The sequence below is a fragment of the Osmerus eperlanus genome, chromosome 22 (genome assembly GCF_963692335.1).
Source record: "Osmerus eperlanus chromosome 22, fOsmEpe2.1, whole genome shotgun sequence".
NCBI classification, from domain to species: domain Eukaryota; kingdom Metazoa; phylum Chordata; class Actinopteri; order Osmeriformes; family Osmeridae; genus Osmerus; species Osmerus eperlanus.
In genome coordinates this window covers 4,508,481-4,580,569 of record NC_085039.1, presented here as the reverse complement: position 1 = coordinate 4,580,569, position 72,089 = coordinate 4,508,481, and the positions used below count along the sequence as shown (strand labels likewise).

General features: G+C 39.9%; 3 protein-coding genes and 2 long non-coding RNA genes across 5 annotated transcripts; 1 reads left to right on the top strand and 4 right to left on the bottom strand.

The window, feature by feature from the left end:
* Positions 1–12,775: 12,775 nt before the first annotated feature.
* On the bottom strand, positions 12,776–14,126 carry LOC134008686 (uncharacterized). Its single transcript, XR_009928173.1, has 2 exons — positions 13,988–14,126; positions 12,776–13,264 (listed from the first exon to the last, which is right to left on the bottom strand). It is a non-coding gene; the product is annotated as an uncharacterized LOC134008686 (long non-coding RNA).
* Positions 14,127–18,187: 4,061 nt separating this feature from the next.
* Positions 18,188–20,417, bottom strand: LOC134008742 (uncharacterized). Its single transcript, XM_062448249.1, has 4 exons — positions 20,278–20,417; positions 19,782–20,012; positions 19,152–19,336; positions 18,188–18,886 (listed from the first exon to the last, which is right to left on the bottom strand). Exons 2-4 carry the CDS (start codon positions 19,986–19,988, stop codon positions 18,253–18,255), a joined length of 1,026 nt encoding a protein of 341 aa, XP_062304233.1. The 5' UTR covers positions 19,989–20,012; positions 20,278–20,417; the 3' UTR covers positions 18,188–18,252.
* Positions 20,418–29,839: 9,422 nt separating this feature from the next.
* LOC134008750 (uncharacterized) lies at positions 29,840–31,173 on the bottom strand. Its single transcript, XR_009928182.1, has 2 exons — positions 31,056–31,173; positions 29,840–30,328 (listed from the first exon to the last, which is right to left on the bottom strand). It is a non-coding gene; the product is annotated as an uncharacterized LOC134008750 (long non-coding RNA).
* Positions 31,174–36,146: 4,973 nt separating this feature from the next.
* On the top strand, positions 36,147–37,906 carry LOC134008784 (G2/M phase-specific E3 ubiquitin-protein ligase-like). Its single transcript, XM_062448312.1, has 5 exons — positions 36,147–36,260; positions 36,460–36,715; positions 36,841–36,992; positions 37,157–37,395; positions 37,546–37,906. Exons 1-5 carry the CDS (start codon positions 36,163–36,165, stop codon positions 37,794–37,796), a joined length of 996 nt encoding a protein of 331 aa, XP_062304296.1. The 5' UTR covers positions 36,147–36,162; the 3' UTR covers positions 37,797–37,906.
* A 10,842-nt stretch (positions 37,907–48,748) lies between these two features.
* LOC134008909 (zinc finger and SCAN domain-containing protein 31-like) lies at positions 48,749–71,115 on the bottom strand. The gene is made up of 2 exons (XM_062448485.1): positions 70,830–71,115; positions 48,749–49,748 (listed from the first exon to the last, which is right to left on the bottom strand). Exons 1-2 carry the CDS (start codon positions 71,020–71,022, stop codon positions 48,886–48,888), a joined length of 1,056 nt encoding a protein of 351 aa, XP_062304469.1. The 5' UTR covers positions 71,023–71,115; the 3' UTR covers positions 48,749–48,885.
* Between the last annotated feature and the right edge of the window lie 974 nt (positions 71,116–72,089).

Below are 72,089 nucleotides of genomic sequence, written 5' to 3'. Positions count from 1 at the left end.
TGTTTTAGGCTGAAATTTAAGTCAAAGTCATGTAACGTGAACAAGTACAATGCCAAACATTGTAAATGCATTGCAAACGCTATTCAGGAGCTGAAAAGCACTTAAAGCAATAAAAGAATGAAAGTCTCAAAACTCGGAATCTAATGGCTCATTGAGTCAGTGTGGCCTGTTTTAGGCTGAAATCTAAGTCAAAGTCATGTAATGTGAACTAGTACAATGCCAAACATTGTAAATGCATTGAAAACGCTATTCAGGAGCGAAAAAACACTTTAAAGCAATAAAAGAATGAAAGTCTTGAAACTCAGAATCTAATGACTCATTGAGTCAGTGTGGCCAGTTTTAGGCTGAAATTTAAGTCAAAGTCATGTAATGTGAACTAGTACAATGCCAAACATTGTAAATGCATTGCAAACGCTATTCAGGAGCTGAAAAGCACTTTAAAGCAATAAAAGAATGAATGTCTCAAAACTCGGAATCTAATGGCTAAATCTTGTCAGACATATAGAGTACATGATTTACAGTTGATTTGAGTCAGTGTGGCCTGTTTTAGGCTGAAATTTAAGTCAAAGTCATGTAATGTGAACGAGTACAATGCCAAAAATTGTAAATGAATTGAAAACGCTATTCAGGAGCTGAAAAGCACTTTAAAGCAATAAAGAAATGAAAGTCTCAAAAACAGAACCTAATGACTAAATCTTGTCAGTCGTATGGAGTAGATGATTTACAATTGATTTAAGTCAGCGTGGCCTGTTTTAGGCTGAAATTTAAGTCAAAGTCATGTAACGTGAACAAGTACAATGCCAAACATTGTAAATGCATTGCAAACGCTATTCAGGAGCTGAAAAGCACTTAAAGCAATAAAAGAATGAAAGTCTCAAAACTCGGAATCTAATGGCTCATTGAGTCAGTGTGGCCTGTTTTAGGCTGAAATCTAAGTCAAAGTCATGTAATGTGAACTAGTACAATGCCAAACATTGTAAATGCATTGAAAACACTATTCAGGAGCGAAAAAAAACACTTTAAAGCAATACAAGAATGAAAGTCTCAAAATTCTGAATCTAATGGCTCATTGAGTCAATGTGGCCTGTTTTAGGCTGAAATCTGAGTCAATGTCTTGTAATGTGAACTAGTACAATGCCAAACATTGTAAATGCATTGAAAACGCTGTTCAGGAGCTGAAAAGCACTTTAAAGCAATAAAGAGATGAAAGTTTCAAAACAGAACCTAATGACTAAATCTTGTCAGTAGTATGGAGTAGATGATTTACAGTTGATTTGAGTCAGCGTGGCCTGTTTTAGGATGAAATCTAAGTCAAAGTCATGTAATGTGAACTGGTACAATGCCAAACATTGTAAATGCATTGCAAACGCTATTCAGGAGCTGAAAAGCACTTTAAAGCAATAAAAGAATGAAAGTCTCGAAACTCGGAATCTAATGACTCATTGAGTCAGTGTGGCCTGTTTTAGGCTGAAATTTAAGTCAAAGTCATGTAATGTGAACTAGTACAATGCCAAACATTGTAAATGCATTGCAAACGCTATTCAGGAGCTGAAAAGCACTTTAAAGCAATAAAAGAATGAATGTCTCAAAACTCGGAATCTAATGGCTAAATCTTGTCAGTCGTATGGATTAGGTGATTTACAGTTGATTTGAGTCAGCGGGGCCTACTTTAGGCTGAAATTTAAGTCAAAGTCATGTAACGTGAACAAGTACAATGCCAAACATTGTAAATGCATTGAAAACGCTATTCAGGAGCTGAAAAGCACTTCAAAGCAATAAAAGAATGAAAGTCTTGAAACTCAGAATCTAATGACTCATTGAGTCAGTGTGGCCAGTTTTAGGCTGAAATTTAAGTCAAAGTCATGTAATGTGAACTAGTACAATGCCAAACATTGTAAATGCATTGCAAACGCTATTCAGGAGCTGAAAAACACTTTAAAGCAATAAAAGAATGAATGTCTCAAAACTCGGAATCTAATGGCTAAATCTTGTCAGACATATAGAGTACATGATTTACAGTTGATTTGAGTCAGTGTGGCCTGTTTTAGGCTGAAATTTAAGTCAAAGTCATGTAATGTGAACGAGTACAATGCCAAAAATTGTAAATTAATTGAAAACGCTATTCAGGAGCTGAAAAGCACTTTAAAGCAATAAAGAAATGAAAGTCTCAAAAACAGAACCTAATGACTAAATCTTGTCAGTCGTATGGAGTAGATGATTTACAGTTGATTTAAGTCAGCGTGGCCTGTTTTAGGCTGAAATTTAAGTCAAAGTCATGTAACGTGAACAAGTACAATGCCAAACATTGTAAATGCATTGCAAACGCTATTCAGGAGCTGAAAAGCACTTAAAGCAATAAAAGAATGAAAGTCTCAAAACTCGGAATCTAATGGCTCATTGAGTCAGTGTGGCCTGTTTTAGGCTGAAATCTAAGTCAAAGTCATGTAATGTGAACTAGTACAATGCCAAACATTGTAAATGCATTGAAAACGCTATTCAGGAGCGAAAAAACACTTTAAAGCAATACAAGAATGAAAGTCTCAAAATTCGGAATCTAATGGCTCATTGAGTCAATGTGGCCTGTTTTAGGCTGAAATCTGAGTCAATGTCTTGTAATGTGAACTAGTACAATGCCAAACATTGTAAATGCATTGAAAACGCTGTTCAGGAGCTGAAAAGCACTTTAAAGCAATAAAGAGATGAAAGTTTCAAAACAGAACCTAATGACTAAATCTTGTCAGTAGTATGGAGTAGATGATTTACAGTTGATTTGAGTCAGCGTGGCCTGTTTTAGGATGAAATCTAAGTCAAAGTCATGTAATGTGAACTAGTACAATGCCAAACATTGTAAATGCATTGAAAACGGTATTCAAGAGCTGAAAAGCACTTTGAAGCAATAAAGAGATGAAAGTCTCAAAAACAGAACTTGACTAAAACTTGTCAGTAGTATGGACTCGATGATTTACAGTTGATTTGAGCCAGTGTGGCCTGTTTTAGGCTGAAATCTAAGTCAAAGTCATGTAATGTTAACATGTACAATGCCAAACATTGTAAATGCATTGAAAATGCTATTCAAGACCTGAAAAGCACTTTAAAGCAATAAAAGAATGAAAGTCTCAAAACTCGGAATCTAATGGCTAAATCTTGTCAGTCGTATGGATTAGGTGATTTACAGTTGATTTGAGTCAGCGGGGCCTGTTTTAGGCTGAAATTTAAGTCAAAGTCAAGTCAAAGTCATGTAATGTGAACAAGTACAATGCCAAACATTGTAAATGCATTGAAAACGCTATTCAGGAGCTGAAAAGCACTTTAAAGCAATAAAAGAATGAAAGTCTCAAAACTCGGAACCTAATGGCTAAATCTTGTCAGTCGTATGGACTCGATGATTTACAGTTGATTTGAGTCAGTGTGGCCTGTTTTAGAATGAAATCTAAGTCAAAGTCATGTGATGTGAACTAGTAAAATGCCAAACATTGTAAATGCATTGAAAACGCTATTCAGGAGCGAAAAAACACTTTAAAGCAATACAAGAATGAAAGTCTCAAAATTCGGAATCTAATGGCTCATTGAGTCAATGTGGCCTGTTTTAGGCTGAAATCTGAGTCAATGTCTTGTAATGTGAACTAGTACAATGCCAAACATTGTAAATGCATTGAAAACGCTGTTCAGGAGCTGAAAAGCACTTTAAAGCAATAAAGAGATGAAAGTTTCAAAACAGAACCTAATGACTAAATCTTGTCAGTAGTATGGAGTAGATGATTTACAGTTGATTTGAGTCAGCGTGGCCTGTTTTAGGATGAAATCTAAGTCAAAGTCATGTAATGTGAACTAGTACAATGCCAAACATTGTAAATGCATTGAAAACGGTATTCAAGAGCTGAAAAGCACTTTTAAGCAATAAAGAAATGAAAGTCTCAAAAACAGAACCTAATGACTAAATCTTGTCAGTCGTATGGAGTAGATGATTTACAGTTGATTTAAGTCAGCGTGGCCTGTTTTAGGCTGAAATTTAAGTCAAAGTCATGTAACGTGAACAAGTACAATGCCAAACATTGTAAATGCATTGCAAACGCTATTCAGGAGCTGAAAAGCACTTAAAGCAATAAAAGAATGAAAGTCTCAAAACTCGGAATCTAATGGCTCATTGAGTCAGTGTGGCCTGTTTTAGGCTGAAATCTAAGTCAAAGTCATGTAATGTGAACTAGTACAATGCCAAACATTGTAAATGCATTGAAAACGCTATTCAGGAGCGAAAAAACACTTTAAAGCAATACAAGAATGAAAGTCTCAAAATTCGGAATCTAATGGCTCATTGAGTCAATGTGGCCTGTTTTAGGCTGAAATCTGAGTCAATGTCTTGTAATGTGAACTAGTACAATGCCAAACATTGTAAATGCATTGAAAACGCTGTTCAGGAGCTGAAAAGCACTTTAAAGCAATAAAGAGATGAAAGTTTCAAAACAGAACCTAATGACTAAATCTTGTCAGTAGTATGGAGTAGATGATTTACAGTTGATTTGAGTCAGCGTGGCCTGTTTTAGGATGAAATCTAAGTCAAAGTCATGTAATGTGAACTAGTACAATGCCAAACATTGTAAATGCATTGAAAACGGTATTCAAGAGCTGAAAAGCACTTTGAAGCAATAAAGAGATGAAAGTCTCAAAAACAGAACTTGACTAAAACTTGTCAGTAGTATGGACTCGATGATTTACAGTTGATTTGAGCCAGTGTGGCCTGTTTTAGGCTGAAATCTAAGTCAAAGTCATGTAATGTTAACATGTACAATGCCAAACATTGTAAATGCATTGAAAATGCTATTCAAGACCTGAAAAGCACTTTAAAGCAATAAAAGAATGAAAGTCTCAAAACTCGGAATCTAATGGCTAAATCTTGTCAGTCGTATGGATTAGGTGATTTACAGTTGATTTGAGTCAGCGGGGCCTGTTTTAGGCTGAAATTTAAGTCAAAGTCAAGTCAAAGTCATGTAATGTGAACAAGTACAATGCCAAACATTGTAAATGCATTGAAAACGCTATTCAGGAGCTGAAAAGCACTTTAAAGCAATAAAAGAATGAAAGTCTCAAAACTCGGAACCTAATGGCTAAATCTTGTCAGTCGTATGGACTCGATGATTTACAGTTGATTTGAGTCAGTGTGGCCTGTTTTAGAATGAAATCTAAGTCAAAGTCATGTGATGTGAACTAGTAAAATGCCAAACATTGTAAATGCATTGAAAACGCTATTCAGGAGCGAAAAAACACTTTAAAGCAATACAAGAATGAAAGTCTCAAAATTCGGAATCTAATGGCTCATTGAGTCAATGTGGCCTGTTTTAGGCTGAAATCTGAGTCAATGTCTTGTAATGTGAACTAGTACAATGCCAAACATTGTAAATGCATTGAAAACGCTGTTCAGGAGCTGAAAAGCACTTTAAAGCAATAAAGAGATGAAAGTTTCAAAACAGAACCTAATGACTAAATCTTGTCAGTAGTATGGAGTAGATGATTTACAGTTGATTTGAGTCAGCGTGGCCTGTTTTAGGATGAAATCTAAGTCAAAGTCATGTAATGTGAACTAGTACAATGCCAAACATTGTAAATGCATTGAAAACGGTATTCAAGAGCTGAAAAGCACTTTTAAGCAATAAAGAGATGAAAGTCTCAAAAACAGAACTTGACTAAAACTTGTCAGTAGTATGGACTCGATGATTTACAGTTGATTTGAGCCAGTGTGGCCTGTTTTAGGCTGAAATCTAAGTCAAAGTCATGTAATGTTAACATGTACAATGCCAAACATTGTAAATGCATTGAAAATGCTATTCAAGACCTGAAAAGCACTTTAAAGCAATAAAAGAATGAAAGTCTCAAAACTCGGAATCTAATGGCTAAATCTTGTCAGTCGTATGGATTAGGTGATTTACAGTTGATTTGAGTCAGCGGGGCCTGTTTTAGGCTGAAATTTAAGTCAAAGTCAAGTCAAAGTCATGTAATGTGAACAAGTACAATGCCAAACATTGTAAATGCATTGAAAACGCTATTCAGGAGCTGAAAAGCACTTTAAAGCAATAAAAGAATGAAAGTCTCAAAACTCGGAACCTAATGGCTAAATCTTGTCAGTCGTATGGACTCGATGATTTACAGTTGATTTGAGTCAGTGTGGCCTGTTTTAGAATGAAATCTAAGTCAAAGTCATGTGATGTTAACTAGTACAATGCCAAACATTGTAAATGCATTGCAAACGCTATTCAGGAGCTGAAAAGCACTTTAAAGCAATAAAAGAATGAAAGTCTCAAAACTCGGAATCTAATGGCTAAATCTTGTCAGTAATATAGAGTACATGATTTACAGTTGATTTGAGTCAGTGTGGCCTGTTTTAAAATGCTTTTCAGCTGCTGAATAGCGTTTTCAATGCATTTACAATGTTTGGCATTGTACTAGTTCACATTACATGACTTTGACTTAGATTTCATCCTAAAACAGGCCACGCTGACTCAAATCAACTGTAAATCATCTTCTCCATACTACTGACAAGATTTAGTCATTAGGTTCTGTTTTTGAAACTTTCATCTCTTTATTGCTTTAAAGTGCTTTTCAGCTCCTGAATAGCGTTTTCAAAGCATTTAGAATGTTTGGCATTGTACTAGTTCACATTACATGACATTGACTCAGATTTCAGCCTAAAACAGGCCACATTGACTCAATGAGCCATTAGATTCCGAATTTTGAGACTTTCATTCTTTTATTGCTTTAAAGTGTTTTTCAGCTCCTGAATAGCGTTTGCAATGCATTTACAATGTTTGGCATTGTACCAGTTCACATTACATGACTTTGACTTAGATTTCTGCCTAAAACAGGCCACACTGACTCAAATCAACTGTAAATCCACTAATCCATACGACTGACAAGATTTAGCCATTAGATTCCGAGTTTTGAGACTTTCATTCTTTTATTGCTTTAAAGTGCTTTTCAGGTCTTGAATAGCGTTTTCAATGCATTTACAATGTTTGGCATTGTACAAGTTCACATTACATGACTTTGACTCAGATTTCATCCTAAAACAGGCCACATTGACTCAATGAGCCATTAGATTCCGAGTTTTGAGACTTTCATTCTTTTATTGCTTTAAAGTACTTTTTAGCTCCTGAATAGCGTTTGCAATGCATTTACAATGTTTGGCATTGTACCAGTTCACATTACATGACTTCGACTTAGATTTCATTCTAAAACAGGCCACACTGACTCAAATCAACTGTAAATCATCGAGTCCATACGACTAACAAGATTTAGCCATTAGGTTCCGAGTTTTGAGACTTTCATTCTTTTATTGCATTAAAGTGCTTTTCAGCTCTTGAATAGTGTTTTCAATGCATTTACAATGTTTGGCATTGTAATGGATAAAGAGTTGATGAAGTTCTGCGTGTGATATAGACGCATTTTCTGCCGATAGAAATGAATGGGAGGAATTTGCGTATAAACTGCACGCAAAACAGCTATTTGGCGTATATATGGCACGCAAAATAGATGTGTAAACCCGTTTCGTAGATACGCAGAAGTATGAGACTGGGTTGTCGGCACACATTAGCAACGTTGCTAACGTGTGCCAACGTTGTGACGTAGGCTAGCACTGAGTACCCTTCGTTGACATAAGACACTTTTTTGCCCAAAAAACGTAATTTAAAAACTTAAACCATGCAACGGAACGTAAATAAAATTACAAGCAACTCAATCGCTACCAAGACGAAACCTTTGACACCTACGTTGTCTATGTAGGATAAATATTGACTGAGGCTTAGGGGTGGGAAAAGAAAGAATAATAATAATATATATGTGAGAGATCAAAGGTTGTGCCCTTGCCGAAGGCAAAGCACACCAAATAATAATAATATATATGAGAGAGAACAAAGGTTGTTCCCTTCCCGAAGGCAAAGCACACCCAACTAGAGAGAGTACAATTTCTGGGGAAATTGTAGGGTGTGCTTGCTGGCGTCGGTTGCAGGTGGGTCCGTCCCCTTACGTTTTTCCCTTCTAGTGAAATTTTTCAAGCATTTAGCCTACTCATATTGCATAATTAAGAACCCCCTTTGAAACAAGCTACTGTAACAACGTTGTCACCGGCAGTATTTCAGATGGAATCGCAATTCAAACAGTACATGCTAACTGAAAATATGCCCCCAAAATCGTAAATAAGCTTGACATTTATTGAGGGGGAAATGGCTAAAGCGCCGGAAATGAGAATGTTTCTTTTGACATAAAGTTTAGGCTGTGGCATTGAAGACAGCGATGCACCACACAACTTTGAGTTTAAATACATTATTTAATGTGACATTACTTACTGTACATGCAAGTCTTGATTTGCTTAAATGTACATTTGCTGCTAGTACACCACGGCACAATACGATACTCGCTGTGCAACAGCACATCTATGCACGTTGTATCCATGCGTCGTTGCTAACGTGTGCTGACGTTGTAGGCTAGCACCGAGTTCCCTTTGTTGACAAAAGGCACTTTTTGCCACAAAAATGTTGTAATCTCCTTAACCGTGCAACGGAACATGAATAAAAATACAAACAACTCAATCGCTAACAAGACGAAACTTTTGACACCGACGTTGTCTATGTAGTCCAAATATTGACAGATCCTTAGGGGTGGGAAAATAAATAAAAATAATAATATATGTGAGAGAACAATGGTTGTGCTCGCCGAAGGCGTGAGCACACCCAATAATATATATGTGAGAGAACAAAGGTTGTTCCCTTGCCGAAGGCAAAGCACACCCAATAACCAAAACCCTTCCCAAAAGCTACAAAAAAGCTGAGATTAGTTTATGCCCTGGAAAAGAGCATCAATACAAGAGAAGCAGTGTACACACAGCCTCCTTCCCTTCTTGAGAGTCCCTGTTAATTTGCTTACTCCTTACCACGTTGTCAACTACTCTTTCTTCCAACTTTTCCTCACTCGCTCCCATGGCCCTGTCATGGTCACTATCCTCCTCGGCTACTTCCCTGACCCTGTCAGTATGTTTCGGCCTCTCTGAGCCAGCCACCTCTCCTCCTTACTGTACAGGTGCTGATGTTGAAGCAGCTAAAGCCCCCCAAACATGTTTGAAATTTTTGCACATTTTGTGGCATTCGCCTGTAGATTTCTTTTTATCTTTTTCTCACGTAACTTTTCTGCGCCTCCCTTGCGCTTTGGTGGTCGTTTCTTCATTTTAGCGATGCTAAACTATGGCAAGCCGTTTTATAATTTAACCAATGAATTCTTGATATCCAAAATTCGAATTTTTGATATCCAAAATGCAATTCTTGATATCCAAAATTCGAATTTTTGATATCAAGAATTGAATTTTGGATATCAACAATTCGAATTTTGGATATCAAGAATTGCATTTTGGATATCAACAATTCGAATTTTGGATATCAAGAATTGCATTTTGGATATCAACAATTCGAATTTTGGATATCAAGAATTGCATTTTGGATATCAACAATTCGAATTCTTGATATCCAGAATTGAATTCTGGATATCAACAATGTATGCTAATGACTTTCATGTGGGCGGGAGTAGGCAGGCTACGTAAATTCTGTTTGCAAAGGCGTAACATTTTCTACGCTAAGAGCGTTGCCCACTGCGGCCATTGTAGACTTTGCCATCCGTTGGCGTTTGGTTTAGTTCAACATTGATTTTGAAAATGGATGAAGTTGGATGTTTTGAGACCCCAAAAAACGTAATAATTGTCCTTTTTTTATTTTTATGAATGTATTGTATGTGTAACATCGTTATCTGGGTTCAGATTAAATTCCACTAAATTGGCAGAACTACGCCATCTACTGTTCAAATGTGTACCTGCTCCGAGTAGCAGGTACACACGAGTAACATACGCACGAAAATTTATGAGACTATACCACCCAATAATTTGAAGCACTACTGGCATACATTAAGCTTTCAATTATTTGTAATAAAACTACTAAACTTTCCTCTTGGAGCTATAGATGCAAAACCGTCCAACACAATCCAAAACCAGCTCATTTTACATAAGTATGGCCTATGTTGTTCATGTGGGAGGGAAAAAGCAGGCATTGTGTTTTATTATTTCACAAATATGTTGAAATGATGCAGTTCATAACAAAAGATGCAGTCATTAATTCCTAGGACTGGCATTTCCAATGGGTGTTATTAAGTGCTTTGAGCGGCTGTCAAATCATTCATCTGCTCCTCGCTGCCCCCCACCCTGGTCCAACAGGTCTACAGACGATGCCATCGCTCTGACTATGCACACCGCTCTCTCCCACCTGGACAAAGGGAATACGTATGTGAGGATGCTGTTCATTGACTACAGCTCAGCATTCAACACCATCATCCCCTCCAGACTGGTCTCCAAGCTTGTGGACCTGGGACTGAGCACCTCCCTCTGCAAGTGGATCTTCCACTTCCTGACGGGGAGGCCACAGGTGGTGAGAATCGGTGACCGCACCTCATCCGTACTGATCACCAACACAGGCACCCCCCAGGGCTGTGTGCTCAGCCCTCTCCTGTTCTCCTTGTTCACTCACGACTGTGCGGCAAAGCACAGCTCCAACCTCCTTGTTAAGTTTGCTGACGACACAACCATCGTGGGCCTCATCTCTGACAGTGACGAGTCAGCCTACAGAGAGGAGGTTGACACCCTGACATCATGGTACATTACATTTACATTTAGTCATTTAGCAGACGCTCTTATCCAGAGCGACTTACAGTAAGTACAGGGACATTCCCCCCGAAGCAACTAGGGTGAAGTGCCTTGCCCAAAGACAGGGCCGGGAATCGAACTGGCAACCTTCAGATTACTAGCCCGACTCCCTCACCGCTCAGCCATCTGACTCCGGTACCAGGACAATAACCTCTGTCTCAACATCAGCAAGACCAAGGAGATGATTGTGGACTATAGGAGGCGGCAGGAGGAGGAGCATGCACCCCTACTCATCAACGGATCTTAAATGGAGAAGGTCAGCTGCTTCAAGTTCCTCGGGGTGAACATCAGCAACAACCTCACCTGGTCTGTTCACACGGACAAGGTGGTCAAAGCGGCCCGTAAACGCCTCTTCTTCCTGAGGAGACTGAAGAAGTTTGTTATGGACTCAGTCATCCTCACTAACTTTTACAGATGCACTATAGAGAGCATTCTGACTGGTTGCATTACAGTGTGGTATGGGAGCTGCACAGACAGGGACCGCAAGGCCCTACGAAGTGCGGTCCGTTCTGCTGAGTTCATCATCGGCAGGAAGCTCCCAGCCCTACAGGACACCTACCACACACGTTGCCTCAGGAAAGCTGGCAGGATTCTAAGAGACTGTTCCCACCCATCCTTCAGTCTCTTTACCCCGTTGCCTTCTGGCAGGCGTTACCGCAGCATCCGGTCGCGCACACGCAGACTGGACAATAGTTTCTACCCAAGGGCCATCAGGCTTCTGAATGGACACTGATATGGACATTGATTCACTGCACACTAGTCACTTATACACTGTCACTTTCAGTACTGGTTGCACTATCAGTAACACTGCACTACTGTACCTCACTGTACTTCGCCATCAGGCTCCTGTATGGTCATTGACATAGTCACTGATCTGCAATTTTGCACTATTGTACTGTACTCCACCTAGGTTAGAATAGGTTATAGGGTTGTAATAGGTATTATGTGCATTTAGGGTTAGTATGGTGTATTATTTATTGTTATCTGTATATTTAGGAAGTTTTTGTATTAGGGTTAGTATAGTCGATTATTTATTGCTATCTGCATATTTAGAAAGTTTCACTTATTTAAGCTCAGCATAGATGTAAATTATGATCTGTGTACTTATATGTTATGTTATGCCAGGTGCTTGCGTTGTCTTGTCTTAAGAATTTCAGTGCCCAGTCTGACCTTGTGTTGTTCTGTGTACCTGACAAATAAAAGACTTGAACTTGAAGCATTCCAATTACAGTCCTAACTTGGACACACATTGCATCACTGTGTCTGTCTCACTGTACATGCATGTATGGGATTTCCCATGTACTTAAGTTATACACTAATCAATAGAACTTTCACAAATCAATAGAACTAGTCATTGGATACTTAGTATGTTGTCATGTGAGTTTGTTATTGATAAGAGTAGATTGTGTGTAGTCAGGTTGAATAGATGTTCAGGGTCACGAGAAAGTACTGGGTGAACGTCCCTTGTGATGGCGGGGAGAGCTCCACCTATGATCTCTCTCTGCCCTGAGTGGTCATGGGCTGGGAGCTGGGAATCTTTCTCTGTGACTGTTGTAACACCATTAATACCTGACTATCAATATCCATGTTGAATTTATTTGACCCTATAAAACACGTTCCCCCGACCTTTGAAGCTGGGAAACATGATTGAGACCTAAGCCTGGTGTTGTGCCGTCATTTATTGTCAGAGGTCTGTTTTCTCTCCCAATCTGCAGATCAATAATACATCTAGTCATTTATAAGAATACAAAAATACAGAACTGAACTTAAGTCTCCGTTAATGAAGACGAACAAGACACTTTCTTCATCAAAGGTGAGTTCTCTGCTGGGGATCATGCTGGACAGCTTGGAGAAGGAGGCTGAGAGTAGCTGATGGCCATCATGGACAACCCATCTCATCCCCACAGTGATGATGCAATGGAGAACCCGCAGCAACAGAATAGACAGCCCCAATAATTAGAGGCCACACTACAATTCATTAGCTAGTAAGATAAATGCAGATATGATCAATTTTATGAATACAATGAAATAAACACAATGGAGATGGTGTATTGCAAACAAACTTTATTAAAAGAAAGTGATTATAATTCGTACAATATAAATGTGACTTTGGATTTATTTAATAGCTTCACATAAAACATTACATTGATACCTGCCCCCTCTAATAACTACTTATCCCTAGCACATGAGATGTAAAGGTAAAAGTTTGTACACAATATGGGCACATTCCTCTGATCTAACGTTGCTGACATATCAAATATCAATCAAATAGTAGTCGGAGTATGAGGTGTTGTCTTCTGCTTTTGCTGGTGAGATCAGATTGGATTACCTTTAAAGTCACATTCATATTTGTGCATGTTCAGAAGACCAGCAGCTCAATAAACATAGGTGAACTGTGTCCTTTCTTCAGACTGAATCCAGACGAGCTGTTCAACCAGGTAGACAAGGTCCACCATGTGGGCTGTGGACAGCGGCTTTGGACAAGGTCAGCTTGGTGTTGTCAGGCCAGGTAGTCATGATCCAAGGACTCTGGGCCACCTACAATTCAATAGGAAACCAGAGAAATAAGAGGGAACATTTTTTAGATCAGGGGTATTCAACTTCTATGGAGTCTTGAGTCTGCAGTCTTTCTGTTTTACCTCATCACCGTCACTCACCCTCCCAGCAGTGTCACAGATAAAATGTATGCCCTGATTGGAGCCTTCAAATGAATAAAAAAAACTAGCTTGTCCAGAGTTACATATTAAAGGACTTAGATTAAAAACAATACCATCATCAGAATTGTGACTGACCCTAGTTCCACATCCCACACATCAAGACATGTCTGGGGAAATTAGGACGTTGTGTCTACACCGTAGGCTACCAGAGAATGTCTCCTTAGACAGGCTCTGGCATTACTTTTCGCAAGCTACTAGTCTGTATAGTCCAGCAGTCTCCAAACCTGTTTCTGAAGAGCTACTTGCCTGTAGGTTTTTGATCCAACAACACTCATTTTGACCTGATACGAGTTACCTGATCAACCAGATAATAATTAGAATCAGGCGTGCTAGTGTTGGACCTTAAACCTACTGGCAGGTAGCTGTTCAGAAACAGGATTGGAAACTCGTATAGTCTATTATATTCATATCTTTTCACGTTTCATGATGAGCTAGCCTAGCTAGCTAGAGTACAGTAGCATTAACGTGTGCTTGCTAGCTCGACTGTAGTGCTAGTTATCGAACAAAACAAAACAAAGTATAAAAGCCAAAACTAGTACAGTACCTCTTTTGTTGGGTGGTCCACGTAGGTTTCTTATGAGATTATGAGACTTTTTCATTACAAACACTTGTACAGACATCTTCCAACCCGTCTGCTACGGTACGAGCAGACTAAACCCAACAGAATCCCAACTCTTGCGTAGTGTACGAAACGTTTTTTTAATCCCAAATAATGGGAGTTTGTTTGATCTACTGAACATGAAATTATGAACAATCGATAGAATGGTGTAAATTGGGGGCCAGAAAGATCCACAACAATTACAAAGGGTTGACTGTGTTCAGAAAGACCCCGAATCATTTAACCAGACAAAGCAAAAAGTGGTCAGATGAGTGAGGCCATGCGTTACAAGCGACTTCACAATTAATGGACAAGTTGAAATATAACTTAATACACATAATACATGTGTATTTCCTTACATGACATATCATGTGGTCAGCCTGTTTGTATTCTAGAAAGGTCATACCTGACAGTATCGTAACTCATTGAACCCTGTTCCCTGAAACAAGTCAGGCCCTTATGTGGACTGGGGTGAGCTCCACAGCATGACCTCTTGGCTTAGAAGGAGAAAAACCTCTTTCTCACAGAAATTCTGCATATCAATAATATGAAGTAATTATGTAATTATTTTACAACAGATGTCAGCAGCAGCATCAATGGAAAATTCATTAGAGAGAGACATGTCATTTCAGGTAAACTCAAATTAATGTTGTGTCATCATTGGCCGCGTTTCCCAGATTCGTTAAGAAGCTCTTAAGCTAAGAGCTTCTTAGGAGCGCTGTAAGAGCGTTCTAGAGCGCTCTTAGAACACTCCTAAGAAGCTCGTAGTGTTAAGAGCTTCTTAACGAATCTGGGAAACGCGGCCATTAACTGTTATTGTCTTACTTAGTTAATTTAATGAAATGAAAATGGAAGAAATTGTTTATATTCTTCTTATAGCTGGAGACGTTGGACCCACTAGAGTGGCAGAATGCAGGAACGCCTGATGTGAGATATTTACGTGGCGTATGTTATCATGAACAACAGAAAGCAGGCACTCTGGATTGTTTTAAGTTTAAGAACATCTTTATAATTGTAATCGATTGAAGGGTTATATATGATAAATTCTGTAAACTTAAAGTACCTTAGCTTGTTTGCATTTTCATAGATTTTCGTATATTTATGTACAGTTTGTATCAACAAAACTTTTTTTTGTAGGTGTTTTACAAAATTCCAACAAGCTCAGCAGTGGATGCTTCTCAAATTGTAGACAGGTACTTGCTGTTATTGATAAAGATATTACATTATGTATTTGTAAATGTATTTATTTGTGCCTGAATTTAAATCACCTCCTTATTTTGTGAGCTCCTCGGCACTGCTTACTAGTCAGCATAAACACATGGCATTGGGTCTCATGTTATACTACCCTATAATACTTTGTAATTGTGGGTTAGAATGCCCCAGGTTTATTATAATTGTGTATTAGGGTGAGTGAGGGTTAATTTGAGTTATTTTACACATTTGTAGAAATGACTTCATGCTGGCTGAAAACAATGACGATAATGACAGCAGTGATCATGACAGCAGTGGTCATGACACGAATGACGAAAATAATTTCACCACAGTAAGTCTGCTTCATGCTATGGTAGGTTGGTCTTTTAATGAATAATAATCCTAAACCCCTCAGTGTAGCGGTCTAAGTCACTTGCTAAAACTGTTGTAGCACACGGTGCCCAAGCCTTTTTTTGAATCAGTCACAGAGAAACTTTGATCAATCCTGGAGAATTTGTCAGGGTGTTGGACGTGGTTACCATGCACCTCCTAGCATGAAGCTGCGGGAGTTATATTCTCTAACAAAAGGTTCTGTAGTTGGTCTGCAAAGTTACACCCAAACCATTATCTAAACAGTGCACTGCTGAACTTGCGTGAATGAATAGAGCCTAAATCAGTTTTTCTATTGTGGTACTGTCCCTTCAACTCTTAGCTGTGATATTAGAATACAGGTGTGCTGGACCCCAAACACATTTGTAGCAAGGAAAGAATATTTAGGAAATGTTTCAAAAGGTCAGCCATCAGCTCTGTTTTTAACCCTTGTGTTATCTATCAAAAACAAAGTGAAGCATTTTCGATCGTCCATGGGGAGCCCTCGACAAAACACTATTCACTTGCATGCGTGGCCACAACCCATCCTTTAGAGATTTCCGTTGGCAAAATCTTGATGAAGATGTACAGAGTAAAATCAAGAAGGTATGAGCAAGCAGTATAACATTTGATTGACACAAGTAACACAGTAGTGTACAACTAAGAGGTTGATCTGTGTCTTCTAGTTGAGAATTGCATTAAAAACTTAAAAAAGTATATTTGTCTTTGTCAGAATCTCAACTGCAAAGATGAAAATGAGTTTGCTGCATTGCTCCAGCCCGAAGTTCTAGGCAACTGGTTAGCTGAGTGTGGCATATACTACATGTCAAAGAGAGAGGAGATCCCCAACACAATTGCATACATATGCAAACATTATGTGTTCATGAGGTAGTGACACATCATAATGACACATACATATTTTTTAGTTGATGACACTTTGAAGCTGACTTTACAAACATGTATGCAATCATCTCTGGAGGTTTAGAAATAATACTGTACTGTAACTATGTCTGATATTGCCCTTGTTAAGTAATTACATCTATTGACCGAGTTGCAAACATCATCAAACAATTCACTGATGGATTGAACTCATGGGGCAATTTGTGGGATGTGGTGAAAGCCACTATGCTGCCTTCCTGCCAGTCTTCACCGACATGTCCTCCCCTCTCAAGATGGTAGAAGGTAAGATTATTTGCTGTTGTCTTGAAACACATTGACAGTGTCAATAGTTTTGGATTACCCTAAATTAAATGCTAAATAGAACCTAGTAAATGTATACAAATGTTAACAACCGGTTCAGATGGTTAGATTTCTGATCCCTTCTCAACACAGTCAAGCAGATGTTACTTTTGAGGACATCCTCATATTCATCACCTCAGCAGACATGATTCCTCCACTTGGATTCCAGGAACAGCCAACCATTGAGTTTTATGACCAGGAACAAGGCAGGTCACGAATGCCATATGCATCCATGCATCACTCACCTTCTACCTTCCCAGAGGCCTTGATAGCGAATATAGAATGAAGGAAATGGTCACTTCAGCCACAAAAAACAGCTTAGGTTTTGGAAAACCTTAAGTTACTGACAAATGACATGTACCTATGCTTTGATATTCAGTTAATTTTCTTATCCCATCACTTTGATAATTGCACTTTTGTCTCCCCTGTTCATAAAACTCTGTTCTAAAACTGGTACTTTAGGAAACATTTTATCTGGCCTTTCTGGTTTTGATCTCAGTGTAGCCTGTAATTTGGCTGCTGATTTCAGACCCTTCACACGTTCAATTGTTTTTCTTAACTTTGGGTTTTATGTAATCCGTTAATGTTTGATCTTTTAATGGTATTTTCACAGACTACATTGTGTACAGAGTTTATGGCATATTGATTTGACTGTAGGCTATAAAAATAAGTTCTCAAAATGATGTATTTAGGTTTGTTGAAAAGAAAGTGTTGGAATGGATGGCTTTTAAATCACCTCCTATAATTAAACAGATTACCTCAGTGCTACAACTTGAGCTACAAGTCTGAGCTTTTCGAGTTTCTCATGATAGGAATAATCAAATTTAAAAAAGGATAACATATCTTGTCTCTCCCAAATGCAATTGTTTTTCAAACTGTCTGCACGTTGGTTAAAGGTACATTCTCCATCTGAGCCTGTTGACATGTTGATGCATACTTGAATAAACACTGTGCAACTGAGTTATTGGTTTATTTGATTGCAAAATACACCCATCATTGTAGGTACATGTAGGATTACAGTTGCCACATTACAGTGCACTAGGTTCTCATTTACAGACAAAACACAACATGGTACATCATACAAAGTATTACTGATGCTTCCCATTTCATTAATCACACTTGATGTGAAGTATTCAAACATGTTGCACTCGGGGATCCCTCAGCGTGCCCGCAAACCTTTGCCACGCTGCTACTGTACACATATGAAGCCTAGTTGCTAAACTTACATTATAAAACATGGACAATTTTCCTTATCTATATAGCTCTCACAATGCTACATGTGTTTCCTTATTCCTTTGATATTTCAAAGTATTTCAGTTTTAAATCTGTGATCCCTGTCAAGGCATCCTGAAGAGCCTGCTCTTGTTCAGGCGTCAGAGCAACCGGAGGTGGTTCTACGATGACAGCCCGGTCTAGGTCATCATTATCAGCTTCAGCTTGCAACCGAGGTAGCTGAATATCATATCTTCCCAACATTGTTTCCAAGCTTTCCTCTGTGTACGGATCCTCCCAAAGACTCTCTGCACAGCTGTGGCATATTGGTGAATGTTTCCAAGCATGCCGTCCATCCAGATTTGATTGGGTGTGCAGTTGTGCTCTGTGCGTAGACTGTGACTGTTCCATGCAACTCTGAAACAATCCAAACTATTTTGGATTTCAGGCAGGTATGTCTTGTGCAGTGAAAACCTATGGATGTTGTCATTTGGATCCAAAATTAGGTCTTCCTCAAAAGAGTAAAAGAGATTATAGAAACTGTGGATGACCTGAATGAACACATCTCTCCAAAAACGTTCAATCCGCTGGTTATGAACCGATCTGCCAGTGATGTGGCTACCACGACCCTGTCCATTTAACAAAGTCATTAGCAGTGCAACCAAAGTGTTTTCACCTCCGCAATCTGACCTCACTCTTGATGGGACTCCATATTGACAAGTGGCTCTGACAAAATGTGAAAGCACAGTTGTAGCAGTGTTGTTTGTACTGCATCTCAGGAACGTGATCACACGAGAACGACCATCAATTCCAGCGTGGGTCACAAATCCCCATCTAGAAGTGTTGTTACCAAAAAAGGAAAAATGTATTAAATTGTACAGTCAACTTAATGTGTATAACAGATGTGTACATGCGGGCTTAATTTATGGACTGCTATTTAAATGTTCCTGTGGTTATACTACCATAATTCTAAATCAAGTTTCTCTATACAAATCACAAGAACATGTTATGTGGTCACTAACACATTGACACTAAGATAACTGAGAATATGCACTTGAAATGTTAAACTCAATAGCGTTAACTAATCATTTGTGATTACCGTATGAGACGCATGTGGCCATCTATGTGCCATAAACTGTTTGGAAATGGCACATGATAACTGCGTCTTGCAACAACGTTGCTCCACCTCTGGGCTGCTGCAGCTGGGTCCACCCTGGTCAGCATCTCACGAACCCTTCTTCTTTGAACCGTTATCCCCTCAGCCCGAAGGTATCCCTGCATCATCTGCATTTGAGAAATCAAATTTATTTAACAGGCAAAATCATACCGTCAAGACTCATCTGGGTTATTTTGTGGAGTTGAAGGCTCAGTTGTGCGATTGCCAATTGTGGCCAGGTCCCATGGAGCCTCAACCTGGCCAAGCTTAAGACAATGTGGCCAAGTTTGTCCTAAATTCTGTTTGCTCAGATTTACTTTCTGGTTAAGGAAATTAGTGTAAAAAAGCAGTCTGGCTATTTGGACAAGTCTTAGACTAGAGGATGGCTGACGCAAACTTTTCTGAAGCTGTAAGACTGTAGCAGTGACAAATTCATATAGAATAGGACACTGGAAAAGCTCTTAGTGTAAGACAATATTAAATGGTGTATTAATCAAATAGGTTTCATATTATTTATAAATGTTTTATGTAATGAATGTTGTCAGGAATTATAAAAGGCCTAATAATAATTACCGTTAAGCCTGATTGTGGACACTGTTGGTGTAGTCTGCTTATGTGTTGCTCAAGCTCATCATCGCCAATAGTTGTGAATCGATGACGCAAAGAAATACCCAACAATATGGATTTTTTGTACAGATAGGAGGATGAACAATCCAAGTTCCTGGCCATTAATGGTAAAACCCTGTCTTTGGAGCACTTGTATCTGAGCTCTGGTGACATGAATAGATGGTCTCCCTCTTTGGCCTAAAACACAAAACATGTTTTACTTAACAGAAAAAAACATATTTTAGAAATATTCCGTAGTTACACTTCTGTATCAAAATAAGTTAAACTGAACCTATCTAGCTAGCCTACTGCTAGCCATAATGGTCCTAGAAAATTCATGAGGCTTAGGAAGTGCTGCAAAACTTGCATTATTTTAACTATTTATTACAAAACACAGCAGTTATTAGACTACTACTATCTGCAACAAATACATACAATTCATTTTTAACACTTGAACACATACCTGTTCGACTGCGTGGAGCTTGGTAAGACAAGCTAGCTGGTTCTGGTGAATCGATGCATGTCTTCAACTCATTCAAACTTTCTATAAGCTCACGAAACGTTACAGGTCTTAAATGGTGTTCTACTCGATACAAGTTTGCAATTACTAAAGAAACTAGAGAGGGTACAATTTCTGGGGAAATTGTAGGGTGTGCTTGCTTGCGTCGGTTGCACAGGGGTCCATTTTTGAATGACATTTTTAAAACTGATATTTCTGTATATTTTATATAAAAATGCATACTTATTATTTATAAAGATTACATAGATTTAAAAGCATTTTTTTTTTGCTGCTCATTTACAACTGAAAATACGAGTGAAGTGTAGAATGAAATAGATCTTCTCATTTCCCCTGCAAAAGGCATCCTCATCGTTGAATCAAAACGAATAAATTTGGCAGACCGGTGTAAAAATTGACCTAATCTCTATGACGTAAACGTCCTTTTAAGTTTTTCCCTTCTCGTGATATTTTAAGGCATTTAGCCTACTCATATTGCATTCATTCATGAATAAAGAACCCCCTTTGAAGATTATTCTACGACGTTACCGGCAGTAGAACATTGAATCGCGATTCAAACAGTACCATCTTCTAACTGAAAATAAGCCCCCAAAAACGTAAATAAGCTTGACATTTATTTAGTGGAAAATCGCTTTCATAAAAAGCTCACTGGTAGCGATCATTGTAGGGAGGACAAACGTTCTGCTCTCAATGTAATCACAACGGAGAGTTCCAAGCGTCAACAAATGCTAAACTGAACTTATTGCTCATTTAAAATTGTCATAAAAAACACACTTGTGAGATTTAATGTACAATACGATGTACGATGATATTATTAGTACATTTACTTTCGAAAACAGTAGTCAATTTTCGCTTGTTGACTGAGACGTTAGCATAATTAGCCTCTGTTGGACGACATATACGATAGCGGTCTGTGATACATCCGTTTTCAATCGTTAAAATAATAAACATGGCTCACATATCAATGAACGTTTTATGATTTATTATGAGATAATGTTACTAGGAAACAGTTAATGGGTACAATTATCATTATATACCTGTAGTTTTAAGCCAGTGTAGCTCACTGTTATGCTGTACGCGACGCGGTTTAGAGAAACTTCTAATTATATTGCTGTTTAGGAAGCCAAACGGCGACAGTAAAATCTCGTCCCTCCCCTTACAAAAATCAAAATTCCCAGATGAGTTTTTCAATTGGTGAATCAACCTGTCACTCAAATTAGAGCCAATCCCTGTGCGAATACCATCCCGTATGTGGCACAGTTGTTTTCCCATTTTAAGACGTCTGTAATGGGCTGAGAGTACTTTGAGCCATTGGCTACTAACCTGAACTTCAATGCCACAGCCTCAATTTGATGCCATTCTGTTCATGAAGGTCTCCTCTACAGGACTGTGAAAACCGCTAACATTTCCCAGCTGGGGGATTTTTATAATCGAGCTTATGTCCGAGGAGTGCCCCTCTTTAGAGCTACATTTTGAGTGCTAACAAACTCCCCATCGCTCTATCCAGCTAGTTAGCTTGCCACGAGCATTCCTCTCCCTGCTTCACTAACAAAATATGGACAGATGTGCCTTGTTTTCGCTCATTTAATCGGTTCGACCTCAAAATCCGTATACATATAGTGGAAACGTACATCTACGAATGTGTGGTCTCAAATATTCAGAAAGATAAACATTTTTTAATTCCAGCGCGTTTAAACAGTCCCCTCAGTTAAGGTTGGCTAGCAAGTTACAGCAGCAGCCTGGCCCTGTGACAGGTGGGGGGAGGGGCGCAAAGGGCACACTTAAGTGGTATTTTGCTTCCAACTCATTTTGTAGACAACCCATTCATTTGTAGCAGATAAACATCTAAAAACATGCAAGCTAGTAGGCCCGAAAACTAGGATTGAGAGAGGTTGATATAAAAGGAGTATAAGAGAAGCTGACAACGCTGAATGAGTATTTCATTTGTTTTATGTGCAAGGCAACTAAACACCTCTCTGGGAAAGTGTAAAAGGGAAAACAAACATTATGGAGATCCAAAATTACTGAAGAGCTCTGGCAGTAGTGCAATGCTTTGATAATGGTTTACTACATCAGAACTTGATGACTAACTAAATTAAAGAAGCCAATGACAAAAGGCTCTCACAAACAAGCTAGAAGTGGGTAGTAGCTTACTTGTGCTTTCCAATCAGTATCTAGTTTTGATTGCTGTAACCAAGACTTGTTTTGATTGCTGTTACCAAGACTTGTCCTGCTTAAAAAGCACCAAACTCTAGTCTGCTGTTTTTATACCTTGGTTCTATGAGAAGCCTTTAAAAAACATGTAAGTCACATTCACTGTTGACCATTCTCCTTAGAAGTTGAGGCAAACTGACCATCCACATCCTCAAACACCGGACTGGCATCCATGGGCTCATAACTGCTCATCTGTAAATGTAACTGTGTTTCCTCTGTGTATATGTAAAAACCACTGTGATTTCCCACACTGACAATAAGACTTACATTTGTCTAACATAAGTCTTACAATAACTTTGATCAGTGCATCAAGCATCTTACTGACAGTGTGGGAAATGTACACAGTACCGTTTACATGTACACAGGGTGAAATGTATTGTGCTATAACATGTATAGTAGGCCCACATAATGATGTAATTAGTATGTGGATACAAGAAAGTATGTATGTGGTACGTAATAAGATGGCTCAACAAAATAAGTCAAGTTGTGACCATCCTTGTCTGGCTCATAGAAACGACAAGAAGACAGGGGACAGTTTCATGGTTTGCAGATGAGCAGTACTAAGTCTACAAATGTTGTTCAGATGTATGAGGATGTAGTTGATCGGTTTGCCTCGAAGAACGACAACTCAACAGTGACTGTGACTAGTTTTCTTTTTAAAAGGCTTCTCAGAACAATGGCAACAAAAATAGAGACTGGAAGGTTGGATGCTTTTCAAGCAGGACCAGTCTTGGTATGGCCATCAGAACTAGACACTGACTGGAAAGCACAAGTATGCTACTATAACTAGAGCTTGTTTTTGGGAGCAGAGATCATTTTGTCATTCTCCTTTTTTAATTAAACCTAATCAACACAATAAAGTAGGCTTGTTTTGTCCTTGGCTAATGCATGGACCAGGGGCGTCGTTAGACCCTTTTTACTGGGGCACAGCACAGCGCACTTCAGGAGTAGCTGTGTACAGGATCATGAAAGCGACATTATCAGCGGTGGAGCCTACATGTGAAGATGTGTTATGCCAAAGCAGTATCCCAATTAAAGCAGTTAAACCGAAAACTCAAACCGATGCCCGCAGAATTCCATGTCCGTGTGCTCTTCTGAGCTTGCCAAATAGCCACTGCAGCACGCACACAGAAGTCCAGGTGTCGGACTCGGCACACAAGTCAGAATTGAGGTAGGCTAAGAAAACATTACAAAACTAAAGAAAGTTTCTAAATGATAGGCCTACCCATCTTATTTTGACTAAAACATAAAAACAATATTACATGAAGCTCCAAAAAAAGTATTTGCGCTCAAATGAATGCGAAAAAATGTATGCGCTCGCATTAACTATTGATGTCCCTGCTAAAGCTGATATCAAACTTGCGTATCTGAACTGTTGTATAGTGGGTTAAGCAAGGGGAGTTTCTATAGCCGAGTAGTGTATTGTGCGCAGCAAGCTTGGAAGAAAAAAAGGGATATGAATAGGGGCCTGTGCCCCAGTAGAGTTTTATGTCCAACAACGCCCCTGGCATGGACATTGTCAATAAGATGCTTGCATTTGCCTTACTGTACTGATCCAAGTTATCAACTATTGTATGTCTGGCAGAATAATGTCTCGGAGCCCAAATCTCAATCAACCTCCTCCCTTGATGTATCATAGGCTACTCACTCATCATGTCTTTGCTTTATCAAATCTTTCTCAAAAGATTGCTACCAGTGCTATAGGCCTGTTGTAGATGTTGACAACACCTGTCTTGTGTCTTAGAAGAGGTAACTTAAACCTTAGAAATGTGTACTGTATAGGTACCATCACTACAGTTACACTGGTGTCTGTCTAGTGTGTGATTTAAAGTGTAAATGAGAGTCGTTTCCTAAGCAAACTAATACACAGATGTACTGTGTCACTATTTAAGCAAATCCACCAAAAACCTCAAACGTAGAATTCCATGGTTGTTTAGGAAGCTATAGCACGGACAAGCTAGCACCCCCACTACTTGAGTCAAAAGTCCCAGATCAGTTTTTCAATTGATGTAACAAACTATCACTCAAATTAGAACCAATGCCCGTGTGAATACCGTCCCGTATGTGGTACTGGGGTTTTAACAGTTTAAGACGTCTGTAATTAGCCAAGTGGTCTTTACACCCATGGCTACTAACCTGAACTTCAATGCCACATCCTTAACTTGATGTCAATCTGTTCAGGAAAATGTCCTCTACAGGACTGTAAAACCGCTAACATTTTCCAGTTGGGACTTCTGAGATATTTGAGTTTATGCCAGATGAGTGTCCGCACCCATTCACTGCAATGAAAAGCTTAATGGAACTCCGACTCGGAATTTGAGCTTCAGGGACGCTTGACAAAAAATGACAACATTTGGCGTGTCGGACGTTTTAGAATTGTTTATGTGATGTGTTCCCATCGTATTTAAGACTACGTATTTTACAAACAAGAGGTTTGTTAATGTAACTGTATACATATGTCACTCGTAACGGCTAATCAGCTAACATGTTAAAGTAGGCTACATCCAAAGTCACTGTCGTAAAACTAGCCTTTTTTTCACAAACTGCTGATTAACGGAAGTAGCTTCGGGGTAAAATTAAAAACCTTTAAAAACGTCTAAATTGAGCAAATATTGTTGATATTATTTTGCACACGTATTTCAGTATAGTTAATATGTAATTTAATTCCATAATTTCCCCAGGAATAACTATTAAAACGTATTTCAGGAAAAACGCTCAAACGGGTTTGTCCTCCCTAATCATTGTCAGTAACAACGCAACATGCGATATAGCCCTGTGTGGAGAAGCTGCCCTATGGCAAGCCGTTTTATCATTTAACCAATGAATTCTTGATATCCAAAATTCGAATTTTTGATATCAAGAATTCAATTTTGGATATCAAGAATTCCAATTTTGGATATCAAGAATTGCATTTGGGATATCAAGAATTCCAATTTTGGATATCAAGAATTGCATTTTGGATATCAACAATCCAAATTTTGGATATCAAGAATTGCATTTTGGATATCAACAATTCGAATTTTGGATATCAGGAATTGCATTTTGGATATCAACAATTCGAATTTTGGATATCAAGAATTGCATTTTGGATATCAACAATTCGAATTTTGGATATCCAGAATTGCATTTTGGATATCAACAATGTATGTTAATGACCTTAATGGGGGCGGGATTATATTTGCATGTTCTATGTTATATCTTGGCAAGCCGTTTTATCATTTAAACAATGCTAGTTAACATGGCTGCGCGTGTACTGAATGGTCCGTGTACCTTGTGGCCATTGGTTTTTCTATTTTGCAACCCGTGTTGACAAACGCAAAATAGGGCCGTAATATTGTTTTGTCACTTTAGTAAGTCAAACACACATTTAAGTATAACGGCTTGTTATACTTATTATGCATACTGGCACAAGTGAAAAAGAGAGAGAAGGGGGAAAATGCGAATCTATTGGGGGTGTTATTACTTGCGAACACCAGAGGGCAGCAACGACTAGCTTTTAAAAAAATGTTCCTGTGATCTGCAGGCCTACAATCTTGACGACATGGCAGCAGGTTCTTTAGTAGAAGACACACACACCAAACTGAAGGCACATGTTGACCGCGTTTGCTAGTTGCTACTTAGTTAATAAATCTTTGATGAACCCAAGTTTCTTTAATATATATTAAGTTTCTTTAATATATATTAGAAACATTACAAGACGGGGCTCCAGTGTGTGTTCAAACAAGGCCAAAAGTGCCAGACGGTATCAATCACATCCGTGCAAGTAACACTCCACGCCCCAACCCTCCCTCCCCCCACCTAAATGATGCTTTCAGTTCTGTTGTAAGTCTTAATGAAGTGCATTGAGGCAATCATAGTAAGAAAGTTGAGGTCATGTGGGCTACCTTTGCAGTTTACATAGAAACACAACTGACAGAGGCACTGTTGTGGATACTTTTTTCAAAGTTCTGATCATATTCCAAATTCAACTTCTTCAAAGTCCAAAAACAGCACGGAGCAGCAACGAGAGGGTTCCAAGGAAAATCTGATTTCCCTTTTGTCTGTGCTTCACCTTTTATATCCAATAAATTACACCCCTGAACTTTTAAAACAGATCTATTGGCCTACTACAATTGTAAATATCCTATGACTTCTGCTCCAATTGGGCCTTGATGCAATGCCATCGAATAGTTTCTGCTGTTTCTGCCACGTTTTTGGGGACTAATCAGGGACCAAACCAGTAACTTGTGCCCAGTTCCTCTATTCTGCCCCACTACATGTGTTTTCCAACACCAGTTGCAATCAACCCTGGGTTATAGCCCTTCACCATTGCATGGTGCCATTCATTCTTCATAGGTCACACCCATCAAGTCAAAGTGAAAAGTAACTGGTCCAACTCCATGTCCAAGCCCATGGTATCTGTGGAGGAATACAGTCATCACATTTGTCAAACCCTCCCCACACAAGTCCAATGACTTAATAACTTTCGTGTAGGCCCATACTATAGCAGTTTGCAGACATACAACACAGATGAGACTCAGGAGAGTGAATTAGAGATAATGGTAATGGGAGGGTGTTGCACTTTTCTGCTTCTCTTTTCTCCACTCCACTTGGATATCAACAATCCAAATTTTGGATATCAAGAATTGCATTTTGGATATCAACAATTCGAATTTTGGATATCAAGAATTGCATTTTGGATATCAACAATTCGAATTCTTGATATCCAGAATTGAATTCTGGATATCAACAATGTATGCTAATGACTTTCATGTGGGCGGGAGTAGGCAGGCTACGTAAATTCTGTTTGCAAAGGCCTAACATTTTCTACGCTAAGAGCGTTGCCCACTGCGGCCATTGTAGACTTTGCCTAGGACTGGCATTTCCAATGGGTGTTATTAAGTGCTTTGAGCGGCTAGTCAAATCATTCATCTGCTCCTCGCTGCCCCCCACCCTGGTCCAACAGGTCTACAGACGATGCCATCGCTCTGACTATGCACACCGCTCTCTCCCACCTGGACAAAGGGAATACGTATGTGAGGATGCTGTTCATTGACTACAGCTCAGCATTCAACACCATCATCCCCTCCAGACTGGTCTCCAAGCTTGTGGACCTGGGACTGAGCACCTCCCTCTGCAAGTGGATCTTCCACTTCCTGACGGGGAGGCCACAGGTGGTGAGAATCGGTGACCGCACCTCATCCATACTGATCACCAACACAGGCACCCCCCAGGGCTGTGTGCTCAGCCCTCTCCTGTTCTCCTTGTTCACTCACGACTGTGTGGCAACGCACAGCTCCAACCTCCTTGTTAAGTTTGCTGACGACACAACCATCGTGGGCCTCATCTCTGACAGTGACGAGTCAGCCTACAGAGAGGAGGTTGACACCCTGACATCATGGTACCAGGACAATAACCTCTCTCTCAACATCAGCAAGACCAAGGAGATGATTGTGGACTATAGGAGGCGGCAGGAGGAGGAGCATGCACCCCTACTCATCAATGGATCTGAAGTGGAGAAGGTCAACTGCTTCAAGTTCCTCAGGGTGAACATCAGCAACGACCTCACCAGGTCTGTTCACACGGACAAGGTGGTCAAAGCGGCCCATAAACGCCTCTTCTTCCTGAGGAGACTGAAGAAGTTTAGTATGGACTCAGTCATTCTCACTAACTTTTACAGATGCACTATAGAGAGCATTCTGACTGGTTGCATTACAGTGTGGTATGGGAGCTGCACAGACAGGGACCACAAGGCCCTACGTAGTGTGGTCAGGTCTGCTGAGTTCATCATCGGCAGGAAGCTCCCAGCCCTACAGGACACCTACCACACACGATGCCTCAGGAAAGCTGGCAGGATTCTAAGAGACTGTTCCCACCCATCCTTCAGTCTCTTTACCCCGTTGCCTTCTGGCAGGCGTTACCGCAGCATCCGGTTGCTCACACGCAGACTGGACAATAGTTTCTACCCAAGGGCCATCAGGCTTCTGAATGGACACTGATATGGACATTGATTCACTGCACACTAGTCACTTATACACTGTCACTTTCAGTACTGGTTGCACTATCAGTAACACTGCACTACTGTACCTCACTGTACTTCGCCATCAGGCTCCTGTATGGTCATTGACATAGTCACTGATCTGCAATTTTGCACTATTGTACTGTACTCCACCTAGGTTAGAATAGGTTATAGGGTTGTAATAGGTATTATGTGCATTTAGGGTTAGTATGGTGTATTATTTATTGTTATCTGTATATTTAGGAAGTTTTAGTATTAGGGTTAGTATAGTCGATTATTTATTGCTATCTGCATATTTAGAAAGTTTCACTTATTTAAGCTCAGCATAGATGTAAATTATGATCTGTGTACTTATATGTTATGTTATGCCAGGTGCTTGCGTTGTCTTGTCTTAAGAATTTCAGTGCCCAGTCTGACCTTGTGTTGTTCTGTGTACCTGACAAATAAAAGACTTGAACTTGAAGCATTCCAATTACAGTCCTAACTCGGACACACATTGCATCACTGTGTCTGTCTCACTGTACATGCATGTATGGGATTTCCCATGTACTTAAGTTATACACTAATCAATACAACTTTCACAAATCAATAGAACTAGTCATTGGATACTTAGTATGTTGTCATGTGAGTTTGTTATTGATAAGAGTAGATTGTGTGTAGTCAGGTTGAATAGATGTTCAGGGTCACGAGAAAGTACTGGGTGAACGTCCCTTGTGATGGCGGGGAGAGCTCCACCTATGATCTCTCTCTGCCCTGAGTGGTCATGGGCTGGGAGCTGGGAATCTTTCTCTGTGACTGTTGTAACACCATTAATACCTGACTATCAATATCCATGTTGAATTTATTTGACCCTATAAAACACGTTCCCCCGACTTTTGAAGGTGGGAAACATGATTGAGACCTAAGCCTGGTGTTGTGCCGTCATTTATTGTCAGAGGTCTGTTTTCTCTTCCAATCTGCAGATCAATAATACATCTAGTCACTTATAAGAATACAAAAATACAGAACTGAACTTAAGTCTCCGTTAATGAAGACGAACAAGACACTTTCTTCATCAAAGGTGAGTTCTCTGCTGGGGATCATGCTGGACAGCTTGGAGAAGGAGGCTGAGAGTAGCTGATGGCCATCATGGACAACCCATCTCATCCCCACAGTGATGATGCAATGGAGAACCCGCAGCAACAGAATAGACAGCCACAATAATTAGAGGCCACACTACAATTCATTAGCTAGTGAGATAAATGCAGATATGATCAATTTTATGAATACAATGAAATAAACACAATGGAGATGGTGTATTGCAAATAAACTTTATTAAAAGAAAGTGATTATAATTCGTACAATATAAATGTGACTTTGGATTTATTTAATAGCTTCACATAAAACATTACATTGATACCTGCCCCCTCTAATAACTACTTATCCCTAGCACATAAGATGTAAAGGTAAAAGTTTGTACACAATATGGGCACATTCCTCTGATCTAACGTTGCTGACATATCAAATATCAATCAAATAGTAGTCGGAGTATGAGGTGTTGTCTTCTGCTTTTGCTGGTGAGATCAGATTGGATTACCTTTAAAGTCACATTCATATGTGTGCATGTTCAGAAGACCAGCAGCTCAATAAACATAGGTGAACTGTGTCCTTTCTTCAGACTGAATCCAGATGAGCTGTTCAACCAGGTAGACAAGGTCCACCATGTGGGCTGTGGACAGCGGCTTTGGACAAGGTCAGCTTGGTGTTGTCAGGCCAGGTAGTCATGATCCAAGGACTCTGGGCCACCTACAATAAATAAATAAGAGAAAGAAATAAGAGGGAACATTTTTTAGATCAGGGGTATTCAACTTCTATGCATTCTTGAGTCTGCAGTCTTTCTGTTTTACCTCATCACCATCACTCACCCTCCCAGCAGTGTCACAGATAAAATGTATGCCCTGATTGGAGCCTTCAAATGAATAAAAAAAACTAGCTTGTCCAGTTACATATTAAAGGACTTAGATTAAAAACAATACCATCATCAGAATTGTGACTGACCCTAGTTCCACATCCCACACATCAAGGCGACATGTCTGGGGAAATTAGGACGTTGTGTCACCATACACCATAGGCTACCAGAGTATGTCTCCTTAGACAGGCTCTGGCATTACTTTTCGCAAGCTACTAGTCTATATAGTCCAGCAGTCTCCAAACCTGTTTCTGAAGAGCTACTTGCCTGTAGGTTTTTGATCCAACAACACTCATTTGACCTGATACGAGTTACCTGATCAACCAGATAATAATTAGAATCAGGCGTGCTAGTGTTGGACCTTAAACCTACTGGCAGGTAGCTCTTCAGAAACAGGATTGGAGACTCGTATAGTCTATTATATTCATATCTTTTCACGTTTCATGATGAGCTAGCCTAGCTAGCTAGAGTACAGTAGCATTAACGTGTGCTTGCTAGCTCGACTGTAGTGCTAGTTATCGAACAAAACAAAACAAAGTATAAAAGCCAAAACTAGTACAGTACCTCTTTTGTTGGGTGGTCCACGTAGGTTTCTTATGAGAGTATGAGACTTTTTCATTACAAACACTTGCACAGACATCTTCCAACCCGTCTGCTACGGTACGAGCAGACTAAACCCAACAGAATCCCAACTTTTGCGTAGTGTACGCAACGTTTTTTTAAACTCCCCCCACTCCCCTACCCATTGGTTTACAGCTTTAATTACGCAAATGTATGCTAACTTGATATCAAGAATTGCATTTTGGATATCAAGAATTCGAATTGTTGATATCCAGAATTGCATTTTGGATATCAAGAATTCGAATTTTGGATATCAAGAATTTCATTTTGGATATCAACAATTCGAATTTTGGATATCAAGAATTGCATTTTGGATATCAACAATTCGAATTTTGGATATCAAGAATTGCATTTTGGATATCAACAATTCGAATTTTGGATATCAAGAATTGCATTTTGGATATCAAGAATTCGCATTTTGGATATCAAGAATTGCATTTTGGATATCAAAAATTCGAATTCTTGATATCCAGAATTGTATTTTTGATATCCAAAATTGGAATTGTTGATATCCAAAATGGAATTCTTGATATCCAAAATTCGAATTTTTGATATCCAGAATTCAATTCTGGATATCCAAAATTCGAATTGTTGATATCCAAAATGCAATTCTGGATACCCAAAATTTGAATTCTTGATATCCAAAATGCAATTCTGGATATCCAAATTTGGAATTCTTGATATCAACAATTCAATTCTGGATATCCAAAATTCGAATTGTTGATATCCAAAATGCAATTCTGGATATCAAGTTAGCATACATTTGCATCAAATTTGCGTACTTAAAACTAAACCAATGGAGTTGAAGAGTGAACACATGCGCAAACGCCGACAGTGAAAATCTTTGAGTTCTTTCCATGTTGCAAGAGATGGGATAGCAAGGCTACTGCAAGGGCGATTTGTACAGGAATTTTTTTGTAATAAGCAGGTTTATTAACATGGAAGAGGTTGTGGAGAACAGCGAGATCGGATTGGACGCAACATCTGAGATAACTATCCCTACTAGCAATAGTACGAGTAATAGTACTGCAAGTGCCCGGGTCATTCAACGTGTTCATCGTGCCATTAACCTAGCAAGGAGGGAGCTGGAGAATGAAGACAACAACAACTTGTTGTCTTCAGTCAGGGAGTCTTTTCGCTACAACAACCACGGTTAAACTATAGCAACAGGCCTTTCTCAAAATTCTGATATTAAAACTTTTCTATAGCAATGTGATGAGAAAAGGCCATAGATCCTGTAGGGATAGGCGATTTTACCGTGGGTGCATTTGCACCCCCTACTGTTGGGATGAAAACATTAGAATTTTCAAATTAATGCAAAAAACGATAACATGATTATTTTTGATCATTTTTTTGTAAGCAATTTTTTTTACTACCCTTTGCACCCCCATTTTTAAAACTTAGAATCGCCTATGCCTGTTATCCTACACAAAGTTTATATACTTATAGAGAATAGTGCTTAACTAGATTACTACATAGCAGCCCTTCGTGACCAGAGTGACCAGTGTCATAGTGAAACCTTTTGGGTTCATAACATAAATTGTTGTTTGTTATTGTATTTCCATTTTTGTATTATGTTAACTTGACATGAAAGTTATATAATGTAACTAATTCCTATCTACAATTTTATGAATAACAGACACTGCGAGAAGAGGAAGGCGGCCAAGGTCAATGACAGTACTGAATCTTTTTCTTGTGGACCGAATGGACTGCAGTAGAGTTCCCACAGATGGCCAAAAATCTTGCTTAACCCAAGCTGGTCTTGGTAAGTGCTGTGATAAATTACAGAGAACAATAATGTTTATTGATTTCCATTTAGATGTCAAATCCTAAAGAAAGTGTAACTACAACAACCTGTTTCCAAATTACTTTTTGTTAAAGGTTTTGCGAGGAACAAGTTGGTCAACCTAACCTGGGACTTGCGTGAATTTTATGCATTTGTGTGTGGGAGCTTTCCGTCTGTGAACCTGAACTTAATAGGTTTCACTGTGGCCAAGGCAAATAAACAATGAAGGTTGATGACACTTCATGCCAACTCTTTGAAGGATCTGAAGCGTCAGTTACGAAAAAGCCATCTTTATATAATTCCACGTGGAAACCTCTTATCTGGAAGTCAGGTGTGTTCAAAGTATGTGTTTTGCATTTGAAATAATATTTTATGAAAGTTACACTCTGGAGTCTCCCAGCACTCCACATTTGTATGATGCTATGAATGTGAAGTGTTTCTTTTTTGCGTGACATTTGAAATTGGTGATGGAGTACACATTGGAATGAGGTATAACAAAGTTCCTATTACATTAAACTAGACTGAAGGCACATAAGTGTGGAATGTATTTTCAACAGATGTCTGCAGCAGTGGTCAAACCCTCCACCACACCTGCTCAGTCCAGCCAAGTAAGTTGCGTTCACTTACTCCAGTTTAGTTTTAAGGCTGACATGAACATCAAATTCAGATTCTCAAAGTTCCTATTACATTGGACTAGACTGAAGGTACATAAGTGTGGAATGTATTTTCAACAGATGTCTGCAGCAGTGGTCAACCCCTCCACCACACCTGCTCAGTCCAGCCAAGTAAGTTGCGTTCACTTACTCCAGTTTAGTTTTAAGGCTGACATGAACATCAAATTCAGATTCTCAAAGTTCCTATTACATTGGACTAGACTGAAGGTACATAAGTGTGGAATGTATTTTCAACAGATGTCTGCAGCAGTGGTCAACCCCTCCACCACACCTGCTCAGTCCAGCCAAGTAAGTTGTGTTCACTTACTCCAGTTTAGTTTTAAGGCTGACATGAACATCAAATTCAGATTCTCAAAGTTCCTATTACATTGGACTAGACTGAAGGTACATAAGTGTGGAATGTATTTTCAACAGATGTCTGCAGCAGTGGTCAACCCCTCCACCACACCTGCTCAGTCCAGCCAAGTAAGTTATGTTCTTTTAAAGGACAGTTAATCCCCAAATAATGGCAGTTTGTTTGATCTACTAAACATGAAATTATGAACAATCGATAGAATGATGTAAATTGGGGGCCAGAAAGATCCACAACAATTACAAAGGGTTGACTGTGTTCAGAAAGACCCCGAATCATTTAACCAGACAAAGCAAAAAGTGGTCAGATGAGTGAGGCCATGCGTTACAAGCGACTTCACAATTAATGGACAAGTTGAAATATAACTTAATACACATAATATTTCCTTACATGACATATCATGTGGTCAGCCTGTTTGTATTCTAGAAAAGGTCATACCTGACAGTATCGTAACTCCTTGAACCCTGTTCCCTGAAACAAGTAAGGCCCTTATGTGGACTGGGGTGAGCTCCACAGCATGACCTCTTGGCTTAGAAGGAGAAAAACCTCTTTCTCACAGAAATTCTGCATATCAATAATATGAAGTAATTATGTAATTATTTTACAACAGATGTCAGCAGCAGCATCAATGGAAAATTCATTAGAGAGAGACATGTCATTTCAGGTAAACTCAAATTAATGTTGTGTCATCATTGGCCGCGTTTCCCAGATTCGTTAAGAAGCTCTTAACGCTAAGAGCTTCTTAGGAGCGCTGTAAGAGCGTTCTAGAGCGCTCTTAGAACACTCCTAAGAAGCTCTTAGTGTTAAGAGCTTCTTAACGAATCTGGGAAACGCGGCCATTAACTGTTATTGTCTTACTTAGTTAATTTAATGAAATGAAAATGGAAGAAATTGTTTATATTCTTCTTATAGCTGGAGACGTTGGACCCACTAGAGTGGCAGAATGCAGGAACGCCTGATGTGAGATATTTACGTGGCGTATGTTATAATGAACAACAGAAAGCAGGCACTCTGGATTGTTTTAAGTTTAAGAACATCTTTATAATTGTAATCCATTGAAGGGTTATATATGATAAATTCTGTAAACTTAAAGTACCTTGGCTTGTTTGCATTTTCATAGATTTTCGTATATTTATGTACAGTTTGTATCAACAAAACTTTTTTTGTAGGTGTTTTACAAAATTCCAACAAGCTCAGCAGTGGATGCTTCTCAAATTGTAGACAGGTACTTGCTGTTATTGATAAAGATATTACATTATGTATTTGTAAATGTATTTATTTGTGCCTGAATTTAAATCACCTCCTTATTATGTGAGCTCCTCGGCACTGCTTACTAGTCAGCATAAAACACATGGCATTGGGTCTCATGTTATACTACCCTATAATACTTTGCTTGTATTACACTTGTGTAATTGTGGGTTAGAATGCCCCAGGTTTATTATAATTGTGTATTAGGGTGAGTGAGGGTTAATTTGAGTTATTTTACACATTTGTAGAAATGACTTCATGCTGGCTGAAAACAATGACGATAATGACAGCAGTGATCATGACAGCAGTGGTCATGACACGAATGACGAAAATAATTTCGCCACAGTAAGTCTGCTTCATGCTATGGTAGGTTGGTCTTTTAATGAATAATAATCCTAAACCCCTCAGTGTAGCGGTCTAAGTCACTTGCTAAAACTGTTGTAGCACACGGTGCACAAGCCTTTTTTTAAACAGAGAAACTTTGATCAATCCTGGAGAATTTGTCAGGGTGTTGGACGTGGTTACCATGCACCTCCTAGCATGAAGCTGCGGGAGTTATATTCTCTAACAAAAGGTTCTGTAGTTGGTCTGCAAAGTTACACCCAAAACATTATCTAAACAGTGCACTGCTGAACTTGCGTGAATGAATAGAGCCTAAATCAGTTTTTCTATTGTGGTACTGTCCCTTCAACTCTTAGCTGTGATATTAGAATACAGGTGTGCTGGACCCCAAACACATTTGTAGCAAGGAAAGAATATTTAGGAAATGTTTCAAAAGGTCACCCATCAGCTCTGTTTTTAATTAATCATTTTATTTTCATATATTTCCTCAAGGATGAAGATCTTAATCTTGCCACAGTCCTCAAATGTTTCCGGAAACAACACTTCTGCCAAGATGAAGAGGACAGCCAAAGCAGCTCTTCCGACTCTGGCAATGAACTCCATGTTGTTGTCCATAGGAGGAAAGTCCTATACAGTGCTTTTAAAGCAATGTCATCACCATCATTCTGCTGGAAGAAATCTCCAAAGGTGGAATTTGTTGGGGAGGAAGGAGCAGATTACGGGGGGCCACAGAGAGAGTTTTTCCGGTGGGTGATAAGTAATGCAATGATATTAAGAATTATATTATATTTTTATCCCATATTTTTCCCCTCCCAACTTGGTCATGTCAATCTCACTACTGACCTTGACTTGGCAACTCTAAAATTAAATAGTCTGAAGGCCAGAGAATCTTTTTTTTGTAACTCATTATTGATGCTTTGTGAAATTGTATTTTCTCTGTCAAAGACTCTTGATGCAGGATGTGCAACAGTCCGGTGTGTTTGAGGGTCCATCTAAGGAGCTACTGTTCACCTACAATCAGGGCCAGGAACAAAAGTACCTAAAGGTTGGAAAATGCGTTGGCTGGTCGATCGTCCATGGGGGACTGGGATTAAGAGCCCTCGACAAAACACTGTTCGCTTGCATGTGTGGCCACAACCCATCCTTTAGAGATTTCCGTTGGCAAAATCTTGATGAAGATGTACAGAGTAAAATCAAGAAGGTATGAGCAAGCAGTATAACATTTGATTGACACTGAACTAACACAGTAGTGTAAAACTAAGAGGTTGATCTGTGTCTTCTAGTTGAGAATTGCATTAAAAACTTGAGTATATTTGTCTTTGTCAGATTCTCAACTGCAAAGATGAAAATGAGTTTGCTGCATTGCTCCAGCCCGAAGTTCTAGGCAACTGGTTAGCTGAGTGTGGCATATACATGTCAAAGAGAGAGGAGATCCCTAATATAATTGCATACATATGCAAACATTATGTGTTCATGAGGTAGTGACACATCATAATGACACATAAATATTTTTTAGTTGATGACAACACTTTGAAGCTGACTTTACAAACATGTATGCAATCATCTCTGGAGGTTTAGAAATAATACTGTACTGTAACTATGTCTGATATTGCCCTTGTTAAGTAATTACATCTATTGACAGAGTTGCAAACATCATCAAACAATTCACTGATGGATTGAACTCATTGGGCAATTTGTGGGATGTGGTGAAAGCCAACTATGCTGCCTTCCTGCCAGTCTTCACCGACATGTCCTCCCCTCTCACTCGCCAATCCCTCAAGTCACTCTTCAGTGTCAACTACAGTACAAGGGGCACCAACCGACGAGAGCAGGAAGAGGACACCATCTTCAGCTGGGAGGTGTTTCTCAAGATGGTAGAAGGTAAGATTATTTGCTGTTGTCTTGAAACACATTGACAGTGTCAATAGAGTTTTGGATTACCCTAAATTAAATGCTAAATAGAACCTAGTAAATGTATACAAATGTTAACAACCGGTTCAGATGGTTAGATTTCTGATCCCTTCTCAACAGACAGTCAAGCAGATGTTACTTTTGAGGACATCCTCATATTCATCACCTCAGCAGACATGATTCCTCCACTTGGATTCCAGGAACAGCCAACCATTGAGTTTTATGACCAGGAACAAGGCAGGTCACGAATGCCATATGCATCCACTTGCGCACTGACCTTCTACCTTCCCAGAGGCCTTGATAGCGAATATAAAATGAAGGAAATGGTCACTTCAGCCATAAAAAACAGCTTAGGTTTTGGAAAACCTTAAGTTACTGACAAATGACATGTACCTATGCTTTGATATTCAGTTAATTTTCTTATCCCATCACTTTGATAATTGCACTTTTGTCTCCCCTGTTCATAAAACTCTGTTCTAAAACTGGTACTTTTGGAAACATTTTATCTGGCCTTTCTGGTTTTGATCTCAGTGTAGCCTGTAATTTGGCTGCTGATTTCAGACCCTTCACACGTTCAATTGTTTTTCTTAACTTTGGGTTTTATGTAATCCGTTAATGTTTGAGCTTTTAATGGTATTTTCAGACTACATTGTGTACAGAGTTTATGGCATATTGATTTGACTGTAGGCTATAAAAATAAGTTCTCAAAATGATGTATTTAGGTTTGTTGAAAAGAAAGTGTTGGAATGGATGGCTTTTAAATCATCACCTATAATTTAACATATTACATCAGTGCCTCAACTTGAGCTACAAGTCTGAGCTTTTCGAGTTTCTCATGATAGGAATAATCAAATTTAAAAAAGGATAACATCTTGTCTCTCCCAAATGCAATTGTTTTTCAAACTGTCTGCACGTTGGTTAAAGGTACATTCTCCATCTGAGCCTGTTGACATGTCGATGCATACTTGAATAAACACTGTGCAACTGAGTTATTGGTTTATTTGATTGCAAAATACACCAATCATTGTAGGTACATGTAGGATTACAGTTGCCACATTACAGTGCACTAGGTTCTCATTTACAGACAAAACACAACATGGTACATCATACAAAGTATTACTGCTGCTTCCCATTTCATTAATCACACTTGATATAAAGTATTCAATACTTTATATCAATAATTCATATATAATTTTGGATATCAAGAATTCCATTTTGGATATCAACAATTCCAATTTTGGATATCAAAAATACAATTCTGGATATCAAGAATTCGAATTGTTGATATCCAAAATGCAATTCTTGATATCCAAAATGCGAATTCTTGATATCCAAAATGCAATTCTTGATATCCAAAATTTGAATTGTTGATATCCAAAATGCAATTCTTGATATCCAAAATTCGAATTGTTGATATCCAAAATGCAATTCTTGATATCCAAAATTCGAATTCTTGATATCCAAAATGCAATTCTGGATATCAACAATTCGAATTCTTGATATCCAAAATGCAATTCTGGATATCAAGTTAGCATACATTTGCGTAATTAAAGCTGTAAACCAATGGGTAGGGGAGTGGGGGGAGTTAAAAAAAAACGTTGCGTACACTACGCAAAAGTTGGGATTCTGTTGGGTTTAGTCTGCTCGTACCGTAGCAGACGGGTTGGAAGATGTCTGTGCAAGTGTTTGTAATGAAAAAGTCTCATACTCTCATAAGAAACCTACGTGGACCACCCAACAAAAGAGGTACTGTACTAGTTTTGGCTTTTATACTTTGTTTTGTTCGATAACTAGCACTACAGTCGAGCTAGCAAGCACACGTTAATGCTACTGTACTCTAGCTAGCTAGGCTAGCTCATCATGAAACGTGAAAAGATATGAATATAATAAGACTATACGAGTCTCCAATCCTGTTTCTGAAGAGCTACCTGCCAGTAGGTTTAAGGTCCAACACTAGTACGCCTGATTCTAATTATTATCTGGTTGATCAGGTAACTCGTATCAGGTCAAATGAGTGTTGTTGGATCAAAAACCTACAGGCAAGTAGCTCTTCAGAAACAGGTTTGGAGACTGCTGGACTATATAGACTAGTAGCTTGCGAAAAGTAATGCCAGAGCCTGTCTAAGGAGACATACTCTGGTAGCCTATGGTGTATGGTGACACAACGTCCTAATTTCCCCAGACATGTCGTCTTGATGTGTGGGATGTGGAACTAGGGTCAGTCACAATTCTGATGATGGTATTGTTTTTAATCTAAGTCCTTTAATATGTAACTCTGGACAAGCTAGTTTTTTTATTCATTTGAAGGCTCCAATCAGGGCATACATTTTATCTGTGATACTGCTGGGAGGGTGAGTGACGGTGATGAGGTAAAACAGAAAGACTGCAGACTCAAGACTGCATAGAAGTTGAATACCCCTGATCTAAAAAATGTTCCCTCTTATTTCTTTCTCTTATTTATTTATTGTAGGTGGCCCAGTCCTTGGATCATGACCACCTGGCCTGACAACACCAAGCTGACCTTGTCCAAAGCCGCTGTCCACAGCCCACATGGTGGACCTTGTCTACCTGGTTGAACAGCTCATCTGGATTCAGTCTGAAGAAAGGACACAGTTCACCTATGTTTATTGAGCTGCTGGTCTTCTGAACATGCACACATATGAATGTGACTTTAAAGGTAATCCAATCTGATCTCACCAGCAAAAGCAGAAGACAACACCTCATACTCCGACTACTATTTGATTGATATTTGATATGTCAGCAACGTTAGATCAGAGGAATGTGCCCATATTGTGTACAAACTTTTACCTTTACATCTCATGTGCTAGGGATAAGTAGTTATTAGAGGGGGCAGGTATCAATGTAATGTTTTATGTGAAGCTATTAAATAAATCCAAAGTCACATTTATATTGTACGAATTATAATCACTTTCTTTTAATAGTTTGTTTGCAATACACCATCTCCATTGTGTTTATTTCATTGTATTCATAAAATTGATCATATCTGCATTTATCTTACTAGCTAATGAATTGTAGTGTGGCCTCTAATTATTGTGGCTGTCTATTCTGTTGCTGCGGGTTCTCCATTGCATCATCACTGTGGGGATGAGATGGGTTGTCCATGATGGCCATCAGCTACTCTCAGCCTCCTTCTCCAAGCTGTCCAGCATGATCCCCAGCAGAGAACTCACCTTTGATGAAGAAAGTGTCTTGTTCGTCTTCATTAACGGAGACTTAAGTTCAGTTCTGTATTTTTGTATTCTTATAAGTGACTAGATGTATTATTGATCTGCAGATTGGGAGAGAAAACAGACCTCTGACAATAAATGACGGCACAACACCAGGCTTAGGTCTCAATCATGTTTCCCAGCTTCAAAGGTCGGGGGAACGTGTTTTATAGGGTCAAATAAATTCAACATGGATATTGATAGTCAGGTATTAATGGTGTTACAACAGTCACAGAGAAAGATTCCCAGCTCCCAGCCCATGACCACTCAGGGCAGAGAGAGATCATAGGTGGAGCTCTCCCCGCCATCACAAGGGACGTTCACCCAGTACTTTCTCGTGACCCTGAACATCTATTCAACCTGACTACACACAATCTACTCTTATCAATAACAAACTCACATGACAACATATTAAGTATCCAATGACTAGTTCTATTGATTTGTGAAAGTTGTATTGATTAGTGTATAACTTAAGTACATGGGAAATCCCATACATGCATGTACAGTGAGACAGACACAGTGATGCAATGTGTGTCCAAGTTAGGACTGTAATTGGAATGCTTCAAGTTCAAGTCTTATTTGTCAGGTACACAGAACAACACAAGGTCAGACTGGGCACTGAAATTCTTAAGACAAGACAACGCAAGCACCTGGCATAACATATAAGTACACAGATCATAATTTACATCTATGCTGAGCTTAAATAAGTGAAACTTTCTAAATATGCAGATAGCAATAAATAATCGACTATACTAACTCTAATACTAAAACTTCCTAAATATACAGATAACAATAAATAATACACCATACTAACCCTAAACGCACATAATACCTATTACAACCCTATAACCTATTCTAACCTAGGTGGAGTACAGTACAATAGTGCAAAATTGCAGATCAGTGACTATGTCAATGACCATACAGGAGCCTGATGGCGAAGTACAGTGAGGTACAGTAGTGCAGTGTTACTGATAGTGCAACCAGTACTGAAAGTGACAGTGTATAAGTGACTAGTGTGCAGTGAATCAATGTCCATATCAGTGTCCATTCAGAAGCCTGATGGCCCTTGGGTAGAAACTATTGTCCAGTCTGCGTGTGCGCGACCGGATGCTGCGGTAACGCCTGCCAGAAGGCAACGGGGTAAAGAGACTGAAGGATGGGTGGGAACAGTCTCTTAGAATCCTGCCAGCTTTCCTGAGGCAACGTGTGTGGTAGGTGTCCTGTAGGGCTGGGAGCTTCCTGCCGATGATGAACTCAGCAGAACGGACCGCACTTCGTAGGGCCTTGCGGTCCCTGTCTGTGCAGCTCCCATACCACACTGTAATGCAACCAGTCAGTATGCTCTCTATAGTGCATCTGTAAAAGTTAGTGAGAATGACTGAGTCCATACCAAACTTCTTCAGTCTCCTCAGGAAGAAGAGGCGTTTACGGGCCGCTTTGACCACCTTGTCCGTGTGAACAGACCAGGTGAGGTCGTTGCTGATGTTCACCCCGAGGAACTTGAAGCAGTTGACCTTCTCCACTTCAGATCCGTTGATGAGTAGGGGTGCATGCTCCTCCTCCTGCCGCCTCCTATAGTCCACAATCATCTCCTTGGTCTTGCTGATGTTGAGAGAGAGGTTATTGTCCTGGTACCATGATGTCAGGGTGTCAACCTCCTCTCTGTAGGCTGACTCGTCACTGTTAGAGATGAGGCCCACGATGGTTGTGTCGTCAGCAAACTTAACAAGGAGGTTGTAGCTGTGCGTTGCCACACAGTCGTGAGTGAACAAGGAGAACAGGAGAGGGCTGAGCACACAGCCCTGGGGGGTGCCTGTGTTGGTGATCAGTACGGATGAGGTGCGGTCACCGATTCTCACCACCTGTGGCCTCCCCGTCAGGAAGTGGAAGATCCACTTGCAGAGGGAGGTGCTCAGTCCCAGGTCCACAAGCTAGGAGACCAGTCTGGAGGGGATGATGGTGTTGAATGCTGAGCTGTAGTCAATGAACAGCATCCTCACATACGTATTCCCTTTGTCCAGGTGGGAGAGAGCGGTGTGCATAGTCAGAGCGATGGCATCGTCTGTAGACCTGTTGGACCAGGGTGGGGGGCAGCGAGGAGCAGATGAATGATTTGACTAGCCGCTCAAAGCACTTAATAACACCCATTGGAAATGCCAGTCCTAGGAATTAATGACTGCATCTTTTGTTATGAACTGCATCATTTCAACATATTTGTGAAATAATAAAACACAATGCCTGCCTTTTCCCTCCCACATGAACAACATAGGCCATACTTATGTAAAATGAGCTGGTTTTGGATTGTGTTGGACGGTTTAGCATCTATAGCTCCAAGAGGAAAGTTTAGTAGTTTTATTACAAATAATTGAAAGCTTAATGTATGCCAGTAGTGCTTCAAATTATTGGGTGGTATAGTCTCATAAATTTTCGTGCGTATGTTACTCGTGTGTACCTGCTACTCGGAGCAGGTACACATTTGAACAGTAGATGGCGTAGTTCTGCCAATTTAGTGGAATTTAATCTGAACCCAGATAACGATGTTACACATACAATACATTCATAAAAATAAAAAAAGGACAATGATTACGTTTTTTGGGGTCTCAAAACATCCAACTTCATCCATTTTCAAAATCAATGTTGAACTAAACCAAACGCCAACGGATGGCAAAGTCTACAATGGCCGCAGTGGGCAACGCTCTTAGCGTAGAAAATGTTACGCCTTTGCAAACAGAATTTACGTAGCCTGCCTACTCCCGCCCACATGAAAGTCATTAGCATACATTGTTGACATCCAGAATTCAATTCTGGATATCAAGAATTCGAATTGTTGATATCCAAAATGCAATTCTTGATATCCAAAATTCGAATTGTTGATATCCAAAATGCAATTCTTGATATCCAAAATTCGAATTGATGATATCCAAAATGCAATTCTTGATATCCAAAATTGGAATTCTTGATATCCAAAATGCAATTCTTGATATCCAAAATTGGAATTCTTGATATCCAAAATTGAATTCTTGATATCCAAAATTCGAATTTTGGATATCAAGAATTCATTGGTTAAATGATAAAACGGCTTGCCATACTGCCCCGGTAAATTGTACAGTAGACTACTGCTGTGTTCGTCTTGGTAGCTATTGCGTTGGTTGAATTGGATTTAACGTTCCGTTGTACGGTTTAGGCTGAAATTAATTATTTTCATGAACAGATTGACAAAGTTTAGGCTGTGGCAATGAAGTTAAGGTTAGCAGTTAGATAGACTTTTGATTTAAGTAAGGGGAGTGCCGAACATGTTCTGTCGCCGTTTGACTTCCTACAGCTGTGTAGATGTTTTTGTAGTGTCTCGCGTAGGCTACAGCGTTGCAGTGAGCAACACTGGTTTGAAACCACAGGTAATGATAATTTCACCCACAAATCGTTTACTTGTAATGTCATAATAAATCCTACAACGAAAATGTATTTGTGAGGAATGTTTATTTTAAAGATTGAAAACAGATGCATCATAGACCACTGTAGTATGTGTTGCCCGGGCAACAGAGGCTAATGCCATGATGCTAATGCTTCAGTGAAATAGTAGACTAACGTTTCCAAAAGTAGATGTGGGCCTACTTCCTTAATAATATCAGCTAATATTTTACATTACATTTCATAATTGTGTTTCACATCACAAAGTAAAATGAGTAAATAGTTATCACCCTGGCCTCTTTGCTTGTGGCGTTTCTGCAGCTGCCTTGCAGTAAAGCTATAGTTAGCCTAGCTATCCCCCAAGTTAACAGACGTGAAACGAATGTTCTGCTACAGGTAGTCACGCGTGTTTTCGTGACGTTAGTGACGTAGTGACGTTAGTAACGTCAGTGACTGTGGCTAGCAAATTAGCCACCGTTAGCTTCACTTTTCACCACAAAAACGCAATTTCTACTTAAACCATGCAACGGAACGTAAATAAAAATACAACCAACGCAATCGCTACCAAGACGAACCTTTTGACACCGCCGTTGTGTATGTAGTCCAAATATTGACTGATCCTTAGGGGGGCGAAAATAAATAATAATAATAAATAAATATATATGTGAGAGAACAAAGGTTGTGCTCTCGCCGAAGGCTTGAGCACACCCAATAATTTGCAATTCACGGTGTCCTGCGGATCCTTGGTTCAATGCTCTTTCAATTGTTAAAATTCTCCTTCTGACTTGATTCAGTACACGCGCAGCCATGGTAACTAGCATTGTTTAAATGATAAAACGGCTTGCCAAGATATAACATAGAACATGCAAATATAATCCCGCCCCATTAAGGTCATTAACATACATTGTTGATATCCAAAATGCAATTCTGGATATCGAAAATTCGAATTGTTGTTATCCAAAATGCAATTCTTGATATCTAAAATTCGAATTGTTGATATCCAAAATGCAATTCTTGATATCCAAAATTCGAATTGTTGATATCCAAAATGCAATTCTTGATATCCAAAATTCGAATTCTTGATATCCAAAATGCAATTCTTGATATCCAAAATTGGAATTCTTGATATCAAAAATTAGAATTTTGGATATCAAGAATTCATTGGTTAAATGATAAAACGGCTTGCCATACTAAACTAAACTTTAACGATGCTAAACCGGCATACGCATTAGCCAACAGCTCGTGTCTCAGGGCCTGCGGGAGGCGATATTATGAATCAGGGGAAGGGGCCGGGTTCCTGGATTTGATTGGGTCAGGCCAGTGCCAATAAAGAAAATTAACCAATGCGCCGCAGTCAGTTCTCTATGGGCCGGCCCGACCAAAACAAATTAACCAGTGATAATTGTTCCACAAACACCTTGTAAAATCCAACTCAAATCTTAACTCAAAATTCAGCGCTGTCTCAACATCACATTGTCCACTATGGGTGCAGGAGGAGATGCCCTGACTGCATGGAATACAGGATAACCTCATCCTACCTTTAGATAACTGCAGAACACATTGAACTAAATATATTTATTTAATAATGTGCATATATTATCATATGTCAAAAAATGGAAATACAGTCCTAAGCTCCCACGCAATCGCTATACACTCTACGTCCTAGTTATCAGTCCAAACTTTAATACTGTTCATAACAAAACGCTTTTGTTTTCAAATTGTATCTCGACTCGGGCTATCACTTGCACAGTTGATGGCAGCAGCAATATGCTGCAACTCGAACTGTTTTTATTGGTGATCCACCAGCCACCAAATAATGTGGTTTTCGAGCCTCCAACTCGCCTACAAGTAACAGTGTCTGAGAAGATACTTTCTCGTGCGCACTAGAAAGTATCTCATGCGCACCGGAAAGTATCTTGTGCGCACCAGAAAGTTTCTCGTGCCCACCAGATTTTGTTTTTCTTCTCCATGTCCCTTTAGGGGCTCCGTAGGATCATACCCACAATTGTAACTTAAATGTACAAACTTGCGTTCCATGCTGACAAGTAGCTTGGAAACAAACTTTTCCCAATGTAGGTGAATCGTCACAAATAATTTTTCAACTAAGACAGAGATTAGGTCACAACTTTATTTGTATTTCCCTTTCGAATCATTCTATAAATATGGCTTTGCATTTATCTAATTCAACAAAGCCAACAGACTGAAACCAAGTGATTGTGAAGACAACAGTATCAACATGAATAAATTCTGTATATAGGAAGAACAGCATGAATAAAGTTCATAGTTCTTCAGTCAATATACATTACATTGCATTTAGCAGACACTCTTATACAGAGTGATTTACAGTAAGTACAGGGACATTCCCCCGAGGCAAGTAGGGTGCAATGCCTTGCCCAGGGACGCAACGTCATTTTGCACGGCCTGGAATCGAACCAGCAACCTTCTGATATGTAGCCCGATTCCCTAACCGCTCAGCCATCTGTAGGGCTTCTCTCCAGTGTGAGTCCCTCATGTTAACTTTTAGACAGCTTTCCTTTCTGCTTTTGGCAACAGCAATGGTGTTGCTAATAGCGTAATTATATTGTAAAAATTATATTTGGTGGCCAAGCCGCGAAGCGGCGCAGCCACCTCAAGTGTTTCTACCTTTTCTTATAATTGGGTGTGCTTTGCCTTCGGCAAGGGCACAACCTTTGTTCTCTCACATATATTATTTATTATTGTTTATTTTCGCCCCCCTAAGGATCAGTCAATATTTAGACTACATACACAACGGCGGTGTCAAAAGGTTCGTCTTGGTAGCGATTGCGTTGGTTGTATTTTTATTTACGTTCCGTTGCATGGTTTAAGTCGAAATTGCGTTTTTGTGGTGAAAAGTGAAGCTAACGGTGGCTAATTTGCTAGCCACAGTCACTGACGTTACTAACGTCACTACGTCACTAACGTCACGAAAACACGCGTGACTACCTGTAGCAGAACATTCGTTTCACTTCTGTTAACTTGGGGGATAGCTAGGCTAACTATAGCTTTACTGCAAGGCAGCTGCAGAAACGCCACAAGCAAAGAGGCCAGGGTGATAACTATTTACTCATTTTACTTTGTGATGTGAAACACAATTATGAAATGTAATGTACAATATTAGCTGATATTATTACGGAAGTAGGCCCACATCTACTTTTGGAAACATTAGTCTACTATTTCACTGAAGCATTAGCATCATGACATTAGCCTCTGTTGCCCGGGCAATACATACTACAGTGGTCTATGATGCATCTGTTTTCAATCGTTAAAAGAAGTTGTGAAATTTGGCACACTCTTTCGGACCTGTCCCCTCATCACTTTCACCAAGTTTCATGTCTCCCATTCCAACCCTCTAGCGCCACCAATGGGTCAAAGTTGAAGGTGTGTTTACACACGTTACCTTTGAACCATATGCCGCATTTTCAAAAATGAGGTATCATTGGATTCCCTGGATCAAGACAAGTTCAACGCACTCTATGACGTCATACCCAGTCATATAGATTCTCCGCCATTTTGAATGTTAAGGAGAAACGTTTTTTCGCTACTCCTCCTACAATTCTTGTCGAATCTTATTCAAAATTGCCACAGATGATCTTCAGACCAAGCCTCACAAAAGTTATCCCCTGGAGCTTTGATTTTCGCAACCGTTTGTTAGTTACAGCCAATCAAATTGATGTGGCTGAATTGATGTGGCCGCCATTTTGAATTTAACGTTTTTTCGCTACCTCTCCTATAAAGTTTGTCCAATCTTCACCAAATTTGGCACAGATCATCTTCAGACCAAGCCTCACAAAAGACATCACGTTTTTTGATTATCTAAACCTTTTGACTGGAACAGCCAATCAAAGTCGTCAACCAAGCCACCATAAAAGTAGTGAGGTCATATCTCAGCACCTCTTTACTGCATTGACACCAAATTTGGTATAAGGACTAGGGACCCTGTTCTAAAGAGGTCCAAAATAGGTCATGCCATTTCACCTCTAGGTGGCGCTGCAATAAGCAAAAATTTGGCACAATTTATCTTCAGATCAAGCCTCACAAAACTTTTCACATTCCGGTAAAGCTGATCAAAGTCGGCGATGAAGATCATATCTCAGGAAATATTCGCTGAATTGACATCAAACTTGGTACAGGTGCTCGGGACCCTGTTTCAAAGAGGTCCACAAAAGGTTGTGTCATCTAACCGCTAGGGGGCGATCCCGTGTCTGACACATGTTAAATTGTGATACCAGCTGAATTGATGTGGCCGCCATTTTGAATGAATGAATAAAACGTTTTTGGTGAATACCAAATATTCACCTAATTTGGCACAGATTATCTTCAGACCACAGTCACCTTGACGTCAAAATAGAACTAAATTACAGCTGTTTAAACTTGGGACAAATCTGACAACCGCTTGCCACAGGAAAAATTCCTTATATTTTTACGCAGTCACTGAAATCTGATTTCCAGCACTGAGAATAGCTCACTAGGATAAATTGGTGTCCTGGCTACGTCAACGTCAGAGGTTCCAGCCAAAGCTGACAAGCTTGTCATTTCTCTGTTTAGCGAGACTATAAGCCACTGCAAAGGAAGCCAGTTACACCGCAGTCACTAGATGTCGAAAGTTTCTTCTGGTTTATCTGACCTGCTTGGCCACCACATTGCTGCTTGCAGCTATATTTGTTTAATGTTATTGTTTGCTGTTGTTAGGCTTAGTGAAGACAGCCAAATACAATATATACCAAGTATATTGAACTTGCTTAATAGTATAGGCCTCAGCCTCACAGTAAAAGATCTGTTACATTGTTTACATTGATACGTTTTTTCACCTGTGAGTCTTCATGTGATTATACAGAGAACCACTTTGAGAAAAGAGTTTGCTACATTCCTGACATTGAAATGGTTTCTCTCCTGTGTGTGTCCTCATGTGTTGTTCCAGATAACAACTTAGAGAAAAGAGTTTGTTACATTCCTGACATTGATATGGTTTCTCCCCTGTGTGTATCCTCATGTGCTTTTCCAGAGAACCACTTTGAGAAAAGAGTTTGCTACATTCCTGACATTGATACGGTTTCTCTCCTGTGTGTGTCTTCATGTGTCCAACCAGATTACCCTTCTGAGAAAATCGTTTGTTACATCTTTGACACTGATATGGTTTCTCTCCTGTGTGTGTCCTCATATGAATAATCATATTACCCTTCTGAGAAAAACGTTTGTTACATTGTTGACACTGATGTATTGTTTTTCCTGTGTGACGTCTCTGTGGCATATTTTCCCTTGGCTGAGCCTCATTGATTCTGTTCCGAAACAGCAGCACTCCTCCATGTTCCTCCTCCTCCAAACTCTGAGCTGTAGGACAGTCTGGAGCTACAACAGAGAGGGGCTGAGAGTCACTGCCTGGTTCTGGTGCTGCATAGTATTGTCCATCAGGCTCTGCTTTGATTTGCTCCTCAGTTGTGTTGCTGGGTAGAGAGTCTCCTTCTCTGTTCTCCACTTTAACAGTTTGGTCAAGATGTGAACATTCAGAAGAGCCCTCCTGATCAGAGTCATGTTTCACACTGGTAGAAGTGAACACAGAGTCTGTAGTTTCAGACTGCAGTCCTTGGAGCTGCTCAACCTCCTGACTGGTCCACAGCTCCTGTTCCTCTTTAATCTGTGGGGGCTCTGGGAGAGAGAGCTGCTGCACATCTGGGGGGAAGAAGAGGCAAGACAACAGTTAGATGTGGCCTGCTTCATTGTTCTGCTACCTAGATTGACATCTAAAGAGACCAATTAAAACTAAAGTATGTAGATAGAGGTCTCAGCATGAGGTCTGTGGGATGGTCTTCCAAATAGGGAACACTACACCCAAACCTGATCCAAGGATGTTCTGACTTCACAATAAATTTCACCACCACTATTGTTTACAGCACATTGTACAACTGGTAGTTCTGATGTCATATAACATATTACTTTTTCAAGGTTAGGGATAACACATATCTGAACATTTATCTAGCCTTCTGAGAAGCTCATGAGTGACTGTCATTATTCATAGATTCAACTATGTAGGTTCATTCAATGTTTTATCTACTTCCCTAGCCAGGACGGATGCCAGATCTCCTATGGTTTCTGTTGTAGAGTGGGATACTTACATCTGACCACTAAGGGCAGTAGTGCCATGGCTGGCACTACTTTACCGAGTAAGCGACGGAGTAAACTAGTAACAGACTAGTTCACTAAGAAAAGCTAAGAGTGTGAAGCTATCGACGTTGGCAAGCTAGCGAAGGCTTCGCTCTCTCTTTGGCAGCAGTGACATGACGACAGACAGGATGGCAGGCACATTCGGTGGCACCATTTGACATAAGACACAAGAGTGGGAAGAATATTGTGAAATTCTGCATTTTTTTGTTGCAAATGAGATTGATGATGCTGTATGGAAAAGGGCCATCCTATTGAGCTGTTTGGGCGTGCAGACCTACAGGAGAAAAGTTGTATGAAATCCCATTTCAATCCTAAACCGAGTGAAATAGTACAAAGATGGAAATTCAACTCAAGAAATAGGAAACCTGAGGAAAGTGTAAGTGAATATGTGGCAGAACTGAAGAAGCTCACGCAGAACTGCAACTATGGGGACACTCTCACAGTGATGCTACGTGACAGATTAGTGTGTGGCATAAATGACGATAGAATACAGCGGAGACTTTTGTCAGAGGATGGTTTGACATTTGACACGGCGCTAAAGAAAGCGCTGGCCATGGAAGCGGCCAACAAGGACATAAAATAATTCTATGATAAAATAATTCTTCTTCTAACACACCTTCTAAATAATTCGATGGAAAAGGGAGCCGACCTGTGGAGGGGACCGTTTACAAAGTGGACGCCCGCGCAAAAGATGCAGCAGTGGGGGAGCACCGAATGACACAGATGTGTCGGGAACAGCCACTTGGAAAACGAGTGCAGGTTCGCGGAAGAAAAATGTCACAACTGCAGTAAGACAGGGCACATAAACAGGGCCTGCAAACTGACATTGAAAGAGAAATTGAGCGTGCAGGGACCTACAAAGATTAAAGGGGGGAGAGAGAGATATTCAAAAAGTGCACATTTCATACAGGAAGAGGAAGGGAGTAGTGAGCAGAGTAGTGAAGATGTATTTACTATTCACAGTATGAACACTACCATTCCCAAAGAACCTCCTCTCAGGCAATATTTAACAGTAAATGGATGTAAATTAAAATATGAGATAGATACCGGCTGTAGTGTAACAGTAATGTGACAGTCAGCTAAGCTATGGAAGAAGGCAAATGTGGCAGAGCTAGGTACATGTCCTATCAGTCTGAAAACATATACGGCACAAAAAGTAGACATTCTAGGGTCAGCTAATGTGAAAGTTGAAAAATAAAGGAATGGTCAAAGAGTTACCAGTTGTAGTTGTAGCAGGGACCAAACCTGCTTGGGCGAGTGTGGATCAGCAAGTTGGAAGTGGATTGGCGTACAATGAATAAGATAATGGGCAGCAAAGATGCTTTACAGGAAGTGTCATAGAAACATGAGCAGGTGTTCATGGATGAGCATGGCACGTTAAAAGGAGCCACAGCAAAGATACATGTAGCCAGTGATGCTACACCCCGCTTCTTCAAACCAATGTCAATGCCTTTTGCAATGAAAACTAAGGTAGAGGCTGAGTTAGATCGTCTCTTGAAGAACAAGATCATAGAACCAGTGAAGTTCTCAGACTGGGCCGCACCAATAATCCCGGTGGTAAAACCGGACAATACAGTGAGATTGTGTAGTGACTATAAAGAAGATGCTTACCAACAGATAAGGCTAGATGAAGACTCAAAGAAATATGTCACAGTGAACACACACTAGGGACTTTTCACCTATGCAAGGTTACTCTTCGGAGTCAGCTCCATCCTGCAATCTTTCAGCGCACTAGGGCTGTCGAAATTGCTCAAAAATGACGTTCGAATATTCCCTTTAAAAAAACACATTCGAATATATTCAAATTTCTGGTTGCGCATTAGGCACGTCAATAACAGGACAAATTAATACAACGAGACATAACTACTTGTATAGGTAATTTATTTAAGTTTAAACATATTTAACAACATATTACCTACACAAATATAAGTAAATGAACTAATGGCCAAGACCGCAGACCTTGGTCTCTCACTTGCACACACACACTCTTTCTTCCTCTCACTCTCGCGCACCGTCGCGCTCTCTGCGCATAGCGGTTTAAATGAACAACAACAACTAGAGAGGGTACAATTTCTGGGGAAATTGTAGGGTGTGCTTGCTTGCGTCGGTTGCACAGGGGTCCGTTTTTGAATGACATTTTTACAACTGATTTCTGTATATTTTATATGAAAATGCATACTTATTATTTATAAAGATTAAATAGATTTAAAAGCATTTTTTTTTTGCTGCTCATTTACAACTGAAAATACGAGTGAAGTGTAGAATGAAATAGATGTCTTCTCATTTCCCCAATCAAACGAATAAATTTGGCAGACCGGTGTAAAAATTGACCTAATCTCTATGACTTAAACGTCATTTTAAGTTTTTCCCTTCTCCTGATATTTTCAGGCATGTAGCCTACTCATTGCATTCATTCATTAATAAAGAACCCCCTTTGAAGATTATTCTACGACGTTACCCGGCAGTAGAAGATGGAATCGCGATTCAAACAGTACCATCTGCTAACTGAAAACATGTCCCCCAAAACGTAAATAAGCTTGACATTTATTTAGTGGAAAATCGCTCATTCATAAAAAGCTCACTGGTAGCGATCATTGTCAGTAACAACGCAAAATGCGATATAGCCCTGTGTGGAGAAGCTGCCCCGGTAAATTGTACTACTACGGTACAGTACTAGTAGACTACTGCTGTGTTCGTCTTGGTAGCGATTCAGGGCCGGATTAACCATTAGGGCAACTGGGCATTTGCCCAGGGGCACATTACATCTAAGGGGCCCTGGACAATGTCAACTAAAATGTTACATCACGTTATGAACGCAGTCCTAACTTTCCTTAATGTGAGTACTTTATTACAACTCGTTCGATCAAAATGTTATGTTAAATCACGTCAAAAACAGTGTTTGTGTAGTCTAGTAGACAGTGCCGCCGCTCCCATAACGCTCACTACGCGCTGTGCGTAGGGCACCAACTCCTGAGGGGGCACCAAAAAATAGCCAACTGAAAAATCATCATAGTTATAATACCGATATTATTTTAGTATAGAAATATTAGACAAGTATATTACAAAACAGGCAGAACAAGAGATGTAGCCTATTTAAATGCTCACAAAAAGTTACGATGGTGCCCCCCCCCCCCCAAAACAAAACAAATACGCTACACACTCAACTTCCCAAGCTCGCTGTGGGTGCCCTTCCTCAGTGGGCTGACGAACTTTGACAGTAGGCTAGGTCAACTTTTCTAAGATGGGCTTAAAACGATAACAGGAGTCAGGGGAAGGAAAAAAGAAAGAAAGAGACTGCGAGATGGTGCCCGTGCATCACTTTCAGGTAAGTCCATGTTTAATCATTGTTAAATACGGGAAATGTGCTGCTAATTTAATGGTTAGCCTGCATACACCTCAAACTTGCTGACGTTATTGCTAATGTTAGCACACTCAAATATGTTAACTTAGTTAGGTGCAAGCAAGATTGAGATTTTACTGTTAAACATTATCTATGCATTTTACAAGTAACTGACGCCAGCTAGCTGTTACTTTCTTACCTACTGTCTGACAAGATTTTACCAATTGAAAAACGGCTTGTAAAATTAATTAATGAATTCATTCATTAATAAAGAACCCCCTTTGAAGATTATTCTACGACGTTAACAGCAGTAGAAGATGGAATCGCGATTCAAACAGTACCATCTGCTAACTGAAGATATGCCCCCAAAAACGTAAATAAGCTTGACATTTATGTAGTGGAAAATCGCTCATTCATAAAAAGCTCACTGGTAGCGATCATTGTCAGTAACAACGCAAAATGCGATATAGCCCTGTGTGTAGAAGCTGCCCCATAAATTCTACTACTACAGTACAGTACTAGACTACTGCTGTGTTCGTCTTGGTAGCGATTGCGTTGGTTGAATTCGATTCAACGTTCCGTTGTACGGTTTAGGCTGAAATGAATTATTTTCATGAACAGATTGACAACGTTTAGGCTGTGGCAATGAAGTTCAGGTTAGTAGTCAGATAGTTTCACCTATTGAAAGACTTTTGATTTAAGGGGAGTGCCGAACATGTTTTGTCGCCGTTTGACTTCCTAAACAGCTGTGTAGATGTTTTTGTAGTGTGCCTCGCCTACTGTAGGCTACAGCGTTGCAGTGAGCAACACTGGTTTGAAACCACAGGTAATGATAATTTCACCAACAAATCGTTTACTTGTAATGTAATGTCATAATAAATCCTACAACAAAAATGTATTTTTGAGGAATTATTTTAACGATTGAAAACAGATGCATCATAGACCACTGTAGTATGTGTTGCCCGGGCAACAGAGGCTAATGTCATGATGCTAATGCTTCAGTGAAATAGTAGACTACCATTTCCGAAAGTAGATGTGGGCCTACTTCCTTAATAATATCAGCTAATATTGTACGTTACATTTCACAATTGTGTTTCACATCACAAAGTAAAATGAGTAAATAGTTATCACCCTGGCCTCTTTGCTTGTGGCGTTTCTGCTGCTGCCTTGCAGTAAAGCTATAGTTAGCCTAGCTATCCCCCATGTTAACAGACGCGTGTTTTCGTGACGTTAGTGACGTAGTGACGTTAGTAACGTCAGTGACTGTGGCTAGCAAATTAGCCACCGTTAGCTTCACTTTTCGCCACAAAAACTTAACTTGAGCCTAAACCATGCAACGGAACGTAAATAAAAATACAAGCAACTCAATCGCTACCAAGACGAAACTTTTGACACCTAGGTTGTCTATGTAGGCCAAATATTGACAAAATTTAGGGGGGCAAAAATAAATAATAAATATATATGTGAGAGAACAAAGGTTGTGCCCTTGCCGAAGGCAAAGCACACCCAATAATATATATGTGAGAGAACAAAGGTTGTTCCCTTGCCAAAGGCAAAGCACACCCAATAATATATATGAGAGAACAAAGGTTGTGCCCTTGCCGAAGGCAAAGCACACCCAATAAACAAATGTTGAGTGCTGATCAAGAGTTTTGTGCAAGCAATTTAAGGTCGCGATTCTTGTCCCAAATATGGCAGGCTTCATTCAGTGATTGAAACAAATATTATTAACATTAATTGAAGTTTTACAGTATAGAACCGACATTGAACGCTCCGAGCGAGATGTGCTGTGGTAAACATGGAACTTTTCCTTGGCATGAAACGGCAAATAATCAAACCAGTGCATGAATCTGTTGTAGCCTATCTAGTCTATTTTATTCATGCAATATACAGTCAGTACAGGCGCACTATGGAAGGGATTCTACAGGGGATTCCCCAGTGTGCAGTCTATCTCGACGACATCCTTCTGACAGGAACTGATGATCAGGACCACATCCGTACACTCCAGCCGTTGTAGTGTTACAACGGCTGGAGGAGGCAGGGCTACGATTGAAATGGAGTAAGTGCAACGTCATGGAGAAGGAAGTGACATTCCTTGGACACAGGGTGGACGCTACTGGGCTGCATCCATTGCCAGAGAAAGTGAAGGCGGTCCAGAACGCACCAGCGCCTACTACAGTCACGGAATTGAAAGCGTATCTGGGACTGTTAAACTACTACCATAGGTTCCTACCAAATTTGTCTACACTATTGGCTCCTCTGCACCAGCTGCTTACATTTACATTTAGCAGATGCTCCTATCCAGAGCGACTTACAGTAAGTACAGGGACATTCCCCCGAGGCAAGTAGGGTGAAGTGCCTTACCCAAAGACACAACATAATTTTTCACGGCCGGCAATCGAACTGGCATCCTTCAGATTACTAGCCCGATTTCCTAACCGCTCAGCCACCTGACTTCTTAGGAAGGACGAGCCATGTTGGGGGTCAGAGCAAAAACGCGCCTTCAACCAGTCAAAAGAAATGTTACAGTCGAGCAGTGTTGGTACATTATGATGAAGGAAAAGTAATGATACTATCCTGTGATGCCTCGCCCTGCGGGTTGGGAGCGGTATTGTCTCACTATATGCCAGATGGGGCTGAGAAGCCTATAGGGTTTGTATCGCGCACACTCTCACCTGCGGAAAATAACTATTCACAGCTTGATAAGGAGGGGTTAGCTATAATATTTGGCGTGAAGAAGGTTCATAAATACTTATATGGGAGGAAGTTTGAAATCTGTACTGACCATAAGCCTCTTATCAGCTTGTTGAATGAAATGAAAGCAGTGCCACAATAGCATCTCCCAGAATAATGAGATGGGCAGTAGCATTACGAGCATATGAGTGTCATTACTTACAGAGCAGGCAAGGACAACGGTAACGTTGATGCTCCCTCGCGGAGCATCAACGAGCATCAACGACGGTCCACCTCCTGAGGAACGAGTGCTGATGCTGGATCAGGAGAACAGCCCAATGATGATGTTGCAGCAAATCCAGAGCTGGACAGTCAAAGATCCAGTCCTGTCGAGGGTCCTTGAGTACCTACTGAGAGGCTGGCCAAATCACAATGATGGACAGGAGTTTGCTGCTTACAAACAGAGACAGCATGAGCTCAGTGTCCAGGACGGCTGTGTGCTGTGGGGAGCCTGTGTCGTCGTTCCAGAGAGAGAGGACGCACAGCAATGATGGAACAACTGCATCAGTCATCCCGGCATGACCAGAATGAAAGGCTTGGCCAGGAGCTACGTGTGGTGGCCTAATCTGGAACATTGAAAAGAAGGTAAAATCATGCACCACATGTCAAGAGCAGAGAAAAGCACCTGCTAGTGCCCCACTCCATCCCTGGGAGTGGCCCAGTAAGCCATGGAGAAGGCTATAGACTATGCAGGTCCTTTCATGGGAAAGATGTTTTTGGTAATAGTAGACGCTAGGGGTGGAACGGTACACTGAAGTCACGGTCCGGTTCATACCGCGGTTCAGACATCATGGTTCGGTATGAGTTCGGTACAATGGAGGGAAAAGAAAAACAAACCAGGTTCCTCTACAAGTGAATACGGGCACATGGAAGATGACATGTAAATTCCGATTGCGTCAGTGATTTTTTTTGGCCCTATTTGTATGTGTATCTAAAGGCTGGTTAAGCACTGTAGGGAGGAGAAGTTGGACAGTTTTTTTGTCTTGTTCCAGTGATTGGCACACCTGGGTGATGGCGTCGGATATTTTTAGTCATTTTGCACACGCTCTTATCCAGATGCGTTATATGCGGTAGCATGTTAGATGTATTTCTCACATACCCCAGAACTGCTGAACAACTCCGACACACAGTGCTTGTCTTATCCACCACTCTCTCGCCTGTACTACTGTAACTGAATGGGAAACCAAAGTTTTACAAAACTTGCGATCTTAAAGAGGCCGGCGGGTCTTCTATCTCTTGTGGATCGCCACCACTCGCCATACTCGTCCTTAGTGCTGCTAGCTATCTCTGACTCACGGCAATCAGAGCTTCAGAGGTAAAGCGGGGTAACATATTAGGTGTCCCTAAAGAACACGAGTATCTAACAGTAGTTCCGCATTACATTAATTAATTTGCACGCAAGTTTTATTTATTTTTATACTGTGTATTCTCCGTGTAATTTCATGCACCGAACCGTGACGCCCGTACCGTTTCGGTTCAATACGAATACATGTACCGTTCCACCCCTAGTAGAAGCTCACTCAAAATGGATGGAGGTTAGGGGTGCAAAACCGAACCTTATTTTTTTTTATTGTTCAACGCACAAACCACAGTTCGGTTTTTACATGTAAACCGCGGTTTTTCGGATCTACGAGAAAACACAACCTAACACCCTTTGTCCTTCCCTTTTCCCATAACCTTTCCCGGAGAGTAGCTGTCCAATTAACTGTCAGTATATCAATGACGAGTCACGTACTGGAAGGAACTGGAGAGCAGTGTTGCCAACTTCGTGACATTCTCGCTATATCTGGCGACTTTTCAAACCTTCCTGGCGACTTTTATTGTCAAAAGCGACTACCGACAAATCTAGCGACTTTTTCCGGTGTTGTTGGAGACTTGCTGATGTTTAAGAGACTCTGACGTAAAAGCACGGATCGTTTTGCAGTACTGTTCTCAACGAGCAGCGGGTGCTGCCGTGAGCTCCTCCGCCGTCCCAAAGCACTCACAGGCGGTCAGTCTCACTATAGCCTCGCGCAGCACTGCTACTTTCCTTACTGAGGAGATGGCAACACTGCTGGAGAGAGGCAAATCATACGAAGCTAGGCACCTGTAAAGTATGCTAACCAGGGCTGCCAACTCAAGCATTGGCCGTGAGACACACGTATCTCAACCAGTTCACACGCTCTTACGCCACACCTTGTATTTCTCAAACTGAGAAGGCAACGCCAATCATGTAGTCCTGCTAACGTTGTAAACAGTAATGGAGGAGGCGCAGGCACATGGTGTGAAGCAACCAGTGTTGCCACAGTTACTTTGAAAAAGTAACTTAGTTACGTTACAAATTACTTGATTTTAAAAGTAACTTAGTTACTTTACAAGTTACTGTCAGCTCCGCCGGTGCTGCATGAAGTCGAACACACTTGACAACCGGCTCTATAAGTTTGACTGTGCAGTGCTGCGACCCCAAATGTTTCTTCAAATTTGACGTCGTGTTTTTGTAGCTTGATAGCACTTTGTCGCCACCAGCACAGAGTGTACAACGAACCTTGATATTTCCATCTTTAGCTGACAAATACTCAAAATAGTATTTCCAACTCGAAAATGCCCAAAATACGCAAGAAGAAATCAAATATATATTTTACTATTAATGACAAAATAGTAACGCACAGTGACTTGGACAAGTAACTTTAATCTGATTACTGGTTTGGAAATAGTAACGCGTTAGATTACTCGTTACTGAAAAAAGTGGTCAGATTAGAGTCATCACTGGAAGCAACATAGATGCGCGAACACCCGTGAAAGGGGTTGGAGGGGGGTTAGAATGCGGCAAAATTTGGGTTGGCCTCACAAAATCTCACTGAAAGGTTTTTTGAAAAGTTAGCAGCCCTGTGCTAACGGTAATACATCTAACATGATGGGGCATCTACGCCGGATATACAGAAAATACAGAGAGAACACTGAAATGGTAATGTTTTTTTCTTCCCCCTAATGTGCTAAACAAAACCGAACCAAAACCGTGACCCATAAAACCGAACCGAACCGTGGGCTTGTTAAATTGTTGAACCCCTAATGGATGTATACCCATTGAGCTCAGCTACATCAGCTGCTACCGTGGATAGTCTCAGGAACAGGTTCAGTAGTCAGGGCATTCCAGAGATGATTGTTTCAGATAATGCTCAGTGTTTTGTGGGTGAGAACACCAAAGAGTTCATGACAAAGAATGGAATCACACGTCAACTCAGCACCCCACCACCTTTCTTCTGATGGGCTGGCGGAGCGGGCCGTTCAAACTTTTAAAGAGCTAATGAAAAAGAGCTCAGGAGACACATAGGAGACATTGGAGTTTTGTTTAGTTATCGTATAACTCCACAGTCCACCACTGGACTTTCCCCTGAAGAGATGATGATGGGAAGGAAGTTGAGGTGTATATTAGACCTGCTACTAGGGCTGGGTGATATATAAAACAACATTTATTTATCTCGATATGTTTGCATTTGCCTTTAAATAATTAAAAAACATGATTTTCTTTTGCCCCCATTAGGAAACAACAAAAACAAAGTACAAAATGTGCAGTGCAAATTTAAAGGTGACATGACATGAAAACTTCACTTTAGGAGGTTATTTAACATTAATATGAGTTCCCCTAGCCTGCCTTTTGGTCCCCCAGTGGCTAGAATTTTCGATACGTGTAAACCAAGCCCTGGGTGTTCTTCTCCATCTTTGAGAAAATAAAGGCTCAATTGCTCTGTTTGAAAATCTCCTCCTTGTGACGTCACAAGGAGGAGATTTTAGGAGGAGATTTTCAAACAGAGCAATTGAGCCTTCAGGTTACCTCCCCTCTCTCTGCTTTTACCGCCCAGAGAATCTGGCCCGCCCATAAGAAACTGAGCTACTACCGTGCAAGTGTTTTTATCCTTGAGAGACATCATGGCTTGCAAACGAACGAAGCATTACATTTCCTCAGTTTGGATGTACAAAGCAAAACAAAAATCTTTTTCCAGTTCATTCATCCGAGCCTCTGAAGACCCAGTGTCTTAATTTTATTTTCTCTGGAAATGCGCCTACACAACTTCTGTTGTAGGCGCATTTGTTTTGTATGTCTGCGCCAAACACTTAATCCACGACTGTTTCCTCAACTTGAGCTAATACAAAACTGGCCTTGCTGAAATTAAATTCTGGATCAGTACTAACTCTCCTTCGTCCAGCTACTAACCTCGGACAAGTAAGTTAACTAACGCTATATCATTTTGTAGCTTTACTGTATATTAGGGATGTCACGAGAACCGATACTACCGATACCTTCCGGTTCTAAAATGTCAAAACACCGACAATGCCCATTTTTTTGAAGCACCGTAGGCACCGTTAGCGACGATGCCAGTGTTAGCAGCATCGGTTCCGGAATTGATGGGGGCAGCATACGCTTCAGTGTTCCAGTATTTGTTGCACTATAAGCATTAATTGCACTTTATTATGTTGTTCTATGCTATATTGCACGTTTTTATGTATTGTTATGACATTTTGATATTTTTCAAGTATTTTAGACGTGTGAGTTCTAAATATTTCCGACGGTCCACACAGTGCAAGTTATTTATCCGAAACGGTACAGTAGCTAGCTAGCTTTCGTTAGCTTCCTGGCTAAATTAGCTAGCATAATACTCGTAGCAATTCTACTAACTTGCTAGTGTTACTTGTTAATGCCGAATTATACTTCTCCGACTCCGTTACGGACAGACTCGGACGGATTGGTTGAATTAGCCTTCTCATTAGTACATTTTGAAGCCATACTAAAACGTTTGTCGCATAGTTTTTGTCAATCGGAAAATATTCAGTTGGAATGTTCGAAATCGCATATGTGAGACCCGCATTCGAACGACCACATGTGCGACGCTACTCCTTTACGGGTTAATAAAGAAGTTAAAGTACATGGAATCTTAAAAAAAATCGAAATCAGCATCGAGAATCGTGTTATTTTACTGGTATTGGCACCGACTACTGAATTTTTGGTATTGTGACACCCCTACTGTATATTGTTACCTAGCTTGCTACCCTTAGAATGTGGCTGTAACATTAGCTCTGCAGCTAACAGCTGAGTTACTGTACCTAATGTAAAGGTAGCATCAAGTATGTGTGTGAATACACATGCTGTAACGTGAGTGTTGTACACTTCTTTGTTATTTGGATAACCGTTCTGCTGTTGGTGTTATGGCGCGCGATATCCGCCTTTCCCCTCATTGAAATGACTGAGTGTGTACCTCTGCAAACCAGGGTTATCAGAAGATAATGGGCAAATTCGAGGCATCTTACAGCAACGGGCTACAGCCGTTGCGATACATCCATTGTAAACATTAGCGCATGGTGCCGCCCCTCCGCTCCTCATTAGCATGTAAAGCTACAGACACCAAAACAGCGCGTTCTGAGGAAAGCTCTGTGGGACTGCTAGTAGTGGCTGTAATTCTGCACCAAGGCTGAATTTCGGGAAAGGCTGCTTAAATAGGTAGCTAGCGCAACATGCTAGCAGACAAACTTTGTAGCACAATGGCGTGTGATGTTTTTGTCCCCTTGTGGGCCGGCCGCAAGCAATAAAGCTTTCTTAAACTTGTTCACCGACTGACTGCAATGCTTGATAGAATAATATTCCTGACACTCAAACAACTGAAATACTGTTTGTACACTTTTGATCCCTACTTTCTGTATGCACACTTTACATGTCGCATTGGATAAATGAAAGTTTTTTTTGTTTATTAGACTTTTGGTTCATAGACAATTGACTGCTGCCTATGCATTTTGGCATAGGAGGTCTACTAGTTAGAAGTTTAATTATAACCAGAAAGACAGATTAACACTTTTTAATATATCCCTCATGTAATTATATCGTAACAAATTCACCATTCAACTCTTGCCTAAATCGGGGATTAAACATTGTAGATCTTTTCTTTTGAATTTTGCTATACTCTACTGTACTGGACGTTCACTTGTCTCAAAGAGGTTATCAAGTCTGTTATTATGGTGGATATCACTCAGATAGCTAGCTAAGGACACAGCTGGGGGGTGTTCCATCAACGTCGCTAACGCAAGTCGCGCTTACACGAATAAGTCTCACTTGGGTAAACGTCAACTTAGACTTAAGCCTCACGCCGTTCCACTAACGTTACGTTCCACTAACAGCCAACGCTAATTCAAGCTAGACCTCAATAAGTGACTGTGACTTGACTGTGCAGCCCAGATCAGGCAATCGTCGAAAAGAGAAGTTATGTTGCAAAAAGCAAAGCGTAAACCAGCAAAATTGTGTTGTTTTCTGCAGCGTAAATTGATGTTTTGAGTTTTTTTGGAGTTGTCCCCAAAAAAAGCAATGTTGCCGCAATTAACACGGCAAGGGAGATTTTTGTCAATTACGTCCGTTAAAATGCGTAAATTGTAGGCCTACAAAATCTACTTAACATAACAATATGCATTTAGGCCTACTGATAATTAGTGTAATTTGATGAGCTGTCTTAAAATCGTTCTGACAGTAGCCTATGGCTCAATATTGAGATTGAGAATAATAGCCCCCCAAAAAACGTAGCAGCAATTGAAAATTGTAGGATAACATTCAAAACACTGAAGAAGGTCATGGTTAATTTCACTTGATGTGGGCTAATAATGTTTTTGTCTTTACATCTTGAACAAAATTAATAAATTACTTCAAAATAACTTTGCCACACACATTTATTAACTGATAGGCTAAATGCTGAGCTTTAAGATAAAAGGGAAAGATAACCATGACTAAAATGGAGATCCAGCACAAACGTACAGATAAGAAGGTGACTGTAGCACACTTTGCTTGGCAGAACAGTCATTTAAAATTGCTCAGCATGACTAAGAATATATCATTATTATATTACGCGTGCATATTTAATCCAAATCCAATTATTACTATTCTGGCTGACAGTGTATGGACAGCTGCCCCAGATTTCCAGATTTCCAATTAACATAGTCTGCCTCCACAGATCCAGAGGGGGCTTGGACAGCGGCAGACTGTGGCTGTTTGAAGGGCGGGGACGGAAAAATTTAAAGGGCTGCTACTGCACGACATGGGCTCTCACCAGTGTAACAATTGGAATGGCACGACACCCCAAGTGTCGTCACAGCCTCACTTTCGGAAAGCATTCCCTAGTGGGCACATTGTAGGGGAGACTGTTTCTAATCGTCTTCTTTGGAAAGGGCACCATTTTGGACACTGTCATGTAGGGGCAGCATAAAGGGCACTTCATAACAGCACCCTTTTCCATTGGAAGTAAGGGCACAGGAACAGTCAAATGTAGACCATTGTAAGGGCACCTTATAGGGTACTGCATCACATTTTCTCTACTATAAAAAACTCATTAAGACATGTTTTGAAATGTATAGAGGGCACACTATCATTTATTGCGTTAAGGGGCACCCTGGACACTCAAGCATATTTCACAATGTGAATGGCAGACAGTGCACTTGGTCTAATTTTTTCCACTCTAGAGAGCATTTTAGAAACTCTTTTTCAACCCTTGCAGCACCAGGCAGTCACCCCCTGAGTCTTCCAGTGGGCCTGAATACACCATGGGGACAGTATATTGCACCTATAATATTGGGGAAGCCAGAAGGAGAGGATGAAGTAATATAGAGGCTTATAGTAATATATATATATATAGTAATATAGAGGGAACCAATAGGCTACTTTAAACAATGAAAATGCTTTATACAATTGAATAAAAAGTCTCCTTGATTCTCTGTTTCAAGATTACCTGGAAAACTGATGATAATATTCAAGTACTGCTTTGGAGCAAGGTATACCCTTCATATTTCCTGGCATAGTTGCCTTTGCTAAACCTTTTTAAGTCACCAACCCTGTTCAAGAATGTCCCACACAAGACACACAGAGATGCAGACAGACTGAACAGTGGTCAAGGTTTGGCTACAGTGAGTTTGCTTCCTTGTGTGTGATTCCAGCAGACTACATTGTGTAGGCCTACCTACATAGACTGCAGTCTACTACCCTCATTTCTACTATTATAGTCTACTACTCTCTTTTCTACTACTTTCTACAAAGGATGGTAGGCTGCTCTTATGTGTTCATTGCCATCCTTGAGAGTTGCTAAAGTGTTTTTCTATGTACCTATATATTTTTTAAGAATGACAATAAAATATATAAAGATAAACTATGCTGGGCCTGCTGAACCTATACCTCTTCCACATATACTGGTCAGGGAAGCATTACTTCTGTCTCTGAAGACCCTTGGGGCTGGTGGGATAAACGCTCTTTGTATAATCTGAGCTCCTTCATCCACAGGGTTGTCAAAGAACGGATACGCCATAATTGATTGTAACTTGTCTAGATGCTTTACTTAGTTTCTATGGCCTTATTTTATGTAAATTAACCAATGGCTTTTGAAAACAGTTAAAGTGACTATTTCTTAACTTGTTTATTTAAATTAATATTCTTTGGAGATGAAGTAAACATCACACACACATCACACAAGCTTTCAATTTACGAAATATTGGGATTCATCATTCTAAGACCACACCTGCGAACAATTCTGCTGTTTAGGAACACGTCATGAATCACACGTAGATTTTTTTTAGGAACTTTCTTAAGAACAAATTTAAGAAATAACTTAGGAAGATATTGGTGAATGAGGTCCAAAGTGCTTTGCACGCAGGAATTTACTTGATGGAAGTGTCTTTTGAAATTCTGTTTCTGCCTGTTTGAAATTATTTGCAACACATCTTAGCCAGAGCCCGTCTGTTTAGCTCGACTTTTAGCCTGACACTAGTTCCGTATAAGTATAAGTTACCTTGGTTACGTAGCTACACTGTAAAAAAAAAAAACTAGTAAAGAAAGGCAGCTAGGAAAAAAGGCTTTTGCAGGCTTTTGTAGTCTTTGATATTGACTGGTGCATGCTGGGATTGCATGACGTCAACTACCCGAGCTCAATTCACAATTCAAGGTTCCTATGTCTAAACCAAAAATTATGTTATTAAGAAGTTATTTGTCCGTGGGATGAAAGTAAATATCTTCAAAATAACTGTTAAAATAGCTAGTTTTGAAATGATGTGTTTTAACAGAACATTTTGGTGAAAAAGTTATTAGTATGAAATGATGTGTTTTAACAGAACATTTTGGTGAAAATGTTATTAATATTTGTAAAAACCAGACATTTTAGTGTATTTTTAAGTAACAACATTTGGCTGTAATTTTTATGTAAAAATATGAATTTACAGTTTGCCATTGTCTTTCTATCTGTATTTCCTGTAATTCAGAAATACAGAAAAAAATACGTATAATTTACAGAAAAAGTGCGGTATTTTTTAATGTATTTTTTACAGTGTAGAACAATAAGCCACTTTAATGGAACGGAACTCTCGCTGAAGTAAGCAAAATAAGTCTTGCTTTTCTTTAATCTACGTTAATGGAACACCCCCCTGGTGTCGTACTAGTTTATACTAATAGGGAGGACAAACGTTCTGCTCTCAATGTAATCACAACAGAGAGTTCCAAGCGTCAACAAATGCAAAGCTGAACTTTTTGCTCATTTAACATTATGATAAAAAAAAACACAATAGTGAGATGTAATGTACAGTAGGCCTACGATGTAGCCTACGCTGATATTTGGGTGTGCTCAAGCCTTCGGCGAGAGCACAACCTTTGTTCTCTCACATATATATTATTGGGTGTGCTCAAGCCTTCGGCGAGAGCACAACCTTTGTTCTCTCACATATATATTTATTATTATTTATTTTTGCCCCCCTAAATCTTTGTCAATATTTGGCCTACATAGACAACCTAGGTGTCAAAAGTTTCGTCTTGGTAGCGATTGAGTTGCTTGTATTTTTATTTACGTTCCGTTGCATGGTTTAGGCTCAAGTTAAGTTTTTGTGGCGAAAAGTGAAGCTAACGGTGGCTAATTTGCTAGCCACAGTCACTGACGTTACTAACGTCACTACATCACTAACGTCACGAAAACACGCGTGACTACCTTTGACAGAACATTCATTTTGCATCTGTTAACTTGGGGGATAGCTAGGCTAACTATAGCTTTACTGCAAGGCAGCTGCAGAAACGCCACAAGCAAAGAGGCCAGGGTGATAACTATTTACTCATTTTACTTTGTGATATGACACACAATTGTCATGTGTAATGTACAGTATAAACTGATATTATTAAGGAAGTACATCTACTTTCGGAAACAGTAGTCTACTATTTCACTGAAGTATTAGCATCATGACATTAGCCTGTGTTGCCCGGGCAACACATACTACAGTGGTCTATGATGTAGCGTTATCTGTTTTCAATCGTTAAAATAAACATTCCTCACATATACATTTTCGTTGTAGGGTTTATTCTGACATTAGTAAACGATTTGTTGGTGAAATTACCATTACCTGTGGTTTCAAACCAGTGTAGCTCACTGCAACGCTGTAGCTTACGTGAGACACACTACAAAAACATCTACACTACACAGCTGTTTAGGAAGTCAAACGGCGACAGAACATGTTCGGCACTCCCCTTACTTAAATCAAAAGTCTATCTAACTACTAACCTGAACTTCATTGCCACAGCCTAAACGTTGTCAATCTGTTCATGAAAATAATTAATTTCAGCTTAAACCGTACAACGGAACGTTAAATCCAATTCAACCAACGCAATCGCTACCAAGACGAACACAGCAGTAGTCTAGTACTGTACCGTAGTAGTACAATTTACCGGGGCAGCTTCTCCACACAGGGCTATATCGCATTTTGCGTTGTTACTGACAATGATCGCTACCAGTGAGCTTTTTATGAATGAGCGATTTTCCACTAAATAAATGTCAAGCTTATTTACGTTTTGGGGGGCATATTTTCAGTTAGCAGATGGTACTGTTTGAATCGCGATTCCATCTTCTACTGCCGGGTAACGTCGTAGAATAATCTTCAAAGGGGTTTTTTATTAATGAATGAATGCAATGAGTAGGCTAAATGCCTGAAAATATCATGAGAAGGGAAAAACTTAAAATGACGTTTAAGTCATAGAGATTAGGTCAATTTTTACACCGGTCTGCCCAATTTATTCGTTTTGTTTCAACGATGAGGCTGCCTCTTGCAGGGGAAATGAGAAGACATCTATTTCATTCTACACTTCACTCGTATTTTCAGTTGTAAATGAGCAGCAAAAAAAAAAAATGCTTTTAAATCTATGTCATCTTTATAAATAATAAGTATGCATTTTTATATAAAATATACAGAAATATCAGTTGTAAAAATGTCATTCAAAAACGGACCCCTGTGCAACCGACGCAAGCAAGCACACCCTACAATTTCCCCAGAAATTGTACCCTCTCTAGTTGGGTGTGCTCAAGCCTTCGGCGAGAGCACCTTTGTTCTCTCACATATATATTTATTATTGTGAGAATGCTGTTAAGCATTCTCACTATTGTTTTCCTGTTTCTCTTTATTATTGTGAGAATGCTGTTAACCCTCGTGCTGCCTTCGGGTCACATGACCCAAAGGTTCATAACGAACCATCGTTGTGTTTACCCAATTTTACCCAATACAAAAACAAATTAAAATAATTTTCTTTTAACCATCGCAATGTGGGGGGTCTGAGACAGCCTAGCTGTTAAAATAAAATGCTTCACTTTGTCTTTGTATGCGGTAAATTTGTCGCAATACGACGGTGGGTCACAATGACTGATGGGTCAGAATGACCCGAAGATAACACAAGGGTTAAGCATTCTCACTATTGCTTTTCAACTTCTCAGTTCTTCCGCCGTTTTTTGGCCTTTAACTCGTTCTGCATACTTTAACCGATTCCTACAACTTTTGTATCAAAACGTTCAGCTCCTTCAGGAGATGATGGCTATGACTTTTGGTATTTCTCACTTTTATACTTTTTAACCCTTGTGCTGCCTTCGGGTCACATGACCCAAAGGTTCATAACGAACCATCGTTGTGTTTACCCAATTTTACCCAATACAAAAACAAATAAAAATAATTGTATTTTAACCTTTGCAATGTGGGGGGTCTGAGACAGCCCATCAGTTAAAAGAAAATGCTTCACTTTGTTTTTGTATGAGGTAAATTTGTCGCAATACGACGGTGGGTCACAATGACTGATGGGTCGGAATGACCCGAAGATAACACAAGGGTTAAGACATTAAGGTTTTTGTGCAAATTATTCTCCCATTAAAAGTAATGGTAAATCCTTTCAAATCATTAAAAAGCTTCCTCCTCTTTCAAACGTAACTACTTCAGCTTACTTTCAGCTAGAGACACCATTCAACCTTTAAAATGTTCACAAGACATTCAGCTATTCCCAAATGATTCAGCTTTTTCAAATGTTCAGCCAATTTTGAATTATGACAGTTTGAAATACATTAAAATGTTTGCTCCTTCTTGATTTTTATGAATGAACTCTGCTTGCTGCTCTTTTTCTGATATTCAACTAATTTGTCAAACAAATTCCTCTAACGTTCATATAGTTTAACTTACAGAAACAAGTTATACCTTAAAATGTAGGAAAAATTGTCCTCTTTCAGCCAATGTAACTACTAAAGAGCTCACATTTACAGATTTTCAGCTATGAGCCTTGAAGCGAGAGCAGCCTTTCAAATTCTCTCACTAACTTCAATGGAGAGGTGAGTAAAATCAGTCAGAGAAAGCAAGAAGGAACAAGATTTTGAAACTGCCGATAGAGTCGTATTTCTGACCGCACAGACATATAAAGGACATCTCTGGTTTCGGCAGTCTTGGGTCTCGGAAAATATCCTTATATTTTGGATTGGACGTATAGTTTTGCGTCTAGGTCAACTTGTTTGAGGTGTGGATGCTAGGTAAATGTTCGTTTTTCTCTCTGCCTAGCTCGTTAGCTATCACAGCTGCGCCATCACCGTGGCAACCAAACAAACAAGCACCAGGAAAGCAAAAGGAACACGTTTTTGAAACTGCAGGTAGAGTCGTATTTCTGACTGCACAGACATATAAAGAATATCTCTGGTTTCGGCAGAGTCTTGGGTCTCGGAAAATATCCTTATATTTTGGATTGGACGTTACTAACGTCACTACGTCACTAACGTCACGAAAACACGCGTGACTACCTGTCGCGGAACATTCGTTTCGCATCTGTTAACTTGGGGGATAGCTAGGCTAACTATAGCTTTACTGCAAGGCAGCTGCAGAAACGCCACAAGCAAAGAGGCCAGGGTGATAACTATTTACTTTGTGATGTGAAATACAATTGTGAAATGTAATGTACAATATTAGCTGATATTATTAAGGAAGTAGGCCCACATCTACTTTCGGAAACGATTTTCAATCGTTAAAATAAACATTCCTCACAAATACATTTTCGTTGTAGGATTTATTATGACATTACATTACAAGTAAACTATGTTGTGGGTGAAATGATCATTACCTGTGGTTTCAAACCAGTGTTGCTCACTGCAACGCTGTAGCCTACGCGAGACACTACAAAAACATCTACTGTAAACAGCTGTAGGAAGTCAAACGGCGACAGAACATGTTACTCCCCTTACTCAAATCAAAAGTCTATCTAACTACTAACCTTAACTTCATTGCCACAGCCAGGAACGTTAAATCCAATTCAACCAACGCAATCGCTACCAAGACGAACGAACACAGCAGTAGTCTAGTACTGTACCGTAGTAGTACAATTTACCGGGGCAGCTTCTCCACACAGGGCTATATCGCACTTGGCGTTGTTATAGTACTGACAATGATCGCTACCAGTGAGCTTTTTATGAATGAGCGATTTTCCACTAAATAAATGTCAAGCTTATCTACGTTTTTGGGGGCATATTTTCAGTTAGCAGATGGTACTGTTTGAATCGCGATTCCATCTTCTACTGCCGGTAACGTCGTAGAATAATCTTCAAAGGGGGTTCTTTATTCATGAATGAATGCAATATGAGTAGGCTAAATTCCTTAAAATATCACGAGAAGGGAAAAACTTAAAAGGACGTTTAAATCATAGAGATTAGGTCAATTTTTACACCGGTCTGCCACATTCATTCGTTTTGATTCAACGATGAGGCTGCCTCTTGCAGGGGAAATGAGAAGACATCTATTTCATTCTACACTTCACTCGTATTTTCAGTTGTAAATGAGCAGCAAAAAAATGCCTTTAAATCTATGTAATCTTTATAAATAATAAGTATGCATTTTTATATAAAATATACAGAAATATCAGTTGTAAAAATGTAATTCAAAAACGGACCCCTGTGCAACCGGCGCAAGCAAGCACACCCTACAATTTCCCCAGTAATTGTACCCTCTCTAGTATTAGTACATTTACTTACGGAAAAAGTAATTCTTTTCATGATAGCTAGCTAGGGTCGAACACAGCTGGTGTTACATAATAAACTACTCCATCGTCCATTCACAAAAGTAACGGGACTCACTAAATTCTGACTTTATTTACTCCCCAAATTTTGACAAGACATCTGGGTCTGACTGTGCAACATCAAATAAGATATAATTACTATAAACACAGCAGATTATAATCAACTGTAATTATTATATCGAACCTTTTCGGTGAATCTTGATTTCAGGTTGAGAAACAATGTCCAACAACCGCTGCAGTCGAGCACTCTCCTCCTTCGAACGAGAAATCTCCCCTTCGAACTCGGCAAACGATTTTTCGGCGGCTGCGAAAATCTCCAAAACTGCTGTTTTTAATCGCTGGGTGATAAAATCCATGAACACCTCTAGTTTGGACATTTTGATGGTGAAAAATTCGGATAGTTTACGAAATTGTAGCTGGAGGAAGTTGGCTTTCTCCCTCAAGCTCTTTCTTTCCAGCCGGATGTAAACAACTCAAGCTGATCCGGTGATCAGTTCCCTGGCTTCTTATAACCTTCGAACCATCTGTTGTGGTGGAGCTTGATCATTCGTGGCTTGACTGCATATAGGCTACTGTAGACCATACGCTGTATGATATAGACACAGCATCAAAGCTGTGGTCCCAATGGTTTCTATGGAAAGAGTTCAGTGGTAAAGCATGTAATTAACTAGAGAGTGTACCATTTCTGGGGAATTTCTAGGGTGTGTTTGCTTGCGTCGGTTGCAGAGGGGTCAGTTTTTTACTGACACAACTGATATTTCAGTATATTTTATATAAAAATGCATACTTAGTATTTATAAAGATTACATAGATTTAAAAGCATACATTTGTTGCTGTTCATTTACAACTCAAAATACTAAGAGTGAAGTGCAGAATGAAACAGTTGTCTTCTCATTTCCCCTGCAAGAGGGAATGGTGATCGGCTATATAGCCTCATAGTTAAATCAAAACAAATAAATTGGGCAGTCCGGTGTAAAAATGGTTCTAATCTCTATGACGTCCTATAAGTTTTTCCCTTCTCATGATATTTTCAAGCATTTAGCCCAGTCGCGGTAGCCTGGGTGCCAGCCAAACTTAGCCCCGCCCACAAAAAATGTTGGTCGGGAAGTTGGGTCTGGGGTCGCTTGGTTGGGGAAAAACTATGTCCGAACAAGAGCTGTTCGGACCAATCAAATTGTTAGGGCGGGCTTTATACGATGATGGACAGATGATCAACAGTAACGTAATCAACACGTCACCAAAGAGCGCTTGGGTTGAATTAGTTTTCAACAAAGAACATACTACTGCTCTGATTGGTTGTAGGTCTATCCAATTGAGCGAAGAGGCATTTTTTTTCCGGGTTCGGTTGAAACACGCCCCATAGTCACAGCCCAACGGAGCGGTATCAGACTCATATTCTGACTAGAATTATGAGTATGACAATGTCAGGCTATAGTCACAGAGC

Bases quoted from the DNA above. Each gene is read 5' to 3' on its own strand.
- LOC134008784 (XM_062448312.1), top strand. From the start codon at position 36,163: ATGTCATCACCATCATTCTGCTGGAAGAAATCTCCAAAGGTGGAATTT. The intron at 36,716-36,840 runs GTATGAGCAAGC...TGTCTTTGTCAG, and splicing joins TACAGAGTAAAATCAAGAAG to ATTCTCAACTGCAAAGATGA. The intron at 37,396-37,545 runs GTAAGATTATTT...CCTTCTCAACAG, and splicing joins GTTTCTCAAGATGGTAGAAG to ACAGTCAAGCAGATGTTACT.
- LOC134008742 (XM_062448249.1), bottom strand. From the start codon at position 19,988: ATGTCACCAGAGCTCAGATACAAGTGCTCCAAAGACAGGGTTTTACCA. The intron at 19,337-19,781 runs GTAATTATTATT...TCTCAAATGCAG, and splicing joins GTCCACAATCAGGCTTAACG to ATGATGCAGGGATACCTTCG. The intron at 18,887-19,151 runs GTAATCACAAAT...CAACACTTCTAG, and splicing joins GGCCACATGCGTCTCATACG to ATGGGGATTTGTGACCCACG.
- LOC134008909 (XM_062448485.1), bottom strand. From the start codon at position 71,022: ATGTCCAAACTAGAGGTGTTCATGGATTTTATCACCCAGCGATTAAAA. The intron at 49,749-70,829 runs GTTCGATATAAT...TCTTCCCCCCAG, and splicing joins AATCAAGATTCACCGAAAAG to ATGTGCAGCAGCTCTCTCTC.